This window comes from Lemur catta, chromosome 22 (genome assembly GCF_020740605.2).
Source record: "Lemur catta isolate mLemCat1 chromosome 22, mLemCat1.pri, whole genome shotgun sequence".
In the NCBI taxonomy this organism is placed as follows: Eukaryota; Metazoa; Chordata; class Mammalia; order Primates; family Lemuridae; genus Lemur; species Lemur catta.
Window position 1 is genome coordinate 16,424,313 of NC_059149.1, and position 67,403 is coordinate 16,491,715.

General features: G+C 40.3%; 1 protein-coding gene across 3 annotated transcripts; it reads left to right on the top strand.

Moving 5' to 3' along the window:
- The first annotated feature begins 23,854 nt into the window (after nt 1–23,854).
- On the top strand, nt 23,855–60,450 carry TRMT9B (tRNA methyltransferase 9B (putative)). Of its 3 annotated transcripts, none has more exons than XM_045535404.1 (4): nt 23,855–23,982; nt 50,407–50,561; nt 54,282–54,455; nt 58,711–60,450. In XM_045535404.1, the coding sequence occupies exons 2-4, from the start codon at nt 50,408–50,410 to the stop codon at nt 59,745–59,747; spliced, it is 1,365 nt and encodes a 454-aa protein (XP_045391360.1). In that variant the 5' UTR covers nt 23,855–23,982; nt 50,407; the 3' UTR covers nt 59,748–60,450. The 3 variants fall into 3 exon arrangements, with proteins under 3 accessions (XP_045391360.1, XP_045391359.1, XP_045391358.1); XM_045535403.1 differs by lacking the exon at nt 23,855–23,982 and adding an exon at nt 24,557–24,634; XM_045535402.1 differs by lacking the exon at nt 23,855–23,982 and adding an exon at nt 44,914–45,081.
- The last annotated feature ends 6,953 nt before the right edge of the window (nt 60,451–67,403 follow it).

The window sequence follows — 67,403 nt, forward strand, 5'->3', positions numbered from 1 at the left end:
TGTAGACCTACTGTGTATACAGTAGACCTTTCTAATTCCATTAATATGAAGCCCTGTTTTAGGAATATAGCTTAAGAATGGCTATTCTAAGTAGATTATTTCAGAAAGACATATTATGACTTCCGAAAAAAAGTTACAGAAATTCAATGCTGCTTAGCTCAGCTTACTGCTTGAAATGGCCTCTTTACATTCTCTGCAGACTCTTGAAATTACCAGTATCATCTCTACCTTGGATATTCCTCCACTCACTTGATCCACTAAAGAAGCTCTGAGTAAAGCTAATCCTTGTACCGGCACTCAGTAAACCATTTCATAATCTTTTTTTCCTCTGAAGTGGGTGTGTTCACAAAGAATTTTCCATTTCAAACATAAGAAGGGGAAAGTTGATGAATGTCCAGGGGCAGAGAAGGGGTCCTCCTAAGCTCGGTCATGTCCAAGGACACTGTATTGTGCCAGTAGGAGGGGCTCTCACTGGAGTGGGTGAAAGGGGCACTCGGTGTGGGTGCAGACCTGCAGGCTCAGCCTCCCCCAGAGCTGCAGCGGGGGGCACAGCTCTTTCTCTGGGTTCACCCCTCCCCTGGACCCAGCACCTGGGACAGAAGCTGCTGCCCCATCTGAGAAGAGCCTAAGGTAAACACCTGTCTGAGTCAGCTCAGGCTGTTATAACAAAACACCTTATGGGGGCAGAAGGCTGCTTAAACAGCAAACATTTATTTCTCACAGTTCTAGAGGCTGAAAGTCCGAGATCAGGTGAAGGGTCTCTTGGTTGCAAATTGCTGACCTCTTACTGCGTCCCTGCAGGGCAGAGGGCTACTAGGTCTCTGGCCTCTTCTTACAAGGGAATTAATCCCATTCATGAGACCCTCTTGTATCCCATCACTTTGGAGGTTGTTGGAGTTTCAACACATGAAATTGAGTTGGGGGAGGACACAAACTTTCAGCCCATTGCAACACCTGCTTACTCTTGCTGTTACGTTACTTCCATTGATAAATGGACTTTCTTCTCATTGGATCAGTGAGACGTGACATTTGGGTTTGAAGGAGGCAGGCAAAGGAAGCCTTTTGACCCTTTTGGTTCTAAGTAAAAGGCAAATGGAACACCCTCAGATCTATCCTTTTTCTCTGGAGTGCTAGATTGGGTGGAAAAAAAAAATGTCACCTTTCCTTGCTTTGTCAACATAAATATATCGTCCTTAGGAAGCTCGTGAGGAATGGTGGTTGCCTCAGGGCCAGACTCAGATGTTTGGTCCATTATGTTTTTATTTATGAATTAGCATGCCCTTTTAACTTTATGCATACTAATTTTCTAATATTCATTTATTATAAGAAGAGAGTTTCTTAGCCAACTTCTTAGTAATAATAAAAAGTACTAATAAAAATACAATGTTTTAATATATAGAAATTTAAAATGTCCTGCAAAGTGCAAATATAGAATATACGTCCATTAAAAAAACACTTTTAACAACCCACTGTGTTGTTTGCTGAAGAACGATAGGTTATAAAAAAAATTCAAATTAGATCCTGGTAGTATTTTTGCATGAATAATTTTAAAGTCACCTTCTTTATATGTTATCCTGAAATGGAGAGAAAGAAGAAAAATAGGCCGGGCGCGGTAGCTCACGCCTGTAATCCTAGCACTCTGGGAGGCCAGGGTGGGTGGATCATTCGAGGTCAGGAGTTTGAGACCAGCCTCAGCAAAAGCGAGACCCCGCCTCTACTAAAAATAGAAAGAAATTATCTGGCCAACTAAAATATACATAGAAAAAAAAAATTAGCCTGGCATGGTGGCGCATGCCTGTCATCCCAGGTACTCAGGAGGCTGAGGCAGTAGGATTGCTTAAGCCCAGGAGTTTGAGGTTGCTGTGAGCTAGGCTGACGCCATGGCACTCACTCTAGCCCAGGCAACAAAGCGAGACTCTGTCTCAAAAAAAAAAAAAAAAGAAGAAGAAGAAAAATAAAATGAATATTAGAGCTAAAATTAAAGCTTTATTGGCCAATTCTGCACAGATTGAGAAAGGCCAGAAAGGGAGATCGATGTTCTTGACCAAGCGCCAGAAACTCTTTTACATTGTGGGTATTTCTGAGATTCCATGGTGAGAATGAAACCCGTTGGTATGTCAAAAGGAAAGTATGACTTATGATGGATAAAATAGCTCAGTGGACCTTTCTGGGGCAGGCAGTACGTCACCATACATTCCATATCCCAGGGCAGGACTTCGAAAGGCAAGAATTTGACTTCATCACCCTCATCTTCCATCCCTTGTTCCTTCCATTCCTGTGTCATCCTCCAGTTCAGCTCACAATCAAGATGGGCAGAAATTTGTAACGTGTAACTCACAGGCAGTGATATATGCATTTTCATCAGGGCTTTCAACAATCATAAAACTTTTCACTTTTATCACCAAAATAAATTCTGACATTTCAGTCATCAGATTGAGGGATGCCAAGGAGAGAAGTACCCAGGGACAAGGTAGCTTCCTGATCTCTTTAATCATAGTGTAGAAAAAGCTGCCTTTGGTGCAATTCTCAAAGGACTAGAAACAGACCAGGGCACAGCTTTGAAATGACTATAAGCTGCTCACAAAAGATGTAGAAATAAACAGATTGTACATGTGAAGTGAGAGAGAAAGAGTAAAAAAATTGGGAGTGGCTGAAGAAGAATCCTGGAGGCCTCTCTCAAAGGTACTCCTACCACCTGCCTATGCCCCTCTCCATTAAGTACCTGTTATGTAAGACTATTTCATTAGAAGAAGTATGAGATGCTGATGGAGATGTTTAATTTTAGCCTCTCATTCTTTCCTTTTAGTATGATTCAGCCTATTTGGCTTCATTTTAGGAAGCAGATGTTTAACCTCCTGTTCCTTGAGCTAGTAATCTCTATAATTAAGAATTTTGAAAGAATACTGGAAGGGGTACAACCTAGTTCTAGGATAAATTTATATCTGTGCGTGGGAAATTTATTTCCTTCCGATTACTTTAATTATAACTGTGAACATCTATAGCATTTGTTTAGCATTTACATTTCAACAACAAAGCTTCACTTGGGAAAAAAATGGCAGAGATTCTTGAATGGCTTCTTTCAAATTAATCTTTGATGTTTACTTCTTTGTTTGCAGCAAGTGAGTTCGTATGGACTTTTTTCAAGTTTTAAATGTATAATTCAGATTAAGCGCAGACTGGGTTGGTTCTGCTACCATGAATGATAAAACCCTGAAATTTCAGCAGCTTTAAATCAATCACAGCTTCACACAAAGTCAGGCAGATCGACTTACCTACCCTCTTGTGGAACATGGGGCCCCCAAAGTCACCATGGCAGGGAAAGAGAGGGTGGTGGAAGGAGTGTATGAGATTTTTTATGGACCAAGACTTAAGGCAACTTTCCTCACTTCTCCCCAGATTCTAACGGGCAGACTCACAGCCCAACCTTACTGCAAAGGAAGCTGGGCACATAGAACAATCTAGATGGATACTTTGGTAAGAACCATCAGCTTCTACATTAGATAGAAGTGTTTAAAATAACTCCACAGAACAGAAGGACAAAGGAGTAAAAGGATTGTTTTAATAGTGCACCTTTTCTGTTTGCATGACGTGGCTTTGACACCGAGTATCAGAATCCACTAAGTGTAGCCAAGGACACCAATTCTTACTTAGAACATGTGAAGCACTCACGGTTGGGTGGAGCAGGCAGTGAAGATAGGTTCAGACTGGAATGAAGTTCACAGTGGCTCCCGTGAAGGGAGAAAGACATCCCGCCCCCAATCAAAAGTCAGCAGGGTTGGAGTATGAAAGAGAGAACAAGATCAAGTCCAAGGCATTTCTGGAAGGGAAAGGAGATTTTTCAGTTCCAGAAGCTTTTCTTCCACATTGATCCACCTCTCATTCTTATTCCCTGGGATTGTTTCAAAGTTCCTCTTTCCGTTTCTCTACTTCTGCTAACTGGTCACAACTGAAAAAAGAATTTGACAATTTAATCCAAGAAAAAAAAAAAAGAGGCAGAAGATTAGAGACAAGCTAATGTTGCCCTAATTTTTGTAAAGGAAAAAGGAACACGTCCAGAAACTTCAGATAATTAAGCGTCATGACCACATGTGTCATGAAGGATGCCCAGATGAGTAAAATATAGTCCTTTCCCTGAAGCAGCTCACAACTGGGTAGGAGGAGGTGAACTGTAGCTGTTATACAATGTGACATGGAACATAAGGGCTCTATATACCACGTGCAACAGGAGTTTGAAACACACAGCAAGCAGACCTGCCTGGAGGGATGAGGGATGTGTCACACAAGTGATATTTGAGTGTGTCTCAAAGAATGAGACATGTGTAAAGTCAAAGAAGCCTGAACCGACACGACTTGGTCTAGAGCCAAGTTGGATGTGGGAAAACGAGAGGAGGTAATGCTGGAAATGTAGACTGAGACCAGAGTGTGCATGTCCTCAAAAGCCAAATGAAGATGTTTGAATATTATCTGGCAAGTGATCACGAGCCAGCCCAGGTTGTAAATTAAGGAAGGAGAATGATTCTATGGGAAGTTTCCCAAAATGGTGCTTGAAGAACGATGTCCCTCCCCAACATCTCTGGTCAATATGGTTTAGGAAACACGTCATACTGCATCTCCTTGGAGACTCACAAGAACATGAATGAGCATAAAACACTTGAGAATTCCTGAAATAAAGAAATGTGTTAGGTTTTATTCAGTAGTTACAAAATGTACTTGAGTAAATGTTTTTAGCTTCCTATTGCTGCATAACAAATGACCACAAGTATACGGCAGTTTAAAACAAAGCTGGTTTATTAGCTCACGGTTCTGCAGGTCAGAAGTCCCCTACCATATGGTTGGCTTCTCTGCTCAGGTTATCACAAGGTGAAAATCAAAGTGTTGGCCAAGCTGAGTTCTTATTGTCTAGAGGCTCTGGGAGAAAGTCCACTACCAAGCTCATTCTCATGGTTGCCAGAATTCAGTTCTTTGATGTTGCAGAATTGAAGTCCCCATTTACTTGCTGGCTGTTGGCCAGAGTTTGATCTCTTAGAAGCCCCTTTTGGGTTCCTTCCACGTGTCTCCCACAGGTAGAGTGTCTCCCACATAAACCACATGGAGGTTTATGTTCTTCTAGGCCAGCCAGAGCGCATCTCTGTCCTTCCTTCTCTGACAAGTGGAGAAAACTCTTTGCATTTAAAGGGGTCATGGGATTTGGTCAGGACCACCAGAATAATGTCCCTATCTTAAGGTCAACTGATTTGGGACTTTAATTTTACATCTACAAAATTTCTTGACAGCAGTAAGTAGATTAGTATTTGAATAACCAGGAGCCAGGAATCTTAGACATCCATCTTAAAATGCTGCCTATCTTTTATTTTTATAGAAAATTGTTTAGGATACTGCAAAAATAATGTTTCATAGCTGCCAGTTTGATAAAAACTGAGCTGATATTGTAGAAAGAACATGCTGGAGAAGGCACCAGAGACCAGAGGTGTGGAAACATGGAAATCAACGTAGCGGCTGTTGTGATTATCAAAATGAGACAAAATGAGCATCTAAACTAAAAATATTTGGAGATAGAATCAACAAAACTTGATGAGAAAATAGGGAAAGCAGGAAATTGAAACAGATTTTTAGCCCAAAATATTCCATTATGTGTAATGGTATCATCACTTTAGGTCTTGAAGTAGAATTGGCAAGGAAGAGATAATTAGTTTAGTTTTCAATATATTGAGCTTGAGGTCTGTAGTATAGATAGGAAAAGTTTGAAACTCTGAGGAAATATAGCGGCTGATGAAATATATTTGGGAATCATCAGAATGGATGAGATTTCCCAAATTGAGTGAAGAGAAGGAGAATGGAATAGGATTGGGGATGGAGTAAACAAGCAAATTCATTAAAATCCAAGCTAAGTCAAGTTAAATCCATAAAATCATTGCTTATTAGGGCAGGAAAATGTTACAGTCAAATTTACCTTAATATTAACAAACTACTTTACAGAATATCCCATGATATCCTTAAGATAGATGAAAGTAACAAAGTGGCTTTGAGAACTACATAGTATCTGTATTCAAACAGTGATGGTTAATGATTCATTGTCAAAGAATCAACAGACTAGAGCCCTGGTCTTGGAGTTGGGCGGAGGCGCTGGGCTTTTCCACTGAGAGTGAACTCATGTAATAGATTACACACACACACACACACACACACACACACACACACACACACACACAGCCACATGTGCAAGTGTGTTTCCTGAATAAATGCATAACTAGTTATAGGACCTTCAACCAGTCAACCCACTTTCCGGGTCTTTGTTTCTCAGCAATGTGAATGTTGCATTAGATGTTCTGAAAAATTCTTCCATCTTCAAAAATTCTGAGGATTATAAACTACAGCAGGGCGGAGTGCTCTCTTGCAAAGCATAACACAGTTCTCGTCTTTGTTCTGCCCCATTGAACGTTTTTGTCTATGATTTGGATAAGTACATTTTTTTTTTTTTTTAGCAATTCTGTAGTTGAAACAAATCTGAGAGACACACCTAGGTGACAGATGGCAAAAATCAATATTAATTTACTGGCAGGAATCTGGAAACAAAAACACAAATTAATAGCCAATACTTTGACTAAATAAGGATTGTTGTTGGAATATAGAATATATTTTTCAATAAACATAATATCAAAGATTGTAATATGGTTTCCAGACCAAGCCCCAAAACCCGTTTTGTTAATTCCTGAGCTGTGGGTTACCCCAGCTCATGTTTGTGGGGGCTCTGGTTAGATGACCAGTGGGTACCTTGCCTCCCTCCTTCCTGAGTTCGGTGTTTCCACGCTGCTTTCTAACCTGTTGTTTCATACTCCAGAATGAATTACTATCTCATTTCTCCATACATTTGGGGATGTCCTCAGAACAAAATTTTCTTCTGCAATGATCTCAACTAGATGCTCTTCTAAAATACTTTATTATTTCTAAAACTTTTGCAGTAATCATGTTAATACAATGGAGTTACACCTTTCATGTTGGGAAGGGTAGGTGGGTTCTAAAGTCAACACAGAAAGGTAAAACGTCCTGTAGTCAAAATTACTGTGGAAAATTCTGTAGGAAGACACCACACTGAGGAGCAACCTATGGTAATTTTGTTAATCCCAGCACAGCTTTTCCTCCATTGTTGGAACAGATTGTTGTTTTTTCAGTTAAGCACCAGATGAACAGGTTGGCTTGCATCCAGGGGCCATATTGTACCAAAAAACACACATCTTGAAACACTAGACTCACACTGAGCACAGCCAGAAGCTCACTCTGTGGGCCACTTGGTTTTCAATTTCCACCTTGTCCTCACTCTTGAGCAGATATTCATTGCATCGAATGTGACTGGAATTGTTTAAAATCAATATCCATCTATCCATCTAGCTGTCTCAAGTGTGCTCCTAATGGGACTGGGCTGTGTAGACAGGTGATTAGTAGAAGATGGCAGATTGAGCAAACTATCCTTCTGCCTCTAATTATCTACAAATAATGTTAAGTATATATTTTTAATGTGCCAGAAAATAAGACAGTATGGTCTCAATTGAACAGAAATTATGGAAAATCCCCAAAAGACAAGAGATGGGATGTTTGATGGATGGATCAAATCCAGAAATGTAAGCAAGAGAGCTGGGATAGGAGAGATGATCAAGGAAGACTTTGTTGTATATGTGTTATTTGGATTTTTATGGGGAGAACATATTCCTGAATTACTTGTGAATCCCCTCTCAAAAAATTCCAAAACCAAAACAGGCCAGATGTGATGGCCCACGCCTATGATCCCAGTGGCTCGGGAGGCTAAGGCGAGAGGATCACTTGAGCTAAGGAATTCCAGGCTGCACAAAACCAAAACAGACTAATATATGCTCAGGAATATAGACAGGAAGAAGAGTCTTTTTTTTCTGTCTTCATCCAATGCCCAGTTGGGAGTGGATCCTCACAGATTATTTTCTGGGCATATAAAAACATGGACACATATAGACAGGGTCAAGTCACCATAGAATGTATTGTCCAAACTGCGACACTTTAAAAAGTGGAAGAGGGCATTGGTAATTATTACACCTGGACAAAAGGTAAAAACCGAAACTATTCTGGCAAACCCAGAAGGAAGGCGACTCTGCATGTATGTTTGTTTTTTCCCTACATAAATGAGATCATATTATCCGTATTGTACTGGAACTATTTTTTTTTAATCAGTTTCCCCTCTTGGACATCCTTCCTCATCAGAACAGGTAGGTCTGCCTCACCTCACCTTTTCCAATGACTGCATAATATTTCCTGGTGTAAATACACTGCAATTTATTTGAACAACCTGCTATTGACAAGAGTGACTTTTAAAATTATTTTAAACTAGTTCTTTCGTTTTTGTTAAAGTGCTACCTGAACAAGGCAGAAGAAAAAAGAATCAAGCCACTGGAGAGCTTCTAAAATGTAAAGTTAGCATCTTCTGCCCTTGTGCCCTTCCTCTGAAGTACCTACTTTTACCAGCTTCTATTTTACAGTGCTCCTGGTAGTTAATTTTTCAATGTAACATATCCATTTACTGATTTCTTGAACTAAAACATTTAGTATCTACATGAAAGATGAGAAATACAATGCATGTGTACTACCTTCCCCAACCTCTCTCTGTCTCCAATACCTCATTACATTGAGAAATTAAAGTGACTGGGGTTAAGTCCCACTGATACAGGAGTGATTACAGACTCCCAGAACTATCTGCATTTAAAATGTTTTCATGAAAACTAATTTCCAACTGATAGAAAGATGAAAAAAAAAATCAAGTAGAATTTTTGGACAGGAGGGCAGCCCTTCCCTATTCCCCCCCAAACAACATCAACCCCCTCAAACACAAGGTCATCCTTTCTGAGATGCTCCTTCTAGCCTGGATGGTCTGGTTATTTATGCAAAATTTTTAATTCATGAGTTGGGGTGTCTCTTTACAAATGTATATCAGCCTAACCATTCACAGAGAGTATGAGGAAAGGGAAGGAAAAATCTTCCATTTCTTCTTTATCGTTACCACTAATGCACAGCTGTACGCACCAACCTGTTCTTGTTGAGTCTATTTTACGAAAGTCAAAGCCTGAAAGCACTACCGATGTGTCCTCTCTCCCCAGACGTGCATGGATCCTGCCTCCTGCTAAACTTCACTGTCAGGGAAGAAAGATGACTCAGGTCCTATGCTCCTCAATGTAATTAGATATACAAATGAATGATTGCATTACAAGGATTACACGTCTTTTCAATTACCTTGATTTAATCTCTTCTATTAACTTAATAGAAATCTTGGTCAGAGGAATCCACCAGGAATACTATGTCATTTGCTAATAAAAAAATTGCATCAAAATAACAAGAAGGCTATGACCCTGATGAACGTATACAGCTCCCAGAACAGCATAGTAATACCATCTTATTTGTTCCTTTCTATAGACTTGGAGGAAGGAAGGAAGGAAGGAGGGAAGGAGGGAGGGAGGGAGGAAAGGAAAATAAACTCAACTCAATTAAGATGATTTCTTGGCTATCATTACTATCAATTTATGTAATTAAAGTTATGCCTGGCTTGATCCAGCTCTTTAATGAAAGTGGATTGCAATGTAATCTCCTAGATGTTTTATATCTCTTGACTATTCTGGTTCTATGGCTCCTACGTGGCTATATCCTGGCGGGCCTTTTTATAGATGTGGACTTTAGTTGATGGGCCAAGAAACATATTGACTGGGTTGTGAGTTTCTTTCCTGAGAAATATAATCAGACCATGCCTCTTGATCTAAAACCTGTGGACCTTGGGCTCAGAAGAGCATTTTAAACTTGGTAAGGTGTTGTTTAGGAACTGAGGTATATAGAATATTTATGGTTTCTTTGTGTTGGTTATCCATTTTTTCTTGCATATCGTTCAGTTTTCTAATGATCCATGTTTGAAATTCTTTTTCTGTCATTTTGGTGTTCTGAGTTTGCTTAATGTCCATTGCTAGAGAGCTGGTGTTTCTCTTTGGGGGTGTGCTTTCTGTTTGATTCTTCATACTTGCAGAGTTCTTTTGCTGATTTCTTCCCATCGGGATCAGCTGCTGCTTCTTGCCTTTAGATTTTCGTTTGGATGATGACACACCCTGTTTAGTCTCTGAGCCACTAGGTGGTGTCTGTGGGTGAGATTTGACCACACCCTATAGGACGAGTTGGTAGATGCAGTGAAAGGGTGTGCAGATTGACCTCCCGGTCAGTAGGTGGGCTTGCTGGGAGGGGCAGGCTGCAGTGTTGTTTTGGGGGCCTGTAACCGGCTCTCGTTCCTCTGGAGAGACACTCTAGTGCCTCGGGTGGTGGGTGGGGCCCTGGGACTTCCAGGTGTGTCCTTATTCTATACCTCAGTGGGGGCAGGTCAGGGAGTGAGTGGGCAGAGCTGGGTGGGGTGAGCCTGCCCTCAGGCCCCACAAGTGCTGTTAGCAGGGGTCAAAGGTCTGTCCTTGGCCTCTGGGCGGAGCTGCCAGGGAGGGGCTGGAGTGGCCCCTCTCAGCAGGAAAGTCTGGGGGAGGGGGCTGGCTGAGACCCGCAGTCTAGAGCAGGCCTCGCTCCTCTCCACCCTCCCCTACTCCGCAGTTTCTCCGGGTTCTCTGTCTGCAGGCGGGACCTCAAGCCAGTGGATCCCCCCTGGCTGTCCTGCAGGCCAGGAGGGTCCCTGCCCAGGATCGCAGCCCGGGCTGGGTGCACGGCCTTCCCGTGGGAGCTGGTCTGCCCCTCAGGCACACACACTCAGTAGGGTCGTCACAAATAACCCCTCTGTGCCCCAGGGCAATGCGATTGAAGCCTGGGCGTAAGGGATCTGGTCTGCAGGCCTGTCCCCTGGGCTCTGGAGATCAGTCCAGGGACAGGAGAGCTGGTCCCAAGTCACCCACGGGGTGCCCAGGCTGGGTCGGTGTCTCTCCGCCTCGGGATTTGCCCCGCTGTCCTGGAGTCACCAGGCAAGCAGCACCTGGGAGGCTGGCTGGGTAGGGAGCTCTCCATCTGAGTACCCCTCGGTCTGCTGTAGGTCCCCAAAAGGAGAGGTCCCGTTCCCTGCAGATGCCTCCGGGTGGCTAAATTGTCTCTCTCGGCAGCGGCCGGTAGGGAAGGGGGAGGGGAGAATGAAGCCATATGGCGCCTGCCACTCGGCTCGGGTCTGTGGCCGGGAGGGGCCCGAGGGAGCTGGGAGCCCGGTGTCCTGTCTGCAAGAGGCTCACGGCTCACTGGGGGTGGCTGTCCCCAGGCCGGAGTGCGCAGGTCTCTCCGCCCAGGAGCCCACCCGCAGTCCCAGACGCCAGGGAGGGGAACGCAGCCGCCCCGCCTGCCCTTGTCGCTGGTCTCCGCGCCCCTCGGGCCCCCGCTCCTCCCAGTTCTCCTCCGCAGCCTCTTCGTGTGGCGTCGCCTGTGGCTTCAGGCGCCCTCCCTGCCGACCCTCGTCTCATCTATGTTCGTCTGCCTGATTATTCTTTTCACTTTCTTCTAAAATGTCTTTCTTGCAGAGACACTCTGGCTGGCGGTTTTTCTCCTCCGCCATCTTGATTCCCCCTTGCTCTTCTTCTAGAATGTTTAGAGTTTAGTGAAGCAGTCTCTGAGGACGCTTCGTTTTCCTGTGAGAGGACAGTGAAGGTTTGAGGGGAGGTGTGATCTAAGTCATCTTACATGCATAGCTCCAACCTGCTTCCTGGGATGGTAAAGTTTAAATGCAAGAATCTTATTCCAAAGTTGCAGACAACTTCAGTGAATTCCAAATTTTGGATCTCATAAGTATTTGATTTCTTCCTTATGCTTAAATACTTGCTGAGTTCTTTCTGCCGTGTATAAAGGTACACTATGTTGTGCTTTATGGGTGCTAGAAAATTGAATAAGGCAGAGGCCCTATCTGCAAAGGAAGTGTGGAGACAGATCTCAACTACAAGGGAGGGAGAAATATTTGAGGCAATTGGTGGTGGGTAGAGGTATGCAGAGTGATGGCTGAATATGACTTAGCAAGCCAAAAGTTCCAGATTGGAACCATAATAGGTAGGTGAGTCTTTTAAATATTATCTTAGCATTAGATTGTTAATGGAGTGTTTTCCCAGATCTGGGGGCTGGGCTCAACAGAAGATCAAGTAGTGAGGTTAGTTTTAAAATCCATTCCAGGGTCTGGGTTGCATGTGCCTAGTCCTGCCAAGTGCTGTCAATCTCTTGAATCAAACGTTAACTTCCCTCTCTACTGGCAAGTAAGTGCCTCGAATGTCATAAGCTAAGAGCTGGCTGCTGAGGACTTATTAATAAAAGAAGGATCTGACCCTCTGGCTGACGCACTCCAATGAACTGTTTCCATTTCAAGGTCTTCACAGACAGTTGAGATAAATGCAATTTAGTATGTCCTTGCTGGAAATCATTTGACGAAAGAATGTCTGTGAAATTCCTGGAACCATAGACTAATAGACTTAAATATTTTACTGCTGTCAAGTTGGAAGGCTCTTGGAACATTGAGTTTAAGCTAGAAAATTAAGTTTAAGCTTTTCAATCTTTTAGCTATTCCGTGGGAACTGACTGATAAGGACAGTGAAATGGAAATGAAAATACACCAAAGGAGCCTTTTAGATCTTTTTTTATTGGGCTTTGATACATCAGCATAATCCCTTATGCTTGGCTCCCGAGGCAATATAAGTAATCAGAACCCACTTGTGAGTCCTTGTCAAATGAGATGTATTGAACCCTAACATGTGCCCATCAGTGTGCTCAAAGGAACACTGGCATGAGTAAGATTGTGTTCGTTGGAGCATGATCTCCAATTGTGCATTAGCTGTTTTCCATGATTGTTCTTAAAACATAAAGAGATATAATCATATATCATAAAAATTGAGAACTGAAAGCCAGGAAAGCAATAACTGATTTTTATTGATCACATATGATGTGTCAGGCACTAAGCCAAGCACATAACGTTTGACATCTCATTGCATACTCCATAGAGGCAGATTGTCTTACTAACTTGTTATATGATATAAGCAAAATGTCTTTGTCCTTTAAAACCTCTCAAATGTTACCTAGAGAGCATAAATTCTGATCACCTGAGGGTCTGATGTTTGCTGATCTTGAGATGGGGTGGAAGTGCAGTATGTATTTGAGATGCTGGAGCTTAACTTCTCTGCTTAAGAAAGGCAGAAGAAAACAGGAAGGATAAGAAGAGCAGAGGAAAAACTTCAGGGAAAAAAGAAGCTGTGCGAGGAATCATCCAAGGAGGAAGGGAGGGAGGCCAAGAGGTTGACCGATGAGGAGAAGAGACATTAGGAAGGGAAAGAAATGTTTATAGAATTTTAAAAATAATAATCTACTTGCTAAATCCTTGCCCAATAAACCATTTTTTTCCATTCCTCTCCCCATGGGAAAAAAAAACTATTTAAATAAAATCTGCATTGGATTTGCTTTGTGGAGAAAGTCTTGCTTCAAAGAGTGCACAGAATGGGAACATGAGCTGTCAAAACCAGAGGGTTGGGGAGCCCCAACTTTTGAATTTCATAGAGTGGGAAAAACTGAGACTCCAAGAGTTTTAGCTTCCTCAAGAGAGATTCTCTAACAGCATGACATGCTGCACAAAAACACAATTTAAACTAAAAATGGATAACATGTAATCCTAATTTTGGTAGATTGACACAGACAGGAAGAAAATGCACCAAAATATTAACAATGGTGTCTTTAGGTGCTAGAATTATGAATGTTTCTTTGTCACTTAATTTTTAACCTTCAGATGATTTTAGAGTAAATATTTGTTTCTTTTATTTGCACTCTATTATTTCTAAAATCCCTTATATCTCTTAAGCTTTGTATGCACAAATAATTGCTTTATTAACATGGCGTGATTCTTTTATGTTATTTTTCTCATAAAGATAAGAAGACCTCCCAGAGGAAACTCTTGGCTTTGCCCTTGTCTTAGAATAATTGGCCAACAATATTAAAAATTAATCTGCTGAGAAGCACATAGGTTTTTCTATTTTTTTTGCTTCTTGATTTTTTTTCTTTCTCTGTTAATAGTAAAAAGTTAAAATATCTTTCCGAATCCTTGTTTTCTCCCTTTTATTTTCTTCTAACATGCACCTAGATCCTCAATCAATACATATTGGAATAAATCCAAATAATTTATCACATAAAATTTTACTAACAGTCAAACATGACAATCGGAGATATAGACCTCTAGAACCACAAACCATTCCAGACTTTCTTTAAAGCTGTAGCTAAGATAGGTGAAAGTTATAAATTTACTCTGGTTTATAAATTTAAATATAAATGGAAATTTTGAGAAAAATGTTCATTTTTGTTTCCATGTAAGATGGTTTTCTCTTTTGCATGAACATTTCTTTTTTAATTTTTTTAAGTGACAGATGAAATTGTATTTATCATGCACATGATGTTTAAAGTATATTTACATTGCGGGATGACTAAATGCAGCTAATTAACATATGCATTTTCTCACATACTTGTCATTTTTGTGATCAGAACACTTAACAACCACTCTCAGCATTTTTTAAGAATATAATATATTGTTATTAACTATAGTCACCATGTTGTACAATAGATCTCTTGAACTTATTCCTCCTGCCTGACTGAATTTTGTATCCTTTGACCAGCATATTCCTACCCACCCACCCCCAACTGCTCCAATCCTTGGTAACTACCATTCTACTCCCTAGTCCTATGAGATCAACATTTTTAGATTCCACGTATGAGTGCGATCATGCAGTGTTTGTCTTTCTGTTCTGGCATATTCCACCTAACAAAATGTCCTCCAGGTTCGTCTGTGTTGTCACAAATGGCAGGATTTTCTTCTCTTTTATGGCTAAATAGTAGGCATGAACATTTCTTGAGTACTGATTACAAAATTACAAGTTAACCCTTGTGTAAAGAAAATTTGTCTTGTAACACGTATTCAGTCTGAATATAGGAAAACTGCGATTGACATTTTTTTTAAATGGTTTGCTTCAGGTTATACCGATCTGGTTTATGATTAGACAGAATTGAGCTCATGAGAGAAGCTTGCCTATGTTATATTACACTTGCCTGTATGTGGCCTGAATAGTAAATGCTGAAAACCTTTGCCGTGGAGAATGAGAGAGCCACTGTCCAAAATGACACATTTTCTCTTGCAATTAAAAAAAAATGTAAGCACCAAAGACTTTCCCACCTGTCTGCCCCTTGGCAGTGACTTCAACCTTTGGACCATATCACCTGCATTCTTTCCCTGAGAAAGGCATTTTCTCCTATTTTGTTATTGTTGTTTCATGATGACTGTTTATTTTTCTTTTAGACTAAAAAAAAAAGAAAAAGAAAAAAACCCAAAACCTTCTCTGGCCTTTTGTGCTTGTTTTGACAGCTCAGTTGGATTTCTTTTTAATGTTTTTAATCATTTTCCCACGGATTATCAGTATTTACATCAACCTAATGGAAGAAGCTGAGGCACAGAATATAATTTTAAAGAGTTTGGTTGAGCCAAGATGAGGACAGCTGTCTGGAAGACTCAGACCCAAGTATCCTTGGATGTGAGCTTCATTCGACCTTTGTGACAAGCAAATTTGTTTGTTTTTAATTTTTTTTTTTTTTTTTTTGAGACAGAGACAGAGCTCACTCTGTTGCCAGGGCTAGAGTGCCGTGGCCTCAGCCTAGCTCACAGCAACCTCAAACTCCTGGGCTCAAGCGATCCTCCTGCCTCAGCCTCCCGAGTAGCTGGGACTACAGGCATGCGCCTCCATGCCCGGCTAATTTTTTCCATATATTTTCAGTTGTCTAGCTAATTTCTTTCTATTTTTAGTAGAGACGGGGTCTCGCTCTTGCTCAGGCTGGTCTTGAACTCCTGAGCTCGAACGATCCACCTGCCTCGGCCTCCCAGAGTGCTAGGATTACAGGCGTGAGCCACCGCGCTGGGCCTGACAAGCAAGTTTTTAAAAGTAAAAACGGAGACAAGGAGTGGGCTAATAACAAAGTTGTTTACCAGGAATTCCTATTGGTTTATAGAAATGACATTGATTAGCATTGGGTATACATTGCTGAACTACAGGGTATGAGCTATGGTGTCAAGCATATGACATTGTTAGGTTAATTTATAGCTACTCATGGCGACAGGCAGTCCAGAGACCACATAGTCAGCAGCTTTGAGAGATGATTCCTTAGCTCAAGGGGAGAAGTGGGACTTGACTGCTGCCTCATTCCTCTGTCTCTCTGGGTCTGATAATTGAGAGGCACCTCACATTTCTCAGGTAAAAAGTATCTTTTCTCATTGGCTGTATGTTATTTCCTTTTCTCTCTCTCTTTTTTTTTTTTTCCTTTTTCCCATCAAGCCAGCAGAAGTCATCCTTTTCTTCTTTCATGGGAAAAATGGGGAAAAAACGTGCAAGTTTCAGGTCAACAGGGATGAGCACAGTCTTACGCCAAAATAAAGACCCTATTTTCCCAGATTATCCATGCACAACGTTCTTCATGGTGTCCAAGGCAGATTCCTTGTTCTGGTCTTGGCTGAATCCCTCAAATAACGGGATGAAACCAATCTTTGCAACCCTTTCTCATGTCAGTTTACATCTTGGCTTGAATACTATTTCCAGACATAACCAGTGTCTTGTCCATAGTACGGAGGATGACACCATGGGAGCAGGAAAGAGACCTAAGGGCTGAGAGGGCTGTGTTGGGAAAATACCAGGCTCATTCTTTGTCCAAACACCCAAAGAGACTCTGTGTTCTGCCATTTCCCAAAGCACGTTGTCAACATCACATCAAAGACTCCCAGCCCAAAAGAAGACTTTGAGGTTATTAACTGAAGAATCACGAGGTTCACAAATTTGGAAAGGAGAGCTTTATTTCTTTATAAAGAGTTGCAGCCTGCGGGCTGGGAAGCGTAGGGTCTGGCAGAAACTGGAAGCAAGCACTTGGAGGGAGGGAAGATGGAGACAGGAATTTATGCTGAACGGTTGGCTGAGTATCCACATTCAATAGGTTAGAGGATCAGCTATTAATATTTATGAAGGGAGCACATGCATGCATAGTAAGCAAACATGCATGTTACACATATCCTGTGTTTACTTTGGCATGGAGACTTAACATTTAAATACATTAAAATTATACTGTATACTTCAAAAGGTGAAACAGAAGACACAGAGGCATGCTGTGCGCAGCCTCTGTAAACTGGCCAGAACAAGTCCGTGGCCAGTGGTCTGCTAGTCAGTTGTGTACAGCAGCGGTGGAGCACATCTTGTGAAGGGGCTGGTTTCCGTTTAACCCTTAGGAAAGAAAGCCTAGTGGTGGTTAGCCTGGGAGGGGGTATATCGAGGCACATCCAATCTTCCATCCTGTCATGGCCAGAAACTCAGTTTTTAAAGCTTCTCTAGGGTCCCCATGGCCAAGAAGGGGTCCTTTCAGTCAGTTTGGGAGCTTAGGATTTTATTTTTATTTCTCAATCTGTCTGGTGTAACCTATGTGATGTATGGGTTCCCTCTGCAAGCATCACCAATAAGAAAGCTGGCCTCTTCATCTACCCTTCCAGAGACAAAGAATTGTACCTCTTGAAAGAGCCCTACTCTTAGGCAGTTCAAAATTTAGAAATCTCCATCTCTTGTTTAGTCTAAATGTTCTTCACCATAACTTGCATTCACTGGTCCAAGTCTGCCCTCTGGAGCATCTCGGAATTAAGTCTCCTTCCTTTTCCATATCACACGTCCTTCCTAAATTCTTTAAATGAATTAAATGGAAGGCTTTTATCAAGTATTAACACCATAACCGGTCCTTCGAAATCCAGCATGGAAACTAGGAATCTCCTGCTGAAACTTTAGATCATAAATGAATACAATAACAAAGACACCAAATCCTTCCTTTATTCCACAACTTTCCAGATCCAAGCTAGAACTATTGAGGGACCTCAGTGATCATCTAACTCAACTGCCTCACTTTCCAGATGAAGAACTTAAAGCCCAGAGGTCTTGACTGAGTTCAGGGACAGAGAACTCTGGTTATTAGAACTCTAGGAGCAGAAGTGTAGTAGAATAGGATTGTCTTGCTTGTTCTCAGAAGAACTGTGCTTTAACAACTGCAATAGTTTTCTAACAAAATTTTCTTATTGCACAGTTCTCTGATACTATTCTACAGCATGTTAACTTTCAGTAACAAACATGAGTACCTAATATTAAATATTAATTTATTCGAAAATTTTCAAAAACTTGGAGCACCCACCAAAAAAAGTTCTAGAAGTATATTGGGAAAAATAAACACTACCTATCTCAATATTCACCCTGTATTTTCCCCAGAAAATCAAATCTCTAGGGATTATGCATGCGCGTGTGAGGACACACACACACACACACACACACACACACACACGCACACAGAGTGGCCCTACTCCATTCTCCCAGTGCTGACTTTCATTTAAACCCCAAATCACTCTGATAGGTAGATGTAATCAAGATGCTTAGCCAGACAGCTGACATTCGACTTTACGTAACAAACAGGATATAAATATTAAATATAATAGGTAATTTAGCTACAATACAAGATGGGACACGTGGCTATATCTTTGACATAGTAATGAATAGCTTTTTACAATGAAAATACTGTGGAATTGTGACTTCTATACTTAAAATAATTGGAATTTATTGTACTGTTGCACTTGAGAATTTAAACTAGAAATAAAAAGGAACAAGAGGGTAGTGTGTTGACACGACGTCTCATACTTGATTGGTAACAGCAGGGATGAACTGTCAACAAAATTCATGAGGAAAGAGTTGTGGCTATAAATAGAGGCATGCTTTGCTCTCAAACTACATATAGTCCCTTTACCTTTAAAAATATATAGAAGAATATAAAACTAGAAAATTCCATCCTCCAGAAAAAAACACTAGTAACATTTTGGTATACTCATCCAGTATTTTTCCTCTACATATCTGTAAATATACCATATAATGTTTAAAAAATTGGGATCAAAGTACTTTTCATGTAACATTATATTGTATTTCCAGGTCATTAAGTTGTCCTCAGAATCATGGCTCTGTATTTTACTACAGGTATATGTGCCCATATTTATATATCACATTGGCTGTTGGTGGAATTTATTTTTTTTTGCAGTCTTTCTTTCCCTATTATGACAAATAAGGTCACATTTCCCATTCCCTGTCCATTCCCAGCTAGAAACAAACAGCACATGACACACATAAATCAGACCTGAGATTCTGTGTCTGAGAGTGCTTCTTGAATTATGTAATAGCATTGTAAAAAAAGAATAGACCAAGAAATATGTGTCACTCAGTGTTCCAACAAAAAGCTGACTCCAAAAATGACAGGATTACAAACAGTAGATGATGAAAGAGGAACGTGGCAAAAAGTAAGAGAAAAGGGATGCAGAGGTGATGCCCAAATAGCTTCAGAGAGGGAGAGGAAGGAGGCAAATGACACAAAGGACAGCTGGAGGGTGACCCAGTTTCCCGTGGGGCAAAACAAACAATGTTGTTTGGCATCTTCAGCAAACATTACGATCCATAAGGAAGAGAGATAATGGGCTTGTATTGGTGATAACAGAAAATTATTAAAGTGCATATAAGAACTTTTATCATAAAGAATGTTCTCGATAATGCTAAAAGGATAACAAGTATTTACATGTCCCGCTGGCAAAGAAAACAGGATATATTTCGAGAGAGATGAGCCATGGAACGGAAACAAAAGCAAACAGCTAACATGGCAGAGTGTTGAGGTCAGCATTTGAGGGGATAGCTTCTGTGTATTTTATTCGGTATTGTGCAGTACAAAAAAGTCACACACGTATATGTCAGAAGGCGATGCATATGTTCCTTCAACAAAAGCTTATTAAACACCTCCATATGCGTGGCTCTGGGCTAGACTTTGAGGATACCAGGATGAATCCCTCACCACCCTCCCTTTAGGAGACAGATGGGACATTTGGCTGCTCATGACAGCTCTGTATCCTTCCTTTAAGATACTTATTTCAGTTTGGGATTGCACATTTTATTTCCAATATTTGTGATTATTTGATTAATCTCTATCATCCCACTAGACTACAAGTGCCACGAGAGTAGGTGTTTTGTCTGTTTTGCTCCCCATTGCTTTCCTCGCAGAGTGCTTGGCACATAATAAATGTCCCATGAATATTTGTTAAATAAATAAATGAATGAATACTTTTTATGCAGGTTAATGATAAGTGTTATAACAAGGATCTAGATAAACAGCTGCTAAATTCTTAGAATAGAGAGATTAATTTCAGACAAAAGCTAAAAGATTTGATGGAAGAGATGGCTTTGAAAGCCAGGAGAGCAGATTAAGCAATGACCGTAATCACATAGGTGGGAAGTAATAGGACATAAAAAACCAGGGTATAACAACGAGAATGGAGAGAAGCAGATAAATGAAAGTATTACAAACATAAAATTGGCAGACAGCAGCTGCCTATGGGATATGAAGGGCAAGGAGAAACATAGCCTAGGAACCTGCCAGGTGGCTGGAAAAACAGGGATCGTAGAAGAAAGCAGAGCAGCTTAGGACCCTGGAGGGCAAAGGACCTCAGTGTCAAATGTATTGAGGTCACCCTGATGGAGATGTCAAGCAAGATATTAGTGATGTGGATTTGCAGGTGTATGAGAAGACCAGTTCAGAGACAGTTTGCAGACACCCACACAGACTTTCTCTTCGCAGTTAGAAAGGTAGATGAGGTTGCCCAGGGAAAGATGATGGAGAGAGAAAAGCAGACGACCGACAGGTGCTTGAGAAATGTTGAGATTTGGCAGGACCATTTTTTTATATAGTTCAGGAAGACAGAGAGGAAGCAGGCTGTTTCTCTTCTTGGCCCATAAAATCCTATCAGATAAGAAACCACCCTATCCTGATGCTGGGAAATTCACTGTTTACTCCAAGGAGGACTCTGGGTTTCACAGATCTGGAGAACATCAGTTCCTTGGATGAAGGCAGCAGCTCCAGACTCTCTGGCACCAAAATGGCTGGAGAAGTGAAGTGTTTAGAACTTAGGGAGATGGCTACTGTGACAACAGCCCATGCACATCCAAAAATGCCAAGGACAGTTCTTGGGTGGCACCTCTATCTCTAAATTGTGCTGACATATTACAAATAGCTGTGAGCTCTTTCATCCCCAGACCAGTCCGACTGGTTTGTTGTGGGGAATTCCTTAAAACCAATGAGGCCATAAATCCTGAGCTTAGTCTACCTCTGTTGTTAGAATGTTTTGTCTCCAGTCTCCCACAGATCACCCTGGGGAGACTGGGGCACTTTTTAACTTCTTTCTGTAATCAGGAGAACATTCAGTGTTCCACAGTGGTCTAATTTCTATTGGAACTATGGCCAACATGCTTCCCAATTCACCCTAAGAGAAAACCTATTGTTACTATATAGACTACACTCATTAATAACAATCTTAAATGTGGCATCACTGGCCTCTTTTTTTTTTTTTTTTTTTTTTTTTTACCATTTCCTTTTTCTTTTCTTTCTTTTTTTATTCACAAAATCTCTGTTCTAACAAGCCAAGTTAGGGAATGCCATAGGAATGGTTATGAATACCGAGAATAGAAATTCATTGAAAATTTTTTTCATAGAAAATGTCAAGCATCACAAATAATGAGATACTAATGCAACAACCCGCCATGCGCCCACCCAGCATCAGCAACTGTCAATGTTTCCACAGTCATATTTTATTTCTCCCTTGTCCCTTTTGGCTGAGATATGAAAATGAAATTCTCATGTACAAAAAGAACATAAACTGGTAAAAAGTTCAGCTATGTTCCTCTAGCATACAAATTTTCTTTACAGCACACTTTTATTTCCATTTCCACAGCCATTATCCGTTTTTTGATGGTGACCATGGAAATACATCTTATGATGGCCTCACCTAGAATAATCTCTTTATCTTCCTCCGTGCCTTCAAACAAGGAATTGGTATCTCAAGTCACAGATCTCTAGGGATTCCACAGATATGCTTTAGCCAATCTGTGAACTCTCAAAGGACATATGCAAATATTTTTATGTTTATTATACAGGGGAGGTTCCAAAGCTTCTATCACAATCTCACAGGGGACTATTAACTACAAAAAATTAAGCATCTCTGCCTCTACTGTATCTTGAAAACATATCAAACATACTTTCTCATTTTCAACTCTTAGGCTAAAAATTGTTTATATCAAAATCCTGCACCTGTCACCACCTGCAGCATGCCTTCCCTGCCCACCTCACCTATAACTGCTTTCCCTCATGATTTCCTGCAAAAGTTAAACCAGACCACCTTCCTTTTTGTCACATTCTGTTTAGATCTCATTGACTGGACAAGTGTTTATTAGGTACCTACTACATGCCAAGCACTATCCTCTACTTATTTACCGGTACTTTGCCTCCTATTGCCCTGGTAGAAGAGGGCAAGGAACGTCACAGTATCTAATACGCAACCTGTGTCCAAGGACATACTGTAGTTGTAGCTCCACTGAATGGAAACAGGAGGAAGCAGGGGCATTTCTGCGGGCTGGTGTTCACCTCAAGAATACATAAAACCAGGCTCGTGATTTTTTGCCTTTTAAGTGGGAAAAGGAGCCGGTTACAGAAAAAGGAGAAGTCACTTTGATTATCCTGGGCATGAGGAGAAAGAGGCCCAAGCAGAGATTCCCCCACCCCCACCCCAATATACGGTGACACTAGCAAACTATTTGGGAATCAGAAACTATATGATGATCTCCATCAACTCTCTTCGTAGCACCTTAAATATACCAGCGTCTTCATGAGACATATAGTTGGGTCCCCGCAAATAACTATGACTAGAAAAACAACTCAGCCGGAGGTCCCCCCAGTCTCCACCCCCATGGGATCGGACGCATCAACCTCATTCACAAAGGGCAGCAGAGAGGTTACTAAACGCGCTACTTTTTCAATATTGGAAAAGTGCATTTGTCAAAGTACACAGGTCCTTGATGATTACTGAGTTGTTTAATAATAGGGGTTGAAGATTATTACTCTAAGGATCTGTCAGAAAGCAGTTAATGCAGGGGGGTGCGGTGGCTCACGCCTAGCCTATAGTCCCCAGCACTTCGGGAGGCCTAGGAGGGAGGATCGCTTGAGGCCAAGAACTGGAGACCAGCCTGGGCAACATAGTGAGACCCTAGCTCTACAAAAAATAAAATAAAAATAAGAAATTAGTTGGGTGTGGTGGCGCACGCCTGTAGTCCCACCTACTCGGGAGGCTGACGAGAGAGGATAGCTTGAGCCTAAGAGTTCCAGGCTGCAGTGAGCTGTGATAGTGCCACTGCACTCCAGCCTAGGTGACAGAACGAGACTCTGTCTCTAACATACAAAAAAAAAAGTAAAAAGTAGTTAACTCTATTGTCACATTGTCACAGAAGCAATGGGAGGAGGGGAGATTTGCGTCCAATTTTAGGCAAAAACTTCTAACCTAAGTTCCACTCCACCTTCTGACAGGTGCTACTTTGATGGAGCTAGTTTTGCAAAACACAACAGATTAAGCATGCTGTTTAGTGGAAAGATTTGGAGCGTCTAAGCAGTGGGACCCTGGACTCAACCCCCCCCTTCAGTTGTCCCAGGTACCCCATATACCCAACGGGGAAATTTCCGTTGAAGTGGGTGGGTGCAAGGATCAAAAGAGATAAGACGCGCTAAAGCGTCACGTTGTTGGTCGTGTTGCCACCCCAGGTACCGCGTTGCTGCGCTTCGGGCCGACCAGGTGTGCCCGCCTCGGCGTCCTCCCCTACGTAGGATCGGCCACGCCGGGAGGGACAGGCAAGAAGAGAGAGGTGACAGGAAGGGCACCCCAGCCCCAGGCCTGGAGGGCGCGGCAGAGCCTCCCTTCCCCGGCGCACTCGGGCGGGGCGTTCGAGGGGGCCAGGACGGGGAGGGGACACTCCCCGGCCCCGCTCCGCGCCCGCCGCCGCTCCGAGTGTGCCCGCCTTCCCCGCCCGCAGGCGCCCCGGGCCTGGGATCCCGGAGAGCAGGAGCTGGAGCGCCGCCTCCTGCAAGGTGAGCGCCGGCCGGGGACGCGGGGGTGGCGACGGGGGCCGGGGGCGATCGCCCAGCTGCGTCGCCGGAGCCGCCCGGAGCCCCGAGAGCGGCGCTTCCTGGGCAGGGCGCGCCCGGACAAGGGCTGGCGAAGCCCGGACTCCGGCGGCGCGGGAGGAGCGGCTTGCGGAAGGGCCACCGGCGAGCCGCGCGCGGGTGACCGCGGGGGCCGCGCTCCAACTTCTCTTCGGAAGCCCAGACGCGCGCCCGGGTGCGCGCTCCCCACGGCCACGCGCGTCCCCGCCATCCCGCCCCCCACCCCGCGCGCGCCCCCCGTCTATTTCTTCCTCCTCCTTTCATCCTCACTCCAAAATAGGTCAAGGCGTGGAAGTTACACCTGGTGCGGCCCCGGCTCTGATGCAAAGGCGGCTTTCCTCCAATCGCGACCCCGGGACAGTGTCGTAACTGCTCGGCTCGGCAGAGTTTCCCGCCCCCAGACCGTGCAGAAAGCGCCGGCGACCCGGGCGCTGACAATGGTCAGCCGAGGGGAGCGGCGAGAAGCCTCTTCTCCGCCCTAGATCTGCCGCCTCTCGGCCGCCTGCAGGGAGGACGGGGCGCGACAGGTCACCTCGAGCGTGCGGGGGGCGCCCGCGCCCGGGGTCCGACCGCCTGGGTGAGTTCCTGCTCGTCCTCTGCCATCCCGGTGGCCGAGGGTGACCTGTTTACCTTGCAAACTTGGACACGATCAAAACAGGCGAGCCTGCGTGCAGTGAGGGGCTGCGGGATGTGCTTCAGATGCGAGACCGGGGAAATCAGAACTCGGAGCTGACGGGGGCATGTTTAGCGTCTTAAAGGTGAAAATGCTTTTGTATTTCATGGAGTGCACGTGTATCCTGCCCGTTAGAAACGAGGGCTTGAGAACTGATTTTTAACTAGTAGGAGGTGGCGAACTGATAATGTGAAGCCAGAAAGTTTTCAAAGCTGATGATGAAAATACAGCTTAAGGAGGAATGCCAAAATAGGAAGGTGGGATTTATATAATATCCACTTGCTGTGTGTATATCTTTTTATGGTACCTGGGTTCTTTTTGATAAATAGACATGAGCATGCAGTGCTTTATGTAGAAAGAGGGTAAGGCTGTAAACATCTATGTTAGTTGGTATGCATGAATTTAAATGTGCGTTGAAAATTTCGAGTGTGTCAAGAGCTAGAATATCTATCTATATCGTTTTGAGATTCCAATTATTGGCAATACTACAAGTAACTTACTATTGGTGTTTAACCTATTGTTTCAGGAGCCAAAAGTACTATTATACATGTGACTCAAACGCAGATTGAAGCCTTTACCTTTCTGGCTAGTGAATGGTTAATTTCTTTTGAAGTTTAGGAGAGGGAGAGTTGTAGGTTTTCCTGTCCTTGATGCCTGGATCTAGGATGCAGTGTAAAGAACTTTCCAGCACTGGTCAGTGGTGCCGTAGAGTTGCTCCCAGGGCAGCATCCCTGAGAAGAATGAAAACCCCCTCTCTGATAGCGTTGATTACACAACACTTATTTAAAGCAGACCTTGACAAGTTGGAAAGTACCTTGTCACTGAAGAAACTGCTCCAAAGAATTGCTGCTTTATTAATGCGTTTGGTCAGATTTCAAAAAGGAACTCTCCATAGACTCTTTTCCTAATTCAAAAGAAATTCTATTTCTAGAAAGATTCAATTACTGTAATGATGTTCTCTGGAAATTTGTCCTTTTGTGTGCCTCTCTTAATATGGCTAAAGCTCCAAGGTAGTTCAAAGGTTTTAATAACATTTTACTTACCAGAGGGATATGGAATTGAAAATGCTTTGTCTGCATAGTTAACGCTGCCTTAAATTGGAAGGGCAGCGGGAGATTATTACTTCCCATGAATCTTAAATCTCCGTTATGTATATCTGTTAAAGCCAAATCTTACTTGGGATTAAGAGGGGTTTAAAGAAGAGGTAGAAACCAGATATTATAGTATTTCTGATAGGCGGATATGGGAATGCTTAACTGCATTTCACTTGCAAAGAATCTATATGCTCCTGTAAAGAACTAGTCTCCAAAATTTGAAACATGTTATGAAGAAGGTTCTATCATTGCATTGAAGAAGGCAGGGGCCAGACATGTTTGGCAATACACAGACTCGGAATGTTGAGAGAAAAATGCAACGAACTCCTTGTGTTTTCTGCATGTCAATGCTCTGATTTATATTTTTAAATAGAGATTAAGAGAAAGCTCTTATTGCAGTTTAGCCGCTGGTATAATGCATTGTTGATATTAGGCTGTCAGCACTTGTCTGTGCAATTCTATGTTTCCACTCATAGGTAAATTAAGAAGTATTCTGAAAAGAGTGGCATGAAAGTATTAAGATAACTGAGGATTTATTTAAGGACAGACTGAATATTGATGCTAAATGGTCAGTTAAATGTCCTACAGCTTTTGTGATTCTCTTCTCTTGATGGAATAATAGAGTGCATTTTCATAGAGCCCCTAGCTAATAAGTCTTCAAAGGGAGTTAACGTCATTTACTTTGGGTACTTCTCATCCAGAGAAATGTCTAACCATTCAAGGAAAGCATTTCCATAGTTGGAACTAGATCACCTGGAGTGAGTCCATCTCTGAGCCATTTCCCATCTGTGAAATGGGGCTAAAGATACTCCTCTGGGTGGTTGTGAGGAGCAAATGGGGTAATTGGTGTAAAATGCTGCGTAAACTATTGGCACTTTCTGAGCAGCCATAAAGAGGGGTTTATAACAAGAAGTAGAGATATGTCAACTTCAGATCATCTCCTGGGGGGTGCAGGGGGGTTGCTGCCTGATCGCATTCAGAACTGAGTATTTGGGTCGATGGGTCGTTTGTTCCCCCAACCTTGGCCACTTAGTACACTCCTATAGCATATAGAGTATGCTATACTCTTAGTAAGCAGTGTCCTTTGGGAGCTCGAGGGGGACACTGTTGCACTTGTATCTCCTCCATCCTAGACAGGCCTTTGCCTACCTAGGTTAAGGAAGTAACGTGTGGTTGTTATTGGAGATAATGATGAGATAGTAGGGAGAGGGAGGTGATGACCAGTTGAAATTCTAAAATGGATTTTAAACATTTAGTTAACTATTAATAGTTTCTGTTAATGCCTTTGGAAATAGGGCCTCATAAAATGATGATAATTCCTAGTTTTCCCATGGACAGTTAGCAAAGGTAGAGAACATCTGCCATGATTTAGAATTGGAGTATTCGGACTATGGGGATGAGGCAGCAATAGCACTCGTTCAGCTTTTGAGCAGTTTGGCATTCCCAAGGCACCAAAGGCACAACGCTAAGCCCTGGAGTTAATATTAATAGCGAGGAAAACAGACCCCACTCCTGTTCCCGCAGAATGCATGTCTGCTGGTAATAAACAGGTAAACCTATAAATAACACCCATGCTATGTGCTATGCAGGACAAGTATCAAGGACAGAAATGGCGAATTTTATCTGTGGAAGGAGGTCGGTCAGGGATGCTTGCTTAAGGAAGGGATATGAAGGAAGAGCATTTAAGGAAGAGGAACAGCACCTGCAGAGACTCTGTGCGCATGTCTCTGTGTGTGTGTGTGTGTGTGTGTGTGTGTGTGTGTGTGTGTGTGTGTGTGTGTTTTGCAGGAAGGACGATGGAGAGAACAGGTGTCTTTGAAGGAGGTGGCAGTGCTGCGTGAATGAGCAGTAGGCCCGGGCTGTGAGACACATTTTTTCTTTCTTTTATGTAAGGATGATAGTCTCAGTAGAATTTTTAATTGTTTTGTGTAAACATCTTATCTTAGGCTTTTTTTCAGACTATTGAATTGTAAAAAGATTATTTGCAATCTTTTTTTTAGTTGATCAGGAACTAAACCAATATTTATTATGATTGACTAGTGTGTAAACTCTTTGTATTGTTATTTGTCTGATTATAAAACCACTTGAATTAATTTTCTGTCTTAATTCTAACAGATTTTTGTTTAAAATACATAGTATGTATATTTCCAGCTATCATATACACACATGCACACAAACAAATCTATCATGTATCTATCATCTGTCAATCCATCTATTTCTCTCTCTCTCTGGTTTGAATCTATGTGTCTATTAAAGAGCTGTAGGGACCGATTCATTTTTTATGTTTCTCATGTGAAAAGGCTTCCTGAGTCTTTATTTGAGAACCAGTGAGCCCAGCTCTGTGAAGCTGTGGTATGGACTGCAGATTAGCAGCAGGAAGGAGCGTCACCCTTGGTGGATGGCTTGTTCAAGGTCTCTTGAGGGGTTTGATGTATGGTCCTCTTCACCCGTATTCATGGTTTTATTCTCTTTGTTTTTCCCTGTTCCCTTCCCTCTTCCCTTCTTCTCTAAGGGTCTCCTGTGAGACTAGGCTGGGCTATGCTTATTTCTCAGGTGTTGTCATTATGCCTTGGCCTTAACTCCAGACCCTAAAGGGTTGTTGGCCCTGATTTAGGTAGTCCTGAAGGTACAGCTTGCAACTTTCTTCTTGTTCTTAAATGTATAAGTGTGTATGTGAGAGGGGCACATTGTCCCTTCCCATGGTCCTTCTGAGGTATTACCTGCCACTTGGTGTACTGAATGGTCTCATCTCTCGCTTTCCTTTGTTGTATCAGTGAAGTTGCAGATAACGGAAACCACCCTAGCTACTTAAAGCACAAAGGGGTTTAATATGAGAATTAGATGCTCAGAAGAAGGTTGGAAGGGAAAGTTGCAACTTAAAGGAGAGGATAGGATCTAGCCTGAGCCTCGAGAGCTGAATCCCAGGCAGCATGGCTGGTCTGGCCCCCAGGGCTGCTATGGTCATTGCCATAGTCTGGAGGCTGGGGATCAGAGCCACCAGCAGAGCTGCTAACATTAAGGACACACTGTCTGGGCTGTGTTCCAGTGATCAGAGAAGCTGCTGCAAACTGCCTCTCCACCCCAGGAAGCTAGTGACTGGACGTTGCTATCAACAACAAAAACAAGCTAGCAAACATCTTCCTTAGATACCCTCCACCTTCCTTCTCATCCAGCTCATCTCCCTTTGGAACCTAAGCTGTGCCCAGAACTCTGTTTTCATCTTGTCAAAGTGAAACACTATACCTGTTAAACAATAACTCCGGATCCTTCCTTCCCACACTACCTGGCAGCCTTCAGTCTGTCTGTGGACATCTGACTGTTCTAGGAACCTAATAAGTGGAATAATAGCTGTTTTCATCCTTTGTGACTGGCTTATTTCACCTAGTATAATATCTTCTAAGATTCATCCATGTTGTACCCTGTATCAGAATTTCATTCCTTTTTAAGGCTGAATAATATTCCATTGCATGGATATACCACATTTGTTTATCCATTTATCTCTGATGGACACTGGGTTGTTTCCATCGTTTTCACTGTTGAGAATAAATGCTGCTATGAACACTGGTGTACAAAAATCTATTTCAGTACCTGCTTTCAGTTCTTTTGGTTATATGCCCACAATATTGATGTTTAAATTAAGAAATTAAAAATGGAGGGAAAAGAAAACATTCTTTTCCTCTATAGGATCTTTCTGATCAGTGATTGCTAGGGGGTTGGGTGTCGGGGGGAGAGATGAATAGGTGAAACACAAGGGATTTATAGGGCAGTAAATCTATTCTGTTTGATACCGTAATGGTGGATACGTGACATTATGCATTTGGCAAAACCCATAGAATTGTACAATACAAAGAGTGAATTCTAATATAGACTGTGGACATTGGTTAATGATAATATATCAATATTGTTTCATCTGCTGTAACCGGAGTACCACACCAATGCAAGATTTTAATTTAAAGATTTCATAAGATATTTAAAAAAAATTAATAAACATGTCACTTGGTGCTAGTATAGAAGATGTAGAAAATAAATGTTAACTTCAGGTGTCTTGGTGATGGCATGGCAAGTGGTAGGCTACAAAGCTCCAAGTCAATGAAAGCAACTCTGTCGCTCTAATCCCAGTGGAAACATCTAATCAGCTACACTACACCTTAAGAGCAGAAATCTCACCCAAGCTTTTAGCAGGTGAGGAGAACGCACTCAATCAGACTTCAGTGCAAACTATGTTCTTGCCATCTAGTTTCATACTGGTTAAAAACTTGGGTCAGAGTCCACAGAATCCATTGACAGGCCTGAAACCAGAGAAAGTGCTAGCCCTGAAGCTATAAGGCCAGCCCATCAACAAATATCTCCAACATTCTACCATTAATTTTTCCTTCTGCAGGCATTGGATTCTCCATGCTGGCTTCTCTCTGCAGGGAGCTCTTGAGGCTGTGCATTGAGTTGGCAGAAATGTACACCTAGCTCTTCTTGTTGTGCTAGCAAAGAATATTGTAGTTGCCACATAACCTTGGAAAAGTGGGCCCCATAATAAAACATTCCCATAAAAATGTATACAGACATACCCATATGTATGCATTATACAGAGAAACCTGCATGGAGAATGTTGAGCTAGATAGTTTTAAAGATTTTTTTCAGCCAAAGTAATTTATGATCTCTTGTCTGATAGTTTGCCTACTCTACTCGTTAAAATGTGGGCCTTTTGAAATGTATTGGCAGTATGTGTGTACAGAAGCTTTTTATTCTCATTAAGAGGATGTATTCTGGCACAAAATTGATGGTTTTGTGTGTACCATACCACTTTAGAATGAGAATGAATCTTTGAAAGGCAGAAGTTACTAGAAATCCTACCACTTGGTACAGCTAAAAGCAGATCAGCTTCACACCATAGCTCTGTGTTTGCGCTTCAGGCAAGGTACGCCTTGTCAACTCAGTTGTCAAGTTACGAACTTTTAACCACATAGTTTGGGGTTTTGAATTATTCCCAGTGCTCTGTGCATTATAAGGCATCCATTCAAGTAGCAAATTGAATAATTAAAAAATGGAGGAAAAACTATGTTATATTTTGACGAGGACATTTTTATTACAGGTAAATAGTAATCACTAAAACATGTATACGAGTTTTGAATACTTTGTGCAACAACTATTTTAGTTAAAGCTGCACCTGAGTAACTCCTGTTTTCTGTTTATTTAAACTAGACTGCAGTGTGGCATGGTGGATCTGTGATGCTTATAATCAGTACCCGTGGATGCTAGTCCTTGCTTCTAAAGACTAATTATATCGTTTCCATACGGGTTGATTCTCAAATATTCATAAATGACACCAATAGCATCAGCTTTGGTTTTGTATCCATTTGCCTATTTTTGATGCTGATTTTCTCATGCATGAACTTTGCAACGTCTCATTTTCTAACAAGTTAGGATGCCATAAAACAAAGATTTGATGATCAAAGTAGAATATTGGCCTTTCTAAGAAAACTCTAAAAGTCAAGTTATTATCGTCACATTATTTCCATTATTTTAAGACTATTTTGCAAACATATTGTATTTCATCTTTTTTAGGTATTATTGCACATTTCAACATCATTGGTATGGGTATGTCTTAGATTGGATGGCATATCCTCAACTATCTTAGCAACGAGTAAAATAATTGTGCATATTACAAAAGAGATGGTACCCTAGCTTGCATGAAATGTTGTATAGCCATTTACAAGAAATATTTCCATCTTGCCTCAGAACTTCTGGTTGAATGTTTTGTCTTATTTGTTTTGTAATTTTAAATTTAGAACCACAACTCTGTCCTGTTTGTTTTTTATTTTTAAAGCAGATTATGATAGAACCCCGGGAGGGTTAAAAAATAGTATTTGCAGTTTTAAATTCAAAATAATAGACCATATATCTTTGTACACAGACTTTTTATCTCTGAAGAAACAAACACAGTCATAAAATGGGGTATGAAACCGAAAAAATTAAACTTTCCGAAAACAGTCTGGTTTATTCTAGGCACAGGCTTAATAACTCCTGCCGCTAGGAGAAATACAATTTGCTGCCACAGGAAAGCTTAAAATTGTCAAACACATTCTTATAAAAGACAATGCAAGCTGCCTGCAAATGAGACCATTCTATCAACTGGCGTATTTCCTATTTCTGTGCAGCTTTCATAACTATGGCACTTACTCAGAACTGAAAGCCTCTATGTGTGATGTAAACATTCAAGTCATACCGCCGCATTGTTTCTTATAGGTATTAAGCAGATGTGGGTTGCCGCAGACAATGGGTCTGAGCCGTTGAGAGCTCAGTATAAAGGAAACGGAACTAGCACCGCAGTGAGCACAGGGCGCAGAAATGGTGGCAGGAAGAGCTCTAGTTAAAAAGTGGAAGGCTGGCAATGAGAGGGCCAGCACCCAAGGACTTGGCAGGACGTCGCAGGTGCAGCCAGTCCCCCCCAGCATCCAGATGCCAGCAAGGCAGCCTCCTGTGAGCCATCAGCACAGATGTCACCAAACTTGTCTATCCAAAGCTGACCCCTCTGGTGACCTGAAAATCTTAATACTCTCAATAGGATCCCAACAGACTTAGTTGTCTGATTTGTTTTTGTAATTCCAAAGGAGACTGAAAGCAGCAAAGTGGAAAGTAGAGGAGGGACTGAAGACGGGCACACTGAGAGTGAGAAGTGACAGCTGACAGCAAGGTAGGGCAGAGGAACAGTAAAGTACTCCAAACAAGGAACGGCTATGTGCCATTTAGTGTCGATGCACACTGTTTGTTAAGCCCTGGAGAGCATTGCTGCTCCATAACACTTTGTCATAATTAGCCTCAAGGTTACCAATAAAAATGTGTTATTTGTAGACTAGAAAGACATAAAAGTATGTGGTATATGTTAGTATAGGTAATGAAATTCTAGGTAGCGTGAAAATAATTTTTTTGACGGTACACAACAAATTGGATTGAGAAGCAGAAATGTTTTGTGAGTTTCATGTTTAAACACGGCATAACTCTAGGATCCTGGGTAAATCATTTCCTGAATTTGTTCTCTTTCTGAAATGATCATTCCAGCACATACACACAATGTGCTGAAATCTTAGATTAGTGCAGTTAAGTTGAATACTAGGGGGTTGAGCAAAAGCACAAGTAAAAAGTCATTGAAGGTGTTAGGAACAAATGTGTTCCATGATGGGACTAGACAGAATCACAGCTGGGACTTGACCTTGGGACCTTAGGTCTTGAATGCCCTGTTCTTAACTCCTACTCAACCCTATACCTGCCACACAAAGACCGAACTTCATGAGACCACAGTGAAGTGGTAGAGATAAATGACAGTGATGATTTGTTTACTCCAGAGATTGTTCATGTGATAAAGTTGACATTAAAAAGGATGACATTTTCCAATTAGCATGTGACCAACTCAGGCCTCTTCATTTAGATTGTTTTTAACTTTTCTCTACCAATCCACTATAACTCATCACATCCTTTTTAATTAAAGTGGCTCTTTGACAATGGCAAAGCCTCTTGAGTTTTCAGTTTTTCTATTTAAGTGAGTAGTCACTTCCAGAGTGGAATTATAATCACTAATCCACTTACAATACCAGAAGAGAATATATTAAATGTGTTTTCAGAACACCATCTTTATGCCACATAGGGATTAGTCAGTATGAAGGTGGTAACTGGGACTCAGCTTAACAAGTGGATTTTGAAGCACTGTCACCAATTAATTTTGCATTGTCATCGCACAGGCTGAAGGGTTTCATAATACACCTACTAAAAAAAAAAAAAACCAAAACCACCATATCCTAATTTATTTTTTAAATGAGATACTATTCAAGTCACAAAAGACATACTCCCAAGGGACCATGAAGACCTGCAGGAGTATGTGACTTCCGTGGCATGTGATCTGATGAGGATGAGGTTAGGAAGATGAATGAAGTGGTTTCTGTCCCTTTAATCCGGAAAGCCATGGGCTTTTTCTTTGGATGGAATTACTGCAAAAAATTTTTTCCTTTCATAAGCAAACATTATCCAGTGACAGACATCTTAGCAATTTCTAGTTTATTTGTCATAAAGAGCTACATAGCTTCTATCAAATTACCAAAATCTCTTGATGCTTTCTAATCTGAGGTCCAAATTTTTTAAGGAATGCATTGAGGTTAAGAGGAATCATAAGATGGTGATGTTTGATGCCCACGGGACTCCAGGTTCATTCTCCACTCTGGAAGGGACCGGTCCTCGGGGTGGGGAGGGTGGCAGGGGCAGCCCGAGCTGCTGAGGCCCAGGGGGCCCCTTCCTGAGTCACAAGAGTGCACACCCACCTCTCCCAGGAGGTTCTGTGCAGTCCTACAAGACCATTTATTACTAGGAGAGGCGAAGCGTGGTGGATGGACGATCACACTGTTCTGTCTACACTGGTCTGGCCTGACTAGCATTATGGAGTAGCGACAAATCTGGACTTCAGAAGTCGTCACATAAGCCAGCTTGTACTCACATATTTATATAAAACCAAAAGGCCCCTCCCTCTCTTAATGACACAGTTTCCGTCTTGGGCTCTGGGACAATGCTACCTTCTTTTGTGCTCATGTAGGCTTATAAATCCACCTTCCTATGTTTTTGTGTAGTTGAAATATAAATAAATACACACACACACACACAATCATCCCTTGGTATTTACAGGGAATTGGTTCCAGGTCCCATGCTCGCCCCTCCATACTAACACCCGAGGATGTTCAAGTCCCTGATATAAGACGGTTTAGTATTTGCATATAACCTACATATTAATACATCCTCCCCTATACTTTAACTCATCTCTAGATTACTTATAACACCAAATGCAAAGTAAATGCTGTGTAAATAGTTGTTATAGTATATTGTTTTTATATGTATTCTTTTTTATTGTTGTGGGTTTTTTTTTTTAATTTTATTTTTTCTGAATAGTTTTGATCTGCAGTTGGTTGAATCGGTTGATATAGAACCCAGGGATAGAGAGGGCTGACTATCTATCTATCTATCTATCTATCTATCTATCTATCTATCTATCTATATATAAAGAGAGAGAACTAATTGAGATCTTTTAGCTTTCTCCTGGTCGTAACTCCAATCAATAGTTAATTTTTTTCCAGGTGTGTGCAAACTCTATTCTACATCTGTGAACAAAATCACATGCAAAGATCCAAACAAAACAAATTTACTCAGTTCACTTGTAGAAATCTGCTATTATTGAACAGACCAGTGTGTTCTTTCACTGTCCTTGAACTTTTGTTCCTGGGATCTGTTTTTCATGTAAGCCTATTTTCCCTCTGTTCTCACTCTTTATTTCTAAGTAGCATCTGACAGACTTTTCTATTGTACTGTATTCTCCATCACGACGTAGCAGTACAGAGAGAACTTTTGTGGCAGGTGCATTACTCTTCGCCTTGTACCACGGCTGCAGTTCACTGTCACGGCTCAGTGCAGGGCCTCTTGGTGAATGTGCGCTCTGTTGTTCAGCTCTCTAACAGACACCTTCTGGGCTGTCTTACACATTGACGTGTCGGGGAAAGAGATGAGCTGCTGTCGCAATCTGGTCTTTTCTGAGCCTTGCAACAAATCCCAATGTGTTCCGTGGCTAAGGCAGCTGTCAATATTATGAATGCTATTCCAGAAATTAGGGTCTTAAAAATATCCTGCCAAGTTCTAAAAGTATTACTCCAGAGAATCCAAATTTTATTTGGGACTGGAAACAGGAATTGGCACCAAAGCTTTTGATGACACTTTTGACTTACTGTCAGTCACTTCATATCGTTCCAGCCTCTCAGTCTGTACAAAGTGACATGTTTGGGGACTGTGAAAAGAAGAAATTCAAGCCTGCATATCGGCTATCAATGCTTGAAAGTTCTGTTGTGCTTTTGGAATGTTAATGCACATTTCTATATGAGGGATCACAGTCTTAAGAAAGGAAGAGCACTTTAGAAATTATCCATATTTCTTATTTTTTGTATTTGTTGTTGATATAGCCGTACATATTTTGGGGGTACATACGCTATTCTGATAAATGTATACCGTGTGTCATGATTAAGTCAGGGTAATTAGGATTTTCATCACCTCACACATTATCTTTTCTTTGTATTGGGAAAATGACAGTTTTTCTCTTGTAGCTATTTTGAAACATACAATAAATTATTGTTTACTATAATTTCCATATTGTACTATTGAACACTGGTATTTCATTATTTCTAAGAAGAAATAACCGATACCTAGAGAAGCTAAGTGACTTGCCCAAGGTCACATTGCCAGGGAGTAACTGACCTGGGCTTGTGACTTTGGTACTCTTCTCCCTGTGTGGTGTTTTTTCATCATACCAAAGTGCTCTCAGTTCTACTTTTGAAATTTTATTTGTGAGATTTAATGTATTGGGTTGGTGTTTCACTTTTCAAATTGTGTTATTAGCTGAATTTAAAATGGACTTGTCATTACAGCATCTAGTTTAATATCTAGTGTGTAGTTGCCATTAAAAGTATTTTACCAACTGAACAAATACCTCATGGATAACTGCTCTAATGTATAATAAAAATATAAAGAAACCCCACTAACAAAAATTACTAAACAAGAAAATGGGAGGGGGGAAGCAGAAAATGGATATTGCTAAAAATTTCAGAAAAGGAGAGTTTTGCAAAGTTCAACAAAGTTATTTCCTCCTAGATATAGTTACATGTGGTTATAACTATTATGTATTATAAGCATATTTCCATAATGAAAATTTATTTTAATGTTGAAATATTTCCTATTTATTTATCCAGTGACTATGATTGGGTGCTGGCTATGGGCCAGGGTGTGTTCAAAGTGCTGGGTACGTATTAGTGAAGCAAAAAAATACCCTGATTTCATGGTGTTTAAAAGCTAGTTGGGAGAAAGAGGCAATTAATTAATACCGCAGGAGGATATTGAAATGGAACTCTTTCTTGTTTTCATTTTTTTTGCACAGAAGTGCAAAAATACAGTAGTATCAGTCAGGGTCTGGGAAGGGTAACCACACCAGTTATGTCAACAGAGAAAATTTAATATAAGGGATTGGTAAACAGATGTTAGAGGACTGGAAATGCAAAGAGGGAACAAATGAGGAAGGATGGCAAGAGAGACTGCAGGATCCAGCTGTCCCCCCACCCCACCCTGTGTTGGGGGAACAGAGAGGAGAATGGGCTTCTTAGAACCTAGACGCATGGAGGAGGGGCCCCCAGACCTAGGACCCAGACCTCTGAATGGGGGAGTCTGGAGAGCTGGTGCTGTATTTCCAGAGCTCAGTGAGTTGGGACACAGATCTCTTGGGAGGGGATTTGCTTGGCAGGTAAGGTGTCTTTCGTGGGTGTGCAAAAGGGCTGGTTCTGGGAGAGTAGAAAAAACTGGAAACTAACCGACTGCTCCTGGAAGCAAATGCTGCTGCCAGGGTGAAGAGCTGTTGCTGGGCAACTCTGGTGGGAACAGGAAGCAAACAGCAGAGCTGGTCCTTTCTCCCTCCTCTGCCCTTCCAGGCTCCCCGTGGTGTCCCCTGTCAGCAGAGCTGCTTGGCAAAGAAGCAGTGTTGTTTGGAGAGTCCCCACCCTCACCACACAAAGCAGCGTGTAGGAGGGAGAGTTTGCAGCGGGGAGATGATAACTTGAGAACAGGTACAGTCAGGTACGTTAGGTGGCAGTGACGCCCACGTTCTGAAACTAGCTGCTAGACTACCTAAGTAGGACTTGCAGAGGAAGTAACTGAGTTTTATTTTATTGTGGTAAGATATGCATAACATAAAATGTACCATTTTAACCATTTTGAAGGACATAGTTCAGTGGCATTAAGTACATTCACAGTGTCGTGCAGTTTGTTTTTCTCTTTCTTAAGCCCATTTGGATGCCTCACCGGCTTCTTGAGTTCCTCGTGCCCTTTATACTGTTCTCTGGTGAGAGCAGTGTTCACCCCCAAAGCCTCATCCTATCTGGACCCCTAATTCCTACAACCATAGGTGACTGGTTACGTTAGCTGTTTGCTGCTGTGTGCCATTGGCTGCCAGATGCCCACTCTGCAATGGAGTGATGCTTTTCAGAATCTTCGTATTTCTCTGAATGGAAAGGACCACAACAACTTCTGGCACTTTTTTTTTTCTATTTTAATTAGTCATGATTTGAACTGCAAGCAACAGAAATCAATTCTGGATATCTTAAGCAGAAAAGAAAATTTTCTAGAATCTGATGGGGACCGCACAGAATCAAGAGAAACGAGGCTGCAAAATGAGTATGGTCCGTGACAGGCTGAGAAAAGGAGGGCGAGGACCCCTTTTAGCAGGACTTATCTACCAGGACGCTGGGCTGCAGTCACTGCTGGGCACCATGACGGTTCCTTTGCCTTTGAATGACTTGCTTTGGAGTCACAGGCCAGGATGGGAGCTTCTTATTGAATCTAGGTCACATGACCAGACCATCTGTATTAGTTTCCTAGGGCTGCTATAATAAATTACCACGAACTGGATGGCCGAAAACAACAGAAATTATCTCACAGCTCTGGAAGCCAGATGTCCTAAATCAAGTTGTCAGCAGCGCTGTGTTCCCTTAGAAGGCTCCAGAGGAAAATCTGCCTTGTCTCTGCCAGCTCTTGGTGGCTCCAGATATTCTTTGACTGGTGGCAGAGTGACTCTAATCTCTGCTTCCATCTTCTACTCTTCCGTTGCAAGGACACTTGTCATTGGATGGAGGGCCCACTCAGAAAACCCAGGATGATCTCATCTTGAGATGCTTAATTCCATTTGTAAAACCCTTTTCCCAAATAAGGTCACATTCTCAGGTTCCATAGATTAAGATGTGGACATATTTTTTGGGGGGCGGGGCACTGTTCAACCCACTGTACCATCCTACTGGGGCACAGACAGTGGGAGAATCTCCCTGCTTCAATGTCTCTGGTGAGAGGCAAGGCCCTGCATCTCACCCTCACTGCACGCTATGTGGCTGTCCCCAGCAGAAAATGACATTGGATGTTAGACAGCCAAAATGAACCAAATGATGGCCACCACAGTGCTAGTGTGAAAGTGTCTCTACATAATACAGGGGAGGCACAAGACAGCACAGGGGATGAACCCTGTCTGGGGGACAGGAAAGGCTTCATAGGGAATATGACATAGCCTGACCTTCAAAGGTAGCTACATCTGCTAAGTGGTGTAGAGGAGAAAGGAATTCCAGGCAGAGAGGGAACAGATGAGCTAAAAGCGTGAAGATATCAAATGTGCCTTGCAATGTTCACAGAGTTGCAAGTCTGGGAGAGCAGAGCTTGTGCTGGAATATAAATCAACTAAATCACTAGCTAATTCCTTTTTTTTTCATCGCAGCAGCAAGTGTTTCTCCATGACAGAAGCCAGGAACTCATTTACATTCTGGCGCGAAGTCCTCCTGTCATTGTAACAGACAGTCCGTTGACTGGCTGCTTCAGATAGCTCTGGTGGAACTCAGGGTGTGAATTGGGGGTGGGACATTGGGAGGGAAGATGCTGGAGGATGGGCAAGGTCAGATTGTGGGGGGCTTTAGGTACCATGCTCAGGTATTTAGACTTTTTCTTTGGTGCTGAGAGTGAGAGACAGGAAAGGGATGCAGAGAATGACTCTCAAGACACAGCTGTGACAGCAGGGAGTCTGTAAGCGTAGGGACCTTTGTATTCATGTGTTTTCCAAAACTCAGTTCTTTATTCCAGTGTTGGTTCATGACAATGTTTTCATCAATCTCCAGTGACATGAGAAAATTAAAGATGGCTTGGTCCGGTTTAGTCAGTTTGTCAAAAATTCTATTCAATTTTAAAGGACTCTCCTTTAGTTTGATGTCATGGCCTCCCAACTTTCGTGGGGGTAAAATTGTCCATTCATCTATGCAATTGTGGCGATAGTAAAAATGGCTTTAAAATGTGAATATCTTATCTGTCTATCCATCTACCTATCTATCTGTGTCCTAGCCTTCAAATAAAAAGTCCGCTGGTCCCTCCGGTTCTCCAAATGTCCCTTTGAGATTTTTCTGGACTGTGAAACCCACAAGAGTGGGAATTCCTGGGCCAGGTGAGAGCCTAGCCCTAGACTGAGGCAGGGGGAGGAGGCTGGACAGGAACGAGACAGAGCTGGAAGCCACGTCATGAGATCACTGCAGTCCAGATTTTCTTACACTATGTATGTACACGGACTCTGCCTGACACTCAAATATAGAATCAGATTTTGTTTATTTTTTTACGACAGATTGAGCATTTCTGATCCAAAATTCTGAAATCCAAAATGCTCCAAACCGTGAAACTTTCTGAGTGCTGACATGATGCCACACGTGGAAAATTCCACACTTGACTTCCTGGGACGGGTAGTAGTCAAAACGCAGGCGCACGACACAGTTTATTCAATGTCCCCAGGGGAAAAAAAGGCCCTTCCATCCGCCTTCAGATGCGATATATTTTTTCCTTGCACACCCAGATTTCCCCATGCACGCATGCTCACGAAGCATAATAAAACAGCAGGTGTGCAGGCTAGACCTGCCAAGGGCAGCTTCCCCACTATGCCCCAGATCAGGCCAAGACCTAGAGCATTACTCACTGTGATTTCCTGCTTATTGTGTGCTCAGTGGTATAAAGATATTGTTGAAAATGTCCAAAAGACTTGCAGCTACCTCTATGAGTAACAGTAATAAGAAAAAGAAGGAGCATTTTTCTATTAATAGTAGTGATGAGGATGTCTTTAACACTGCAGAAAAAGTGCCCATAGACGGCACAGTGCAGACGTGTGGTGGGCTTATTGAAGGACTAGAGCAGTGTGCATTCATAACAAAACAAGAAATCAAAAGGAGATTTCTGAGACAAAAACCATTGTTAATGAGGCAGCCGACTCTGGAGGAGACATTTTAAAAAGCCATCCTGCAGATCCTCTCTTCAACCCTAGAGGACCCACTTCCGGGTTCCTCAGCTGCTTGTGATGTTTATGCTCACCTAAAAAAATACAGTGCACAGTGACCTTTTAATCAAAACACATCTTCACAGGCGGATTCTGAAAGGCAGCCACTGTTTGCTGGTGCTGTTGTTTAACAGCGATGTGGGTATTCCAGTGATGCTACTGTGCAGCTTAGTGACCGTAAAAAAACATTATTTTGTCGCTGTATTCATGGTATGTCATATTTTTACTGTGACATGCTTACATGTGGATAAGTGTAAGAAAATGATTGCTTATTGGTAGCCTATAAATTCAAAATCTGAATGATGGCGCTACCACACGACCACAGATTGTCCACATGGGTGGCTGAGATAGTGACACGTTTGCTTTCTGGTACACACACTTTGTTTCATGCACAAACTTTTTAAAACCACTATATGAAATCACCCTCAAGCTATGTGTATGAGGTATATATGAAACATAAATTAATTTCCTGTTCAGACTTAGGTCCTATCCCTGAGCTACCTCATTATGAATATGCAAATATCCCCAAATCCAAAATCTGAAACACTTCTGGTCCCAAGCATTTTGGGTAAGGGATACTCAACCTGCAGTAACCCCATGGGTGCCCGTTTTAGGATTAATTGTGTTATAAATATAGTTTATAAAATATACTAATGTGTAATTCATCCTCGTATTTCCCTCTCAATTCCATTCTTAGAAAATCGTTAGATGATTTATAGCTTTACAGTTGACTCTTATTTAAAAGCTCTTTCTTGAACAATCTTTTTTCAGTAAAATAACTGGGGAATTCTTTGTCTACTATCCTCCCTAAACCTTCTTTCTGAAGAAAAGATGGTAAGTAATAAATGTTGCACTTTTTCTCTGTTATTGCCGTTCATCCGTATTATCAGAACAATTCCTTCCAAGCTGCTCTTCCAAGGATCCTATTGCTTTTATGTCAACACAGACCGAGAGCTGGTTTTATCAAATTGATACCAGCAGCAAATGCCTGGGGGAAGTGGGTCCTATATTTTCATTTTTCTTAAACCTCCTGTTTGATTTTCTTCTTTGCTGACATTCTCCAATCTACAAAATCAAAATGAAGTGTAATATGGTTACAGTGAATATGGCCTTGTCATTGGCTGTGGAGGAACCATCTTTGGTAACGGATCTCATGATCAATATTGTGCTACAAGCTCCTTTCCTAATTTTTGCATTGTCATCTTGTAATCACCCTGCACACACTCACATTCCCCACCCAGATGTTACCACATTCCTTTCCTTTATTTGGATTTTAGAGCTAATATCCTACTCTTAATGAAGTCAATTTAGACCTGTAATCCTTGAGATTTTTCAAGAAAAACAAAGTATTCTTGGGGAATATTTGATCTCTTTCCCCCAAGATAAACTCCCCTCATATGGTTCATTTTCTTTCAACGTGTTTACTTGGGGGTAACTTTATAGTCCCTGGTGGGATTATAGAGTGGATCCTACACTCCCAGTGCTACATAATTTGTTGCTTTGAAGCTCTGAGTTTGTTCTGCTCATAGGATTTCAATTAAAAATGTCAGTTGCTCTTTTCCGTAGCATTTCCACTGTAATCTCTCTGGCATATTATTAAGGAGTTCTGTGTAGAATAGAGAATATTAATGAGTCTGTTTTACTTGCTTCATTATTTAAAGGGAATAATACTCAGAGTCAAAGTATTTCACCCCGAGCTAGAAAAACTAATATTGCTTGTTCTCTATGCTTTTCTAGCCATCAATCACATACTTGTTCCCTACTATTGTCATTCAGCTGTTGCTCTGTGTTACGCCTGTATTAATATTAGTGTGTAGCTTTTAGAGAGTAGGGACCACATTATCTTTTGTTGTTGTAGCTACCAAAGCAACTGCTGCCTAGTAGGTGCTTAGTCAACGTTTCTTGAATCAAATTTAATTATAGTAGAGCTCTATGGTGCATGGCTAGCTGTCCTCTAATACTAACATTTATGGGGGTTTAATGTTGGTCATTCTTCATGTTCTAACCTCATTCCTTTTCTTATTCTGCACAATCTCTTCTGATTTAATATTCTCTCTTGGCCCTGCTGGGCCATGTCCTGGGATAATGACAATTTTTAAATGATGTCTAATCCAGCCTGACTCCCTGAGCTTCATACCCATCTAACTTTGTTGTCCTTCAGATATCGCAGAAACAATATGGCCAAACCTCAAACCTACACCTCCTCTAATGGTGAACCACAGCCTTCTTTACCCAGGCAAGGCATGAGTTTGGGGATTCACATGTTCTCAGGATATATCCATCCCAAAAGTAAAGGTTCTACTACATTTTCATTTTATGCTTCTTTGTATGTTTCCTGTATTAAATTCTTGGCTCTTGAATGGGGTAGTGGGCTGTTTTATCTCTATCCCTAGAGCCTTACATATACCAGAGGTCCAATTAATATTTATTGAATGGATGAGTGTGTATTTTTAATTTAACATACAAAATCCCTTTTTTCAAAAAACTGACTTTGCCCCGGAGCTGTGGTTTGAGGTTCTGATCCTCTCTCTTCACAGGAAAATACACACAGCTCATTTGAGAAGGTTTGAAGTACAAACTTTTGCCCTGGAAGAGGGCTTCCCATTTATTCAAAGAGAAGAGGAGAAGAAATGTATTTCTTTCAGTACTAAATACGGCTGATCTAATAAAAGGATTCAATCAGAATTCAACCCTTTTTAGATAGATACTACCCTATCCTATCTTTGTCTGCAGATTCTTAGAGAAAATGATATGATTCATACATTTTAGGCAGAAGCAAATTTGGATTGTAATTTAGGAACATTAAGGGAAATCAGTTATATGTGTAGGTGTTTTGGGAGTGTGATTTAGATACAGAAAAGCCTTCTGCCCAAGTAGCTCATATATGTCTTCTACACTATCGACAATCATTCTTTTCATTGGCTACTCTTACTGACTGAGGCGTTGAAGACTTTGTCTTCAGTACCTTATCTGACAGGGTCTAACACATTGGGGCACTAATGCCTGAAGGAAAGGTGCACAGACAGCCCAGTCGGCTGGTGACAGTGACTGACCAGGGCAGGACCTGGGAGGACAAATCCAAGTGGAAAGGCTGGCCCTGGCAAGGGGACCGAGACAACAAACACCATCTCCTTTATAATTAAAGCAGGCTCTAAGACTGCATGAGGAAAGATGAGGTCCTTTGACTGGTAGTTCATTCAAAATCCTTCTTAAATGTGCTTCCTAAAAAGTCACCTTCTGTGGCTGTCAATGGCATACATGATATACCCACATATGACCAAGAGATGGCTGGGGTTTAAATGTAGATGCAAATTCTGAAGACCAAAGCAAACCCAGATCAGTGACTCTTAAATAGAGACCAAGACTGGAGTGTGTGTGGGGGGAAGCCATATGCACCTCACCCTGCCATTCTGAGAACCACTGGCTGTAATACGAGGTACAGTTTGTGGCAGGGTGGTGAGCACACAAAAGATACAGAGACTAGGGAAAATAGTTGCAAGCTGTGACTTAGATTAAGGTCCAGTCACCCCATTTACAAACAGGCAATTAGGGCCTGAAATATTACAGGATGTGCTTTTCCTATCATACCAGGCATCTCTCAGAATTTCATTCTATACCCCAGGATCTCTGTATTGCAAAGTGCTTTTTGGTATGCAAGGTGCATTATTTTATTTTATTTTTTAGCAACTAAGAGAATTTTGATGGGTTTCATGACAAATTCTATTACGGAAAAGAAAAAAATAAATGTGAACAATGAAGAATAACTGGGAGCACTTGTCAAAGTGACATGGCAGTAGCTGATAATATGAGCAAACACTGAGGAGTCCAATTGTACCGGAATGATTTGATACAATTTAGTAATATTGCCTTAAATAGTTAGTATACATTTAATTAAGCCCCTGGATTCAGAGTGGACTCTCAATGCTCGCAGTTTTCCCAGGAATAAGATGAAGTCAATCAATTTAATTTTGGGAGGAAGTACTGTATGTTTTACAGAAAGTTTAGGAATTGATTATTTATAAACCTCTCTTATAATCCTGGCACATTCCACATATTAACAGTTCTGTGGAATCCCTACCTCCCTGGGTAATTTATGCACAGGATGGTAGGTCAACCTGGGCGGTAGCTGGTTCAAGATTTTTATTATGTAAAATGACGTTTAGTATTTGTCTTTTTTCTAATAGGGGCTGTGTGTTCCCTTCAGAGACTCATACAAGTGTCTCATCATGAAAGGACCTAGATATTTGATTTCACTCCTCCAAGTTTTCATTTACATTATGCATTGAGAAAGTTATGAGAAACAACTGTCACTCTCTGGGGGTGGAGACTGCCATGATTCACAAAGACAAGAGGTAATTTTTCTGTAATCACAAGATGACTCAGGTTAGTAGCTTTCAGCTCTTACTGCGACTCAAATAATACGAGGTTTTTTTGGCAATGTGCATATTTGGTAAACCGAATTAGTCCCAATTCCTATAATTTTAAATTTCTGACAAGGTGACAGATAGTAAATTGGAGTTGTTTTTTTTTGTACTAGGTGGGAAAACATATTTGAAAATAGGTGTACAGGGTAAGTAAATATAGGAATATATTTAGTATTTTTAAGAAAGGAGGATGCTTTTCTGGGCCTTAAAAGTATTTTTAAATGATAGTTTTTATCATACAAAAGTTTGCAATATAATTCGTGCTTGAAAATAATATGTAGTACTCCATGGTATACATATACCACATTTTATTAATCCACTCATGTATTGATGGGCACTTGGGTAAATGGTGAACTAATATTTCTTGTATTAACCTGGATGGAACTGGAGACCATTCTTCTAAGTGAAGTATCACAAGAATGGAAAAACAAACACCACATGTACTCACCATTAAATTGGAACTAATCAGTCAACACTTATGTGCACATATGGAAATAACATTCATTGGAAATCAAACAGGTGGGAGGGGGAAGGAGGGGATGGATAAATTCACATCTAATGGGTACAATGCACACTATCTAGGGGATAGGCACACTTATAACTTTGACAAAAATGGTACAAATGGCACAAAAGCAATTTATGTAACCAAAATGTTTGTACTCCCATAATATTCCGAAATAAAAAAAAAAGCTGGGCGATAGGGAACACATTAGGACTAAATTTCCCACAATGTATTCCAAAGAATATTCCACTATATCTATGGTCCTAAACTCTGCTGTGCCCAATAAAATCACCTGGGAAGCTTTAAAATACTCTATTATCCAAAACCCATCCCCCACCCCAGACCACTAAATTGGATGACCCTAATGGGTGGCCCAGGCTGAGAGCCACAACATTAGATGCGTAGTAGACAGTCCTTGTGTTGGGTGGGAGGTTGGCAGGGGGGTGGTGGAGGGAGGTTGTTCCATAGTCAAATAAATTTTAAAAACATGCGTTTCACAATGGACGTAAAGATACTGAAAAATCCTAATGTAAGAGAACTTATTTAAAATACAGAATTTCCTAATCTCAAAAAAAAAAGAAAAGAAAAGAATATGTAGATATTAAGTTCAAAGTACCATGTATTAAAAAGTAAAAAAAAAGCTATGTATTTTGTAATTAGGTCTTTTTTATTAACATAATATAAGCAAAATCTTTTAACTGTTCTGACCAACTTGTGTCTTCACTTCAGAAATACAGTTTAAGTCTGTCTTTGCAATTTAAAACAGAATTTTATGCTATCCTTTTTTTTGATACTGTGTCGACATAGTATATAATAGGAAAACAATTTAAAATATTTATTTCTTTTAGTTATGTAAAAGTGACTATTGTATGCCTAGGATATTTCCATAAAATATACAGCTGCTAGGGCAGAAAATCATAAAACACAAAACAAAATTTGGAAAGCTTCGTCTTAGTTCTTTTTTCCTAAGAGAGCCTCCTGGCCTCACAGCAGGGTATTTACGATTTATGACCAAAGACTTGAGGGCCAGCTTGTCTGAAATAAAGTATTATTGTCTTACAGAGGGAGCTAAAGAAATAGCTCCTTGATTCATTGGTTGTACAATTAATTATTATTATTATTTTTGAGACAGAGTCTCACTCTGTTGCCTGGGCTAGAGTGAGTGCCGTGGCGTTAGCCTAGCTCACAGCAACCTCAAACTCCTGGACTCAAGCGATCCTCCTGCCTCAGCCTCCCAAGTAGCTGGGACTACAGGTGCGCGCCATGATGCCTGGCTGATTTTTCTATTTTTGTAGTAGAAATGGGCCTCACTCTTGCTCAAGCTGGTCTTGAACTCCTGACCTCAAGCAATCCTCCCGCCTTGGCCTCCCTAAGTGCTAGGATGACAGGGGTGAGCCACTGCACCTAGCCCTAAGTCGTAGTTTTTAAATCTTTGTCTACTTTCCCACTCCTCTTTTGCTTCCTTTGTGTTAATGTATATGACACACATGATAATCACCCAATGTCTATTCATTTCTCCTTTTCTTATCCTTTTCTCTTCCTCTAGTTCCTTCTATCTTGCTACCTTTTTATTTGCTTTTTATAAAAATTGTATTGGTACATATTGTTGGCTCCTTGGTTTTGTTTTTTGGGGAACGCTATTTCTTCTATTTATAGTAGTTATGTGTACTTCAGGAGATTAACTGTCCAAGTTTCAATTAGGCTCCAAATTGTTGTTACCTTGGGTTCTAAGGCTTATAAATATCGTAAAATTGTTCAGAGAGATTTGATTCTCTGATAAGCTCAGCAGGTTTTTCCAATAAATACCAGGTAGAGAGCCACGCAAACAACTGGCTAACCATTGCAGCTGATCAACATAGAAGTAATAAATTAGGAAATTCCAGTTTATGCAAACATTTCTAATAAGGTACTGGAGTAGGTGAGAATTGTCTTAATGAGGAACCCTAACAATAAAGCAGTAAGATAATTAGAGAGGGAAGGTAAGTTAGAATAGCAATCTCAAGCTGTTACAAACTGAGGATCATGTAGCATCCTTCTTGGATCCTTTACCTGTGGTCCCCAATGCCCAAGTCACAGCCCATTACTGGGCCGTGGCCTGTTAGGAAACAGCCTGGCATCACTGCCTGAGTTCCACACCACACCCATCCTATGACACCCCCAGCCCCCATCCCCAGTCCGTGGAAAAAATGTCTTCCATGAATCTAGTCCCTGGTGCCAAAAAGTTTGGGGACTGCTGCTTTACACAATTTCTGTTCCCATCTGTTTACTGAGATCAGTAATCCTCATATATCATTATAGTTGTCCTACTTGGAAGCTGTTGCTGGCATAATGCATCCTTATTTACACTTTGAGTTATTGGGTAAAGCTATTTATTCAACGTGTAATAAGCTCACAAATCTAAGATAGGCAAAATGAGTTTCCTTTCTGTACTCACACTGATGAGTTACTCCTCTGCTGCCTTAACTGAAATGGCATCTTTAACGAGAGCCAATGGACACTCTTCTTCACTGGTCACTTCATAATCTGGCATAGAGTTTCAAAATGTCATATTGGATAGCCCCAACTCAACAAATCAGTTTTCACAGTCAGCTATGTATTTTGTAGCATTTACACTTAACTGGGAAATACCAGAAAATGAAATAGATTCATATTGCTTACACACTTAAAAATAGCTCTATCTTCAAGGTTATGTGTTTATGGTAGAGGCCAGGTAATTTGAGGAAGAACTTAGAGAAAGGTCTCCAAGGGATGCTGTTCAGACCCTACAAATGCTGAGGTTGAAATTGGAGCCAGTTTTTAACTGCAAATTGGAAGGAACTGTCGGTTGCCACTTAACATTTGCAAGTGCAGTAAAATTTATTTGTTCTAGTGCTCTCTAAATTATATTGCCTGATTGATTCCTTGCGGGGCAAAAAGCTAAATAGACTTAAATCTACTGAGATTTTGATAAAAGGAAAGCACTTAGCATTTCAGTTTTTCCTCTTGTGTGGGCAGTTACAGCCAGCCATATGTTTACTTTCTAAATTCCAGTTGAGGGTGCAATATAAGCTGTTTCAGTTTGGGTGGAAGTTTTGTCAGACCTCACAAATTAGATTTTTACTCTGTTAGGAGTTCGCTAGGATTTTTTTTTTTTTTTTTTTTTTTTTTGCGGGGGCTGTGGCAGGTCCATAGTGATTAAGGACAACCTACTGCATTTTAAGAATAAATCCTAAACAGCTCTTCCTTGCAGTGGAAGGCATGATGGAATTAGAATATCATCATTTGGTGATAACTGTAGTAATAATTGTTTGAAGCAAAAATCATCAGGGATGCTAAAACTTGTGGGTGAGCACGCAAGAAACAGAATATTTCTTATAGTCTGAAAGTATCTCTCCAGAAGATATTTCTTAAATACAAAAGAGGAAGAAGTTACTTTATAGTGAAGTGACTTCGAAGACACCGTCCTACCCAGGGGCTTCCTACTTTCCAGGGTGGGGCTGAGGATGAGAGGACAGAGGCTGTCAGGGGACAGTATCTTCTCCCCAGTCACACTCCCATCTGTAAGATTGCAGGTATAGCGTCCCCGTTCCCTTCCCACACTCCCCACAGTGAAAACAATCACTCCTGCTAACCAAAGCCAGCGCTACCCTGTGTACTCAGAGTTAGATTCCATTCTTGTTATGTTTATTTATTTGCTCATTTGTTGAAGGTTTGCTGTGTCCTAAGTGCTGGGGATTCAGCATTAAATAAGACAAGTCCCTGTTTCCTAGGGTCTTACAGCCAATGAAAGCAACAAATATCTAAATACAAGAAGCCCAAAACAGCAAGGGCTCCCAGAAATTGCGCTGGTAACTTTCCCACCCCTTTCGTATTACCCTATGCTGCACGGAAGGTCAGGGAAGGCTTCCTGGAGGAGGTGATGCCTGTGCCAGGAATGACTATACAATAGCCAGGTAAAGCACAGCATCTGTTCAGGCCCCTGGATGAGAGGGACTGTGTCACCTCTGAGAAACCATGCTCATTGAATATTACAAGATCAGCTGACCCTGGGGAAAGATGGTAAGAAATGGCCCTTCACAGGTAAGGTGAGGCCAGATCAGAAAGCGCCTTTTGATCCCTCCTAAGCCAGTTGAACTTGATCGGACCCACTATGAAATGCCTTTGAAGAAGTGTAAGATAAGAAGCAACACAATCAGACTTATATTTAAAAAAAAAGTTAGGACATCACTGAAATTAGAAAAAGCATCAAAAGGCCAGAAAACCTGTTTGCAGGCTGGTGAAGTCATTCAAGCAAGAAAGAGAACCTTTACTGAAACAAAAGCAGTCGTGATATAGAGAAATGGTTGGAATCCAAAGACATTAAAAAGATAGAATTAATAGAGCTTTGGGACGGCGAGCCACCTGTTATAAAATTTTAAAATCTATTTAGCATCAGGTAGAACAATCTCAAACCCAAGTGAACCATTTGGTAAGAATTTTGGCTACGCTTCCAAAATTAAGAATTGATTTTGCACAGGTATTTACAATGATTAACTCATTCTCATACCTGAAATTCCCTGAAAATTAGCCAGTAAAAACCATGCATTTGCTAGTCTTTTGACAACTATGAGGTTACAGTGAAGGTTTTGTTTTTTGCAGCTTGCAAGAAAGTATAAGAACAGCGCAACTTTTGCAGTTGTAGGTCCCCAAGTTTAGGAAATCTGCATCCTCCTTCAGGCATCTCTGGGACACACATTGACCTGCATTCCTTGGGTTGGCCCTGTTTTCCCCAGGATGGATCATGAAGCTGCCCAGCTGGAGAAGCAGCATGTGCACGACGTGTATGAGAGCACAGCCCCTTACTTCAGCGACCTGCAGAGCAAAGCCTGGCCCCGCGTCCGCCAGTTCCTCCAGGAGCAGAAGCCAGGCAGCCTCATCGCCGACATAGGTAACCCCAGTGTCGTGCCACATACAGTGAAACGTCCTCTTCACAGGGAATGGCAAGATATTGGTTAAAGGCTTCAAATCTTCAGTTATATGGGAGGAATAAATTCAAAAGAAAAAAGAAAAAGAAAAATACCAACAATCCAAAAGAAAAATAGTGACAGGATATGTGAACATATAGTTCAAAAAAGGAGTGGAATACAAATTGCATAAAAATAGTTTGATAGGTAATCTATTGACATGGTTCAGTAACAAAGGCACCAAACAAAGATGTATAATGCAAAATATCCTCCCTTCCCAGTCTCCTGGCACCAAGTAACTTATACCAGAGGCAACGGATGGTATTAACTTCCTGTGTACTCTTCTTGAGATATTTAATGTTAATATAAGCATATTTGTGCCTGTGGGTATATATATGGGTGGATTTCCCTTTTTTGATTACACAAATGGCATTACGCTGTAAAAACAATTACACACTTAGCTTTTGTTACTTTTAACATACTGTGGGGCTCATTCCATATTTAGGCTTATAGAGCTGCTTAGTATTAAAAGCTGCCTCAAATGATGTGCTGATCATGCCATGTTAACAGATCATATAGGCCATTTGTTGCATTGTGCTACTATAAATTATGGTACAAATAATATTCTTTAAATACCCCTATGCAAATCAACAATTACATCTGTAGTATCTTTTTTCCCATTTGCATCTTTTGAATTTTGTATATTTACATTTCTTACTATTCAATAAATGGTCATATTTTGATTATAAGATGAAAGATAAGTTGTAAAATGAAATTGAAATTAAGAACAAATAAATGAAGAGGAAAGAAAAAAGTCCAAAGGGATGAGAAGAAGAAATGACAGTGTGATAATATGATTATCTCCAAAAGGAAACGATTTTTGGTTCTAGGTTTTCTGCTAGCTACAATCATCCACTGTTTGTTATGCATGTTAATCTGACTGGTTATTAGATTAGCAGTTTATAATTAATTGCTAATAAAACATTGCATTAAAAAAACATCCAGAGGCCATCAGGTTCCAGGTGCCCAGATAGGAATTCTCCGGGCAGTTTCACTATTTTAGTGGTGAAACTTTTAGTTAACTAAAATTTTATTAACCACATCACCCCATTCCCCAATCAAGCTGATTTGCTGAAGTGTGTGATAACAGCTCCCAAATAAATGGAATAAAAAGAACTTCAGTGATTCAAAGACAGCAGAAATCCCAATATACTCTCAGGAAATACCATGACCTGTGCAATTATGGCATTACCTTTACCTGAAATGGGCTTGGTCAACTTTAGTCCATTAGATGGTACATAGGGGGCATTTTGTGGTTTGAAATCTTTGCTTAGATCAGTTCAGAAAGTAGAAGAAACACCAGAGCTGGATTCTTTTTCAGCGAGATTTCCTTATTACCTGACATCAGAGACCGCTATCCTAATAGTACTGACAATTTCATTTTTATGTACATACTAAAAATTAACTCTTCAATAATTGAGATTCCACTTGTCTCTTAACTTTCTGTGTATTTATTCTTAGCCTCAATGGTCAGATTTAATTGGCTAAATCATTCTCATTCCTTCACTGAAGCAATGAAAATTTAGAACACTTGCCATGTGGCACCTACTACACTGTGCCCAAAGAATAAAACATATCTCATCTCTGGACTCAAGAAGTGTATATAAAATTGGAAACAAATAAATTATATTCTTCTTTGTTCCCCTAGGAAAAGAGAATTCTCTTTCAGATAAGGTCTTAGGAAAGAACTCTTAATTTTAAAAATGTAATTTTTTTTTTTTGCAGACTTCAGAAAGCACATTCAGATTAATTCAGTTATTTTCAGCAACTAGTTGCCCACCATGGACCAAAACATTTTGTTGAATTGAGGCAATTATCTGTTTTCTTCCTTAGTTACAGTATGGTGCACAATACAAAGTCAAGGGGAATGTATGCATGCACTTGGTTAGCTCTCTGTAGTACTACACAAGGTCATCACTTTATGAGATTTTGTAGAGGAGCATGGTTGTGTACTGGAGCTTGCTATGGTATCATTAATGTTCTGATTTACATGTAAGGTAATGGGTCGACTAGGCTTGGCAATATTCTTGATTTCCTTCTTAGGATAAAATCTTCTCTCTGGCATCTCAGTATTTGCACTTAGAAAATGGATAATTGCATCATATTTGGGAGTTCCACTACTACCCTTAAAAATGAATGCTATTAGGAAGGACTATGGGACAAATGGAGTCTGCTTCAGGAGCTGTTTAAATTTGAAAAGACCTCAGTTTCCTCTTTATTACCAAATGCTCTCTGAACAGTTCCTCCAAGCTCTCATGGTCGATGAATCTCTTTTTATTAGTATCTTCAAAGTAATTTTCCCTTTCATCCCTCCTAGTGTATCCCTTAAAGCCAATAAAAAAGCAAACTAATTTGCAAGGTTATCTTTCTTAAAATAGGACTATCATCTTTGAAATTTACAGGATTTCAATTTTAAAATACTTTGTGAATTATATTTTCCCCATCACTCCCCTCCAATAGTGGATACTTTTTCTCATAAGCATTATCAAAAACAGTGGCTATGAGATCAACAATGCTTCTCACACTCCAGTCATTTCTATTGAAATGATAACATTGGAAATCTTATTTTTTATTCATATGCTCTCCACTGTCTCAGCTGGCATCAATGAACTTTAATTTTGCTTTTATTGTCTCATGATTTTGAAAAGTGCCTATTAAGGAGGATTTATTAAGAGGTGTCATAATATATTTCAGAAGCAGCAAATGAATCATCTTTAAATAGTGGTAGATTTATTTTTTTCAGGCAGAAAAATCTATAAGTAATGTCAGTAGGTAGAAATATCAGCTCTAATGATTTCTTTAAATATTTCTGGAAAGAAATTAGCTTATATGTCTGTGTTAGAATATCATACTAGGAACTAGATTGTAGAAGGCTTTGTTTTCAGATGGTTATTCATTCATGTTATTATCTTATTCTTCATAATATCAGTAAGATCTGATTGATCTAAATCTTTGGGCTGTGAAAATCCTGAATTATTAATATTTGGGTCTCTGCCCCTGGAAGCTAAATGTCAAAAACTGTCCATTTAAGAGAAAAATAGTTCTTTGTCAGTGTTGTATGCTGAGTCCAGAGAGATCATTTTAAACTCAGCACTGATAATAGATTGAATAAACACATTTAAAATTCTTTTTTCATTCAACTTCAAATTTTAAATATTTGAAAAGCATATTTTGTTGTATAAATTACTTTTATAGCCATTGAAAAGCTGTTGACAGTAGTTTGTTTTACATAGTCAGCAGGTGCTAAGAATGTTTGGAGACAACAGGAGAATAAATGCCATAACATACCTATGTACATAATGAAATAGGTATGTGAAGGTAAAGTCACTGCACACTATCTGTCCCTGGGATGTAGAACTATCGTCCCCTGCCACAGGCCAGCCAACATGTGGTTGTGCCACTGTGCTAAGCCCTAAGGACATGTCCTCATTCGTTAAACATTCCCTTTCCCTCTTCCATTCTGTATGAAAATATGTGAGTATTGTCTAAAGGCTTTTCTTTTGCTTTTGTGGATATCTTCACCCATGTTGTATTCTATCTTGATTAGTCAATATAAAGTGATTTTTATTCCTTGTTATAAGGCCAATGAATTATTTTCCACTTTCCATTAAGGGGACCATGTAACACAGGTTTTCCTCTTACAGGTTGTGGGACTGGAAAGTATCTTAAAGTGAACAGCCAGGTACATACCCTGGGCTGTGACTACTGTGAGCCATTGGTAGAGATTGCCCGGGAGAGAGGATGTGAAGTCATGGTATGTGACAACCTTAATCTCCCCTTTAGGGATCAGGGCTTCGATGCCATCATCTCCATAGGAGGTAAGGCAGCCAGATCACACGTTCACCCTTTGCCATGAGAATCATTTACATGGTTGAGGCCACTCTCGTGACTCAACATCCATTCTGTGTAGAAAGGTTTATGTGATTCATTTTATCTCATCTAAAAAAAAAGATTTCAACTACTTGAGTGATTTGACTAATCTCAAATGCACTTTATGGTACATATGATTTTTTTAACTACTTAAACCTTCGAACTGTTATTGTATTCTTTTTGATGATGCATTCCAATTTCTTTTACATATGAGTAAGAAAATATTAGAGGAATCATATTCATTGAAAATAGTACTTTATCATATTGAAATGAAGCCAGATTCTTCCAAAGCAAAGTAGATTTTTAGGATTCATATAGTCTTTTTCAGAACAAAATAGTGCCTTGTATTAACAGAGAATTCTAGGACTAACACACTGAATGTCACCTGGACCAATCTGCCGCTCAATGGTACTCAAGTTCCTGGAGAAGATGGGTCCCTCCTGGTCCCAGATTGCATTGTTTTTATAATGCCATTCTGCTGTCTCACTGCCAGAGATTGTTCATGAGTCTAAGGAATGTTTTCCTCATATTCTCCCAACAAGTATGCCCAGAAAACACACATGCCAAAAAATGACAAAAATAAAAAACAAAAAAAGAAAAAAATCCATTTCTGAAATATACACCAGTAAGGCTCATTTTACCCAATGTATGTATTCCTGTCACCTAGTATATTCCATATTTAAACGTGCTAGGAAATTTGATATTTAACTGAACCCTACGACAAGTTCTTTTGCAATGGAAAAATCTTTCACAAAGCAAATTACTTGCATCAATACATTTTAATAAATGAATCTATTTGAATATAACAAGTTTCATCAAAGCAAGGTGATCTTATGTAGAACTAACTGCTGTTCATGACAAAAATACACAATAAGATTGTTTGCCCTCTCCTGAAATAGATGAGAGATTGATTTATTCAACATTAGATGGGGACTGTATCTTTGCACAGTGAGAGGACACAGGCCTGGATGCCATAACCTTGGAAGTAGTTAAAATTGGCAAGAGATGGTTGCCATGGAAACCTGCTGTATGAAATTAGCTGAAACTACTAGGTCCATTTTGGTTGTCAGTATTAAGAGGATTGTCTTAGTCTGCTTGGGCTGCTATAGCAAAATATCATAGACTGGGTGGCTTAAATGACAGGCATTTATTTCTCACAGTTCTGGCAACTGGATGTCTAAAATCATGGTAACAGCAGGGTCAGGTTCTGGTGGGGGGCCCTCTTCCTGGATTGCAGATGGCTGACTTCTTGCCATATCTTCACTTGAACAGGGGTAGTGGGGGATGGAGGGGTTAAGAGGGGAGAGAGAGAAAGAGCAAGCTCTCTGGTCTCTTCTTATAAGGCCACTAATCCCACCATGGGGGCCCCACCCTCATGATCTCATCTAAACCTCCCAAAGTCTCCACCTCCTAATACCATCACACCGGAGGTTTAGGGATTTGATATATGAATCCTGAGGGGACACAAACATTCAGTCCATGACAAGGAGGGATTCTTGTTGAGCTAAGCAACATGATACAATGCTTTGAATCTTTAGTGGAAAAAAGGTTTGGTTTGGTTATTCCACCTAAAGAACTAGAAGTTGGAGAGAGGTCAGAGAAGTGTGTGTATTCTTTGCTCTTCTTTTGTTTACATTAGTTTCAGGGTCTGCAGGCTACCTACATCCAGGCCGTGCTGTTGAGCCACTTGTGGGAGGAGGGGATACTGACCACCTCTTCTACCTTTAGGAAATGCTCTGTGTACCCAGTTAAGTCCTCTGTTTTCAGTTTACATCTCATGCGTGGCCCTCAAAGAAAATGGAGCACACCTGGTTAGCATCTTCTAATTAAAAATACTTCCCTAAGTGGAAAAACGGCATGTGTTTTTATGATCTGTAACAATGAATTAATGTGACATGGTTTTCAGATAGATTTCACATTGAGCACTGTATAGAATGAGAAATTTCAATACATTCTCTCTCTTATGTCCATATATATCTACTTCCCTATTGAAATGTTATATGTTGGCATTTCTTGCTTTTCTTAATAGGAGGAAATACTTTTTTTAATTTTTTTGCTTTTCCATATCTCTTAGTAATAATGTAGGAGATAAGCATCACACTAGTTATACATTCATTATGTTTTACTGACAGATTAAGAAAAGAAACACTCTTTCTACTTATCCTTAGAATGGTCTGACAAAGATTCTAGGAATATTTGGCAGCATATTAAAATAGTGTCAATCAATAATATGCTTTTTGCTAGTGGTTCTCAACTGGGGGTTATGTTGCTCTTCCTCCCTTGCCCCAAGGGACATTTGGTAAATGTCTGGAGACATTTTTGGTTGTCACAACTGGGTGCATGTATGTGTGCTAATGTCATCTAGTGGGTGACCCCCAAGAAAGCATTATCTAGCTCGAAATGTCAATACTACAGATGTTGAAAATCCCTGCTTTATGCTAAACCCATAAATTCTGAATGCTAACAGAGAGATGAGACATACACACTTGAAAACTTAAATAACAATAAATCAGAAAATGTCAAGATGTAACAAGACTGTAAAGGTGATCCTGTGTAACTTACCATCTTATTCTGGAATCCAATAATTGAATTCAACCTACCTATTGTACGGGCTCTTAGCAGGAAAATATTGCTATAGGATACCTATATTAAGCACTGTTTTTGCCTTTAAGTTGTGATCATGATTTTTAAACAAAAGGAGACATTTTTTAATGTTTCAAAAATTCAACATGGTTTCTGAACAGTGATATTTCAGATAAATATATCTTTACATGGCATTTTAGTTACATTTGCAATGTTTCTTAATAGAACATGTATGTAATGCATGTCTAATACATATTCTATGTAATGAAGAAATCTTCATTTGTAAACTTTTTTTCCCTAAAAACATTTGACTTGAAGGTTACTTATTATATATTAAATATAAATATAAAACATAATATAGAAGACTCTGATATTTCCTGAGTGAAAATAGATAGATCTAGCAGAATGAAACCTGCTGGTGACCTGTTTGTCAAACACGTTTTACCCTCACACCTCTGGCATGGTACAGATACCAAGGTTTGCATGCTGTTGGTAGGAACAAAAACCTGATCACTAGCAATACAAAGTGTGCCCCGTGGAATGATCTTTCTTTGACAGTTTTATCTATTAAGGAATCTCGTTTTAGATATTTATGCATAATATGTCTCTGTGGCAGACTAGCTACAGACATTAATTCTCTACAGACTAACAGCTGGATTATGTGACCATTACAGGAATAGTTTCAGCTTCTGTCCCTGCCTTCACTACTCATATCAGAGGAGGCATCTCTCCACTTTCCTCGAGACTAATTTCCTCCCTGAGATACACGTGGCACATCTGTGTGTGGAGAAATAATTTGATGTTTTCTCTTGACACAAGACTGTGATTAAACTCCCCCAGGAACTAGTGGACTAGCACTTTCTATATATTGTTGAATTAAAATATGCCTAATCACACACTTACAACGAGATAAAGTCAGTCTTGCTTGAATCTCACTTTGACTTTTCAGGTATTGGAAATAAAACAGTGACCCCAAAATTGATTTTTTTTAAAGAGACACAACTATTTTAAATCATATTAATGTTATAAAAATTATTAGCAATCGTTTGGACTTGTGCTAGGCTGGTTTATCTTTGCATTAGCTAGACAGAAAATTGATCTTTAACATTTTTCTCTACTTCCATGTGCTTTGTTAATTTTATTAACACTGCTTAGTGGTGTTAATCCTTCCTTGCTTTAGAAGTACCAATTATTTATTAAAGCAATGAATTATTTCATAGAATTCCTATAGGGAACACTTAGTATTGCTTTCAGATTGTAATAATTCACACTGGCCATTGTGGTTAACAAAATCTGTAGGATTTTGGAACCGAAAGAGCACTCATGGATTTATGTGTTCTAGGCTGCTTATTATAGATGATGAAACTTAAAGTCTATAGAATTTGATTATTAATAACTTGCCTAATATCAGCTATCTAAGAAGTACAGGACCCAAAGGCAGAAATGATATCTCTCCTAAAACCAGCCTATGCTATTCTGCCATCCTTCCTGCCACAGAGGAAATAAGTAGGTTTTACTATATGTCAAAATTTCATCATTGTTACATGGAAAACCCTGGTATATAAATGTGTACATTTATGTGTGTGCATACACATTGAGATCTGGTTTCCTCTTTTTCAGTCATACATCATTTTTCTACAAAACAAAGAAGAATCAGAGCCATCAAAGAAATGGCCAGAGTCTTGGTTCCTGGAGGGCAGCTGATGATTTATGTTTGGGCCATGGAACAGAAGAACCGTCACTTTGAGAAGCAAGATGTGCTCGTTCCATGGAACAGAGCCTTGTGCTCCCAATTATTCTCGGAATCCAGCCAGTCTGGGAGAAAGAGGCGGTGTGGGCATCCCGAGAGAAGCCATCCCTACCATCCTCCCTGCTCTGAGTGTAGCTGTGCTGTTTGTTTCAAAGAGCACTGTGATTCCAAACGGTCCCACAGCGTGGACTATGAACCTGTCACAGCCAGAACCTGTTTTGCAAATATTCCTAAAGAAAGCGAGGCAGAATACGGATTCTATAACACATTAGGAAAATCTTTTCGATCCTGGTTTTTCTTCAGATCTTTGGATGAATCAACTATGAGGAAACAAACTGAAAGAGCGAGACCCTTGAAAACCACAGACGTTTGTGCCGAGCACACTATCACAATCCAACCTTCCAGGCACTCTAGTCTAGACTTGGATCTCCAAGAGCCATTTTCAAAAAAGGAGCAAAACTCAGATGAGGAAGTGTTTGTGGAAACGTCTTCTCAAAAACACTTGGAGTGGCTGAGAGCACCAGGCACTGTGAAGCATTTAAATGGAGACCATCTAGGAGAAATTGGGAAAAATGGAGGGGGGACTTTTCTGGATAGCACTAACACCAGGGACAATGGTGCAGATGCAAGTAACTTAGAAGGAGAAAGCCCTTCTGCTAGTAGAATACTGAGGAGGATTTCTGCAGTCGATTCCACAGATTCCAACCCAGATGACACAATTTCTGTTGAAGAACAACAGGCCAACATTTTGGATTCCAGAGCCTTTATGCGTTACTACCACGTGTTTCGAGAAGGCGAGCTCTACGGCTTGCTCAAGGAGAATGTGTCAGAGCTGCATATTCTGAGCTCTGGGAATGATCATGGCAACTGGTGTATCATTGCAGAGAAAAAGGAAAATTGCGATTGATTGGATCATTTTTAGACAACTCCTCCAAAAGATGAACCGCATTCTTTTCACTGGGTTTGATATGGTTACCGGAATTTGCACTCAGTTTTATTATTTTTTAATCCATTTATTCTGTGGTCTGGAAAGACTACAGATTAACTGATCTTTTCTTATCTTTGAGTGAGCACAGAGCCCGGCACTGAAGACACTTGATAAAGGGTATTTGTGCTTAAATGTTAATTGAAAAGATTTGAAGAAGCAATAGAAAATATACTTCCATACAGTTTGGATTTGTTTTCTCCCGAAAGATGAAATTCTTATAAGAATATGTATCTAATGTTTTTCAGTATTATACATTGATTTTTAAAAGATTCTTCTGTTAAATATACCTTGAAAAACAGTATTTTTTACAGAGTAAGGGGTAATTTATGATTCTCAGGTTAGAATTTAGGTCTGTGTGCAAGATAACAGGCAAACCTGGTCTATTGCACAGATATATATTGAACCATGTGATTAGTTATTTTGTTGCTAAGATCTTGCTTCTACTTAAAGCCTTTCAGAAAAGTGAGTGATGGTAGAAGGAACCAAGAAGTGTTAGAAGGATTTTTCTAAATTATAAGCAAACTTGCTCCAAGATAAGGTGAAATACAGTAATAAGGTTTTTCAGTGTTGCTTAGAAGGCTTTTAACACATTGACTGCCACACTAGGAAAAAAACCTTTTTTCCTTGGGGCCATGGTGTTTTATTATGAAAATAGAATAAAAACTTCAAAAACAAAACAGTGCTTTCTAATTTAATGAAAAATTTGTTATTTTTTGTTGTTTTCTGTGCGTGAGTTACATGCAACTTGAAAAATAGTTCTTGCGGCCCCCAAGGTGAAGAGACGTGTGAGTTCCATATACTTCATGAGACCCTGGGCTCAAAACTACTGTGAGTTAAATACAACTCACATGACAGAGTGTTAAAGGCACTGTTAGCATGTAGGGAGTGGAGTATGTGGATACTAGGAGTTGTAAGAACCCAAGTGATATTTTTCCAACCTTATTAGAAGCATGAACACCCAGGTAGGAGAAGATCAAGATTGACTAATGAGGAGTTTTCATCAACAATTATGCTTTTCTTATTAATTGAAGGGATATTTGGGAAAGAAGCAGCTAGTTGAAGCACTGTTCTATTTTAGCTCTGAGAACAAATAAATTGTTAAGGTGCAGGATATTTATGTAGCCTTGGTAGAGGTATGACTCAGATTTATTGTTGGATTTTAACAAATAACATCTGAGCATTTATTTTATTGAAGGTGACTGCATTTTATTAGTTATGTTAGGGATTTAGGCAGAATCAACTTCTATTAATTAAAGGTTGAATTTCCATCACTTTATAGAGGAATCAATAGATTGGGCTTTGTGTGGTCACTGCATCTATTTAGATTTAACTGTGGGTCTGTTTAAATCTGTGTCATGGATCCTGAGACATAAAATTCAAATAGGACAGGACTAGACACATAGGAGAAGCAGAAATAAGTTGACCCAGGAATATGATCTCAGTTCCTTAATGAGTAGAAAATTCACATTTGACAAAAATCTTTTTACTTTATGCGCCACTATAATCCTGGATGAAAATCCAAATCTTATTTAATTTTTCCGCTAAAACTAAACTAAAATTGTAAGGAATTTCATTTGTTCTTGGGTTATTTTTTCCTTCAGTGATTGTGCTGTTACTTAAAATAAGGATGCTACTTTCGAAGACACTGAAAGGATTATTTTTAACGTGGATCTGAAAATCATGGATGTTTATATTTCTCTTTTGGCTTCAAAAGAAGACTGTGTCATCACCATTTTAGCAGATGATGTTGTCTGTCTGGTGGAAGCGCTACCGATTTGTATTCTTGTGTACATTTTGCATTAAAGGAACAATGAAAACAGACACAGAAGGGGAGTAATAATTAAAAATTAATTTAGTGTCTTCCATTTCTTAAATTAGGACATTAAACCATGAGTATAAGTGGGTTTCTTAGTAGAAAGAAAAGATTCTCAGAGTAAAAGATGTTCTTACAAGTAGGGTTTAGTGGCCTTTTTATTATGAATGGATTTCTCCTCTCTCTGAAGCCTGTCACTCATATCTTTAATCCTGAAGTCATCTCTTTCTGGTAGTAGCCTATCACACAGAGGTTGTGACGTGGTGCCAGAACAGCTAATTTATTAGACGGTGCCAGAACAGCTTTTGAGCTAACCTGTAATGGGCAACCTCTGACTCATATGCACACCACTTTATATAAAAGGGTTCTCTAGAACAGTCCTTGGGAGAGAAATATTTTCATGTAATATTGACAGGGCTGTAGATAAAACACCACTAATAGTAGCAGTCTTTGGTTCTTCATTTGCTGAACACAAGAATCTATGCATCCAGACATTATTTTGTATACAGATATGTAACTCAGTGGTTGGTAACCTCTCTTTGGGATATTCATATGAAAAGCACTTTTAAACTTAACTTCTGCCTTTGGAGTTTAAAAAAAGCTATTGGAGAGCCAAACTAATGTAAGTTTGATCATTTAAAAAGCTTGCCCACTTTTACGGTTGTCTTTAAAAGGAAATACAAGTCATAAATGAGTACAAATGTAGACAGTTTATTTGTGAATCAATCAATCCATTAAGCCTTGATTGCTTTATTATAGACTTTACTGATCTATCTGAAGAAATCTGAAAACTTACTTCATTATTAATAATAGACCAGTGCTTTCTGATTCCTTCTCCTTTACTTACTGCCATCAGCACAGAATCCCACTATCTGAAGTAGGGGGGTGGTTTGGGGGATTATCAGAGAGTCCTTAAAAACTTTAGCTAATTTGGGAAACTCCATGTAAACAGTCAAATAATTTGGGGGAAAGTGCACTAACACAAAGGATGCGACCAAAATAATGTTACAGTGGGAACCATGCAGGTGGCCTATTTAAATTATTATTTTTTCCATTGTCAGTCTAGTGATGAAATCACACCAGCATGTCATCGTAACTAACAAAGTGCACAAATATCTTGGGGTATCACATTGGTTTGATCCTCCTTTCTCATCACAGATCCCTATGCAGAATAGTGTTCATTCTTGTTTCTAGTTCGCTGTTCTATTTCCTTCCAAATTCTTTTACATTCCAAGAATTCCTCTGCCTTTTAACTGACCATTAATTGAATGGGCAAAAATTTGGAGGTAACCCAGAGAGAAAATAATCCAAATATCAATCAGCTAGGAACATTAATGCACTTGTATATTGATGGCCACAAAAAGAATAAGCACTGGTGGATGTTTGACAAATAAATATATATGGGTTTTGAGGAAAGCAGAAGGTCTAACTCAATAGTTGAACTTGCTGGGGGAGGGTACTCCTTAAAAATGAGCTGTGAGCACCCCATTTGGGAGGAAGGAGGAAATCAGGACCAATCACTAGCCAAGCAGCCGCAGTCCAGGAAGAACAAACTATGGCAGGCCTCAACTTGCCTTTCCTATTACACAGAAAATTTGACATACTGATAACAATAGCCATGAACTTTTCTTAATATCCAGCATTCATTATTTTATTTGTAATCCTTACCACAGACCTCTGAGATAAGTATACTTATTGTTCCCATCTTGCAGATGAGGAAAACCGAGGCAAAAAGAAATTAAATGCCAGAGCTGAGACTCAAACCCAGATCTAACTCCCAGCCTGTGCTCTTAACCACACCGTACACTCCCACTCACTGGGCCCCGGTCACTGTGCTGGGCAGATTATAGGAGCTTTTCAAGGCAAATGTGATTATCTCCTTTACAAATGAGCTTTAGGGAGGTTAAGCAAAGATTACACAGCTAGACAGTAATTTGATAGTATTCTCATACATGCTTTCTCCCATCTTTTATATTTATTTATTTTTTCACTTGTAAGTCTGTTTCAATTTGAATTTTTTAAAAAGTTCTTGGTCACAAAATATTCTGTGATCACTTTTCACCAACCTTTCAATCCTTTAAAAATGTTTTTATTGGGTTCCCATTGTTGTAAGTGAGGAAATTGAAGGCTGTTTGATTACTGAGCCCTGCTATGTGCCAGATACATGTGGTACAAGGCGATGTACAAATTAGAATTAACTGACCTAAAAGTGCCAAGATAGAACATTTTCGTATTCCTTGTGTACCTATTAACAAGTTACATTGTTTAGTTTGAGAAAAACCCCCCTCTTAGAGAAACATAATGCATACCAGCACATTTAAGACCTACCCTAAAGTAAAACTGGTCTTAATCTAAATATGCATATTAACACCTTCTACCACAAGTGTTCTATGGAATATGTTTCAGAAAAGAATATGTCCTATGGAATAAATGCAAACTCCTTTGGATGGCATTCGGGTCCTTCATGAACGGATTCTAAATTATTTTTCAGCTCCATTTCCCGTAATTGCACCCATTTTTTTTTCTGTTCTGCAATCTGCTATTTCAAACAATGGTTTCATCAGACATAATCACAAGTAATTATCGCACCTTCCAGATTTATACTTGGATTTCAAATGCTATAATTGTAATCCTTCTCCAAAGAAAAATGCATGACACAGGCTTCATTCCATCTAGAGGCATATGAGATAGGAGTGATTACATACCCATCCAACAGATGGAAAAGCCATGGGAGTGGAAGGGAAGCACAGAAGCGTGGGCAGACCCTAAACTGGAATGCTCAAACTCCTCTAATCCCAGTCTTATCTCAAAATTATAATTATTGTTTTGATATTATAAACTCCATATTTGCAACCTCAGTTATCTATAAAACTGGAGTGGAACACTTAAAAAGCACTCTCACCAACAAAGGATTGAAATCATAATGCAAATAGCATTTGGCATGAAAGCACAAGAAGAAACCTAAGAGAGCTAATCAAAGAGAAAATACTGACTGTGAATTGTCCTATTTTTGATGCCCTGGGGCTCCAACGGCATGTGACACATTAATAAGGGTGTGAATCATCTCAGTAACAGAACATGTTCTGTCCCATCTTGACGCAGGTCTTCCCCAACTGATTGTGCACGGATAATGAACCACTTTATCTGGGAAGGATTAGAGCTGTAATATAATCTGTCTGATCAATCTGATGGACCACTGTGACAGCTGATTGTCAAACTGGATCCCCATTTAGCAAATAAATACATACTTTGTCTTTTATTCAACCAGAGTTGGGCAAAGTAAAGTTTACCCCAACCCAATTAATGATTAACCCGCAGAAAACAATATATTTTCTCCGCACAGAACGTTTATTTTTCTATGGATATTACCTCCTCCTAGAAAGATCAGTGAGTCCCTACAGTTAACCTGTAGCTAGTGTTACCAGTTGTTGAATTCCCTGAAGAAGTTACAATTGTATTTACTGTTCACCCAGCAGGGAATGTGGTTGAATAACAGGCACTTTTCTTATGAGCTAAGCACACCACTTCTAACTAGATTTTCTATTAATGTACAAAGAGATTCCACTACTAAAGGTTTGTTTTTCTACTCTGTTTATTTACACAGAACACTGGCAATACATAAGGCTCACTAATATGGACCAAAATGGAATTTCTAAGATGCTTTGAATATGTCTCATTTTCTTTAGATGCACTTAAATATGTATGTATGTAAATATATATACACACATATATGTATATTCCTGGACATCTAGTGTGTGCTGTCATTAATGGCCAAAAAAAAGTAACTCCCTTGTGCACTTGTGAAAACATTAAATTAGCAATTACCATAAAAATGTATGTCATTGAATAGATTTGTTTCAGGAAAATTTAAGGATAATTGTTAAATGTTTTTGTGCCTCTTCTGGTGTTGATACATGTCTTTGGGTCAAAATGCAGAAACTCTTTTTTTCTACAGTATACAGTCATTTGAGCTTTTCCCAGAGGAAGCTAGCAATAGTTTTAAAAGCACGAATTGATGTAAAATACCTTGACTCTTGTAATAATTTGAAGATATTTTATTTGCATTAACCAATAATGTTCAGGATCTTTTTGTAATAAGAATTTTTAAAACGGTATAATTTGTATGTTTATGATATGTATTCGATTGTTTAAGTTATGTATCAGTGTATTTTTTAAAATGTTCCTAGATGAACAAAATTTAGATTTTCTCCTCCACTCTATGACAGGACAATGTTGTTCAATTCACACAGCCAACCCTCATTCCACTTCGACGGAACCGAACAAGTTTGTGTTTGAATTCTATTATATTTAGCTAAAGGAAACCAAGTTAACCATTTAATAATACATTACCTTTAATGGGTTAATCAAATATATTGACTACAAAAGACATGCTTTGAGATTAATAAAGATGTATTAGATCTATCCAAAAGTGGGTGTGTGCAAATGTGGTGCTAACTCTGAAAGTTTATTTTTTACTTTGCTTGGAAGGTGAGTACGTCTGTTCTCCTTCCTGACGTGCTCCACCTGCAGGTTGTCAGCTCTTGATCAGTGTGGGGCTGTGAAGTCAGGGGGACTTGTGTCCGGCACTGTGGTGGCCCTAACACAGCTCAGAGGGGATGAATCTCGCCACAGATGGTGATAGTGTGGCTTGACCGTCCCTCACCTGTGACGTAAGAAGCTACTTCATCTCCCAGAGCGTCGGTTGGCCCTCCCCGTGGCTGCTTGAGAGAGAAAAATGATGACAAATGATATGCACTCTGTGCAGATCTTTTGCCAAAATCAGTGAGACGTCAGTCATGCACTCCCTCCTTTTTTGGCAGAAATCTCCCAGTTTAAAAACGTTGCTAGTTATTCTCTTTAGAAGCCATCACTTCTTGCATCTTTGTGCTCATCTTTCAATATTGAAATATCTAAAATATAAATTCAGCTTAAAATCTATATACTTAACAAACCAGGCGTGGTGGCTCACACCTGTAGCCCCAGCTACTTGGCAGGCTGAGGCAGGAGGTTTGATTGAGCCCAGGAGTTCGAGGTTATAGTGAGGTATGATCGTGCCACCGCACTCCAGTCTGGGTGACAGAGAGATACCCCATCCGAAAAAAAAAAAAAAAAAAAAAGACACTATACCCTTAACAGATGTTTAGCAGTTTTTACAGTTTACTCAATGGTTGAAATCAGGAGGGAACTGTCAGCTTCAGTACACTCCACTCCCCACCCCATCCCCAGGGGCAGGACACACATAGTCCCACAAAGGTACATGCTATGCACCCTCCATGCATGGAAAACCACCAGCTGCCTGAGCTTCCAGAAACCTAAGGGGCCACTGACTCCAAGAAGAAGTGACTTAGTGACTTGCCAACCCAAGCATCAGGCCCGTGTGCTCCTTTCTGCAGTCTTCCTACCACGCCACCTTGTGTGTGCATCCGGGACCTGCTGTCCTTTGCAGCCATGCAGATCTTAGTCCACTACAGCCCCCACTGTAATTTACTTATTACTGTACAGGAGTATTATTACAGTATCACACTGTATTATTATTACCACATATGAGCCTTTATAGTATTGTCACCATATACACGTGGTTCATCAAGGATCCGAATTACATACAAACTGAACCTACAGAGGTTCTTAGGAATGTATCTCATCTATAACCTGGGACCACCTGTACTACACCTTTTTATGTCAGGGACTTGAGCATCCGTGGACATTGGTACCCGAGGTGTTCCTGGAACCAGTCCTCCGTGGATACCAGTGATATCTTTCTC

What these genes read in the sequence shown, in the direction of transcription:
- TRMT9B (XM_045535402.1), top strand. Translation starts at nt 45,023, where the DNA reads ATGAGAAACAACTGTCACTCTCTGGGGGTGGAGACTGCCATGATTCAC. An exon ending in ATGATTCACAAAGACAAGAG is followed by an intron (nt 45,082 to 50,406) that starts GTAATTTTTCTG and finishes TGTTTTCCCCAG; the next exon opens with GATGGATCATGAAGCTGCCC. An exon ending in CAGCCTCATCGCCGACATAG is followed by an intron (nt 50,562 to 54,281) that starts GTAACCCCAGTG and finishes TTCCTCTTACAG; the next exon opens with GTTGTGGGACTGGAAAGTAT.